This window comes from Phyllostomus discolor, chromosome 2, assembly GCF_004126475.2.
Source record: "Phyllostomus discolor isolate MPI-MPIP mPhyDis1 chromosome 2, mPhyDis1.pri.v3, whole genome shotgun sequence".
Classification (NCBI taxonomy): domain Eukaryota; kingdom Metazoa; phylum Chordata; class Mammalia; order Chiroptera; family Phyllostomidae; genus Phyllostomus; species Phyllostomus discolor.
In genome coordinates this window covers 193,009,025-193,062,118 of record NC_040904.2, presented here as the reverse complement: position 1 = coordinate 193,062,118, position 53,094 = coordinate 193,009,025, and the positions used below count along the sequence as shown (strand labels likewise).

At 36.3% G+C, this 53,094-nt stretch overlaps 2 protein-coding genes across 2 annotated transcripts; one reads left to right on the top strand and one right to left on the bottom strand.

The window, feature by feature from the left end:
- The first annotated feature begins 24,610 nt into the window (after positions 1-24,610).
- On the top strand, positions 24,611-42,650 carry KLRF2 (killer cell lectin like receptor F2). Its single transcript, XM_028531570.2, is given in 6 exon segments — positions 24,611-24,689; positions 28,760-28,858; positions 32,885-32,932; positions 35,529-35,677; positions 35,948-36,063; positions 42,458-42,650. Coding segments are annotated over 6 exon segments (600 nt in total). The 5' UTR covers positions 24,611-24,619; the 3' UTR covers positions 42,576-42,650.
- Positions 42,651-45,080: 2,430 nt separating this feature from the next.
- On the bottom strand, positions 45,081-51,336 carry CLEC2A (C-type lectin domain family 2 member A). The gene is made up of 5 exons (XM_036019358.1): positions 51,199-51,336; positions 50,709-50,786; positions 48,495-48,688; positions 47,938-48,041; positions 45,081-46,527 (listed from the first exon to the last, which is right to left on the bottom strand). The coding sequence occupies exons 1-5, from the start codon at positions 51,275-51,277 to the stop codon at positions 46,419-46,421; spliced, it is 564 nt and encodes a 187-aa protein (XP_035875251.1). The 5' UTR covers positions 51,278-51,336; the 3' UTR covers positions 45,081-46,418.
- Positions 51,337-53,094: the final 1,758 nt, after the last annotated feature.

Here is a 53,094-nt window from a genome sequence, read left to right as displayed (position 1 = left end):
CGCCCTTGTCATTTCTGGGTAAATGAAATACAACAAAATCCTAGCATTTTCTGCAAGTAATGAAATCACAAACTTATACTAGACTGCTAAAAATCTAGGAAAGGCGTTAAACTCTAAGGAAACAATGAAAATAATAAAACAGAATGTGTGACTAAGAAGATATGTGTTGGATTGCCTGTTGTCAAGTAGGTATCACCCTCATTGCACAGTCCTGGGTAAACCAGTGCAGACCCACATAAATTTGGAAGGTGGAAGTGAAGCAGGAGGCTTTGTTCTTAGAGACCTTGGGCACAGGAAGTTCACAGGCCTTTTCCCTTTTGTAGTCTCCGCAGCTAGATGTCTTAGCTTCTTAGATTTTCCTCTAACCTCTGGGTTCTCCAAACACATTAGCAAATGAGTAATGTGCCAAAAGTTTTAGTTGCTATTACTCCTTTAGCGACATAGCCTTTCAGACCATCACTCCCCAGCTCCTCTCACAAACATGTTGTCCCGAAGTTCTATATCAAAGTCAGTCTTCAAACATTGGCAGTGTCAACTTTTCTGAACACACACAGGCTGAATCGATTTTTGGTACCAAAAGTGGTTCTGAAGAAACAACCATAAGGATGAGATATCATCATATCGGTTTTCCTGTGTCATTTGCTTTAAAGGCATTAGTCTAATCACCAGCTGTAAATGGGATGCTGGTGATTAACGGTGAACAGAGGTAAAACACTTGGTTAAATCATCATCTACAGTCACTGGATGCCAAGTACCTATAACACCCTTGTCTTAACCACGGATATAATAATGAGCAAAAAGTGTAAAAATGATGACATCAGAACAGCATGATTAGCAAAAGTAAGCCAAACAGAGAGAGCCACATGAAACAAATACAGAATATGCATTCTTTAAAATGCACATGAAGCATTTACCAAAATGAATGGCAATAATGTGGTAATAACCAAATTAAAAAAAATGAACACACTTACAGTATGCAACCTGAATACAGTAAAACTGAGCCATATATTAATAACAAAAATCAAAATTAAAAATCACCAAAGTTTGTAAATTAAATAAAGCAAGGCTAAATAGCTCATGAATCAAAGAAGAAACATGGAAAGTAAAAAATATTTTGAAGTATAAGAAAGTTACATATATTTTGGTATGTATTATATATATTATATCAAAATTTATGAGATAAAACTAAACTTGTAGAAAACAGAACATTATCTTAAAAGTTAGAGGAAAATTTATTGGTTTAAATAAATATTTTTAAAAAGAAGAAAGACTTTTTGACTTCCAGTCAAGATTGCAGTGTTGGCAGATGTGGCTCGCCTCTTGGCACAACCACATCAAAATTACAACTAAAATGTAGAACAATCATCACTCAGAACCACCAGAAATAAAATTGAATGGAAGCCTGACAACTACAAAATTAAAGGGACCACATCTATCCAGACTGGTAGGAGGGGCACAGATGTGCAATAGGTTGGTCCCACATACACGTGTGGTGAATAAAAATTCAGGTGGGATATCTCAGAAATGAGGAGTCCCAACCCCACATCAGGCACTCCATCCAGGGTTCCAGTGCCAGAAAATATAAGTCCCCACAACTTCTGGCTGCGAAAACCAGTGGGGATTGAGTTGATGGAAGAAACTGCAGGAACCCCAAATAGTTCCTCTTAACCTACACAAAGACTCACCTACTCAGACTCACTTCCTCTGAGCTCCATCACCAGAATAGCAGCTTGAAAAGCGCCGGTGGCATACAGGGAGGAACAGAAATGTCTGGCATAAAGGTGAGCAGAGGCCATTGTCCCTTTTCTAAACCCTCCCCCCACAGAGCCACAGAGCCAGCAAGCTGGTGCCATATCTGAGATTCCATCAAACCAGCTAACACTGTTTGACCTGCTTTGGAGATACCCAGAGACTCTGTCCCACCCAATTTATGGGTCCACCCAAGCAGCTTTTCCATATGAATGGTTGATCTTGGCTCATGCTTCACAACTTCCTAAATCCTCTCAAATAAGCAACATCTAAGCTTAATGAGCCCCAGGTCTGGCACTAGCAGCCACCAGCCTAGATTCATAGCTTGGCTCTGCCTGGGAATCTCCAAGCCCACCACAAGTAGCAGCCATTTCAGATTGCTTTATAGCTCAGGCAGGGTGGTCCTGGGTAAAACAGGTGGGCATGGAACTTTTAGCCTACACCACCCAGGACACTCCAGGGCCAGTGCTCCTAGTGGACAGCTACAGACCACATCAGAGTACCACCACCCTGCTCTTGGACAGCTGATCCTCCACAGAGGGCAGAAGTTGGTCATAAGCGGTCACTGCCAAACCTTGCAGCTGACTGGCCTGGATAAATCCCTCCCACTGATGTGCCAAGAGTAGCCAAGGCTCAACTACAAGAGGAGGGTGTACTCAGCCCAAACAAAGGATGCATCTAGAGTACCCAGCTTGGGTGATAGGAAAGTTTGTACTACTGGACCTTATAGGATACCTACTACATTAGGCCACACTATCAAGACACAGACTCAATGAAGCTCTACCTAATACATAGAAACAAACACAGGGAGGCTGCCAAAAGGAAGAGACAAAGAAACATGGCTCAAATAAAAGAATAGATAAAAACTCCAGAAAAAGAGCTAAATGAAATGGAGATAGGCAATCTATGAGATGCAGAGGTCAAAATACTGGTTATAAGGATACTCAAGGAACTTAGTGAGTACTTCATCAGCATAAAAGAGATCCAGTCAGAAATGAAGGATTCACTAATTTAAATTAATAACAATTTATAGGGAAACAATAGTAGAGTGGATGAAGCTGAGAATCAGATCAGTGGTTTGGAACATAAAGAAGAAAAAAAAAAACAACCAATCAGAATGACAAGAAAAAAGAATAGAAAAAAATGAGGGTAGTATAAGCAGCCCTGGAACAACTTCAAGAGATTCAACATTCATATCATAGGAATACCAGAAAGAGAAGAAAAAGAGCAAGAAATTGGAAATCTATTTGAAAAAATAATGAAAGAAAACTTCCCTAATTTGGTGAAAGAAAATAGACATGCAAGTCCAGGAAGCACACAGGGTCCCAAACAATATGGATGCAAAAGGCTCACCTCAAGACACATCATAATTAAAGTGCCAGAAGTTAAAGATAAAGAGAGAATCTTAAAAGTAGCAAGAGAAAAGCAGTTAATTACCTACAGGATAGTTCCCATGAGACTGTCAGCTTTTTTCTCAAAAGAAACTTTGCAGGCTATATGGGATTAGCAAGAAATATTCAAAGTCATGAAAGGCAGGCCTATAGGCCAACATTGCTCTACCCAGCAAAGCTATCATTTGCAATGGAAGGGCAGATAAATAGCTTCCCAGACAAGGAAAAACTAAAGGAGTTCATCAGCACCAAACCGTTATTATATGAAATGTTAAAGGGACTTATTTTAGAAAAAGAAGATCAAAACTGTGAACAATAAAATGGCAAAAATACATATCTGTCAATAATTGAATCTAAAAAACAAACTAAGCAAACAAGAAAAACAGGGACACAATCATGGATATGGAGAACATTTTTGGGTTGCCAGATGGTAAGGGGGTCATAGGGAAATGAGTGAAGAAGTGAGGGGACTAAGAAGTAAAATAGATAGTTACAAAATAGCCATGAGGATGTAAAGTACAGTAAAGGAAAGGGAGTAGCCAAAGAACTTATATGTATGACCCATGGACCTGAACAATGGTGGGATAATTGCCTGAGGGAGAGGGCAGTGTTGGGTGCAGAGGGACAAAGGGGGAAAAATCAGGACAATTGTTATAGCACCATCAATAAAATGTAATTTAAAAATAAGAAAGAAGAAAGTCTTTTTAAAAGATAATTATCTATCTCAGTTAGTAAGAGCGGTGAATTAAAAGCAAAGCAGAAAAACACAATTAAAAATAACAGCAGAAATCACTCAGTTTGGTGTAGCTAAGTGGATTGAATGCTGGTTTGTCAATCAAAGTTTCACCAGTTCCATTCCCAGTCAGGGCAAATGACTGGGTTGTAGGCCAGGTCCTTAGTCGGGGGCATGCCAGAGGCAACCACACATTGACGTTTCTCTCCCTTTCTTTCTTACTCCCTTCCCCTCTCTAAAAATAAATACATAAAATCTTTTAAAAAATAAGAGCAGAAATAAATTGAAGAAAAAATTAACAGGCATAGAAAAAGTTAAAATCATAACTTGGCTTTTCAGTAATTAAAATGGTATAGAACAGTAGAAAAACTGATTTAAAATTTAAATTTAAAAGAAGGCCTAGCAATACCATGGATTTTTTAAGAAGAGGAATTTCTGAAAAACCCAATTTATCACAACTGAAAAGGAAAAATAGTAAATGTGAATAATACTTTTTAGTGAAGATACTAAGTCTTTAATTTAAAAATTTCACCAAAGAAACCATTCAGGCCAGATGGCTTCAGTTGGTAATCCTTCTAATCTTCTAAGAAAGACATAACAACAATATTGCGCAGCCTCTTTCAGAAAATACAATAGGAGGAATTACCTTCCAATTCAAATTTGGAGGCCAAGGTAATCTCAATATCAATACCTGACAATAGTATTATAAGAAAAGGGAATTATAGTTCAGTCTTTTAGAAACATATGTGCATATATTTTAAAATATTAGCCAGTTTAATTCAAGAGTGTTTTTTTTTAAATTTTAGAGTGTGAGAAGTTAATACTTTGGAGTTAAATTGAGTTTATTTCAAACATGAAAAGTTAATTTAACATTTAAAAAATCTGTGAGGTAGCTCTTATGAACATAAATGCAAACATTCTCAACAAAAGATTAGCAAATCAAATCCAACAAAGTATAAAAACAATTATACATCATGAAAAAGTGGGATTTATTCCAGATCTGCAAGAGTGGTTCAACATTTGGAAATCAATTAATGATGTCCATTATATCAAAAGGTTAAAAAAGAAAAATCATACAATCATATCAATATAAGAATTTGCTTAAATCTGACATTCATGACAAAAACTCTCATAAAAAAACTACACCTAATATCATGTTTAATGGTGAGAAACTGTATGCTTTCTCAGTATGTATTAGGTACTAGGCAAGGATGTCCTTTCTTACCACTCCTTTTAAATATCATACTGGAATATCTACCTAATGCAATAAGAAAAGAAAGAAAAAGGCATACAAATTATGAAGGAAGGAATAATCTTTGCAGATGGTATTATTATTTTGTGGAAAGTCTGAGAGAACTGGATAAAAAACCTGGAAACTTGTAAGTGATCATAGCAAGGCTGAAGGGTATAGGTAGATATACCCTTCAAGTAGATATACAAAAGTCAATCATTTTCCTATGTACCAGTAATGAACAAGTGGTATTTGAAGTTAAAAACACAGTATCATTTATATTAGAACCCTCCCCCAATGATATGATTATGTATAAATCTAATAAAATATGAACAGGATATATACGAGAAAAAATACAAAACTCTGATGAAAAAATTAAAGAACTAAATAAATGGAGAGGTAATCCATGTTCAAGGATAGTAAACTTTAATATTTTCACTATGTTAGTTCTTGCCCAACTTGATCTATAGATCCAATGAAATCCCAGTCAAAATCTCAGTGAGTCATTTTGTACATAGCAACAAACTGATTCTAAAATTTATATGAAGAGACAACAAAGATAGAAGAGTAAACCCAATATGGAAGGAAAGGTCAAAATTGGAAGACAGACACTACTCAACTTCAAGACTTACTTTAAAGGTATAATAATCATGAGAGTATAGTATTGGTTAAACAATAGACAAAATGACCAATAGAGCAAAATAGAGAACTCAGAAATAAACAGCCATAAATACAGTCAACTGATCCTTGATAAAAACAAAACAAACTAAAACAAACAAACAAACGAACAAACAAAAAAACTAAGCCAATACAATGGAATAAAAGGTAGTTTTCTCAGCAAATGGTACTGGGCATCTACATGCAAGAAAATAAATCTAGACACAGACTTTGCATCCTTCATAAAAATTAACTAAAAATAGTCCAAACACCTAGTTTAAAACACAAAACTCTACAAGTCCTGAGAGCTAGCTCAGTAAAAATATGGAAAAGTATGCGAACATGCCCATCACAAAATATTGTGGCTAAATGAAAAAGAAATATAAAAAGAAGCTTAATATAGTATGAGTCATCAAGAAAATTCTGGTTAAGATCATGACAAGGTACCAATACGTACATTCCATTTCAGAATGACAACAACAGGCAAAACTGATAATAAAGTTTTGACAAGTATGTTCAGAAGCTCACACTCTCATATACTTTTGGTTGGATTATTATCTATGCATTATCTACTAAATCTGACATAGGTACACCCTATGGCTTAATATTTTTAAAGTATATTCCAAATGATACCTACTATTCACTAAAAGACTAAAAGAATGAAAACATTCAAAGCAATACAATTTTCAATAGTCAAAATGTGACATAATCCAAATGTCATTAAAAGTAAAATTAGTAATAATATATAGCATGAAATATTCTATGGCAAGAATTTGCCATCTACAACCTGAGGCCACATTCAGAGCTAAAAATCTTTTTGCATTTTACAATGATAAAAACAATAAAATAATTAGCCAAAATAATAAAATGAGGAATATTTTGTGATACATGACATTTATATAGCATTCCAATTTCCATGATCAATTTTGCTTTGACACAGCTATAATTGATTGTTTATGTGTCTTCTGCAGCTGCTTCTTGCACTGCTACAGAGTTGAGAAGTTGCAACAGAGATTGTAATGCTAAGAAACCCTAAGTTATTTACTATGTTTTTTAATAAAAATGTATTTGTATAAAAAAATTGCCAACCCCCTTCTACATTAATGAGTCAATGAAATTTTCTTGCATGCTATGACATGGAAGAATAACACAGCATAATGTGGAGCAATTTTAAAAAATGAGATGCAAAGGTTGCACGCAAATTACATGATTTCATGTTAAAAGTTTTAAGTGGGAAAAACTAACTTATGAAACAGAAGTCAAAATAGTGATTACCATTATCAGGGTAAATAATTTTGTCTTCATTTTTGCATCTCCCAGTGCCTTACATAGGTCACATACTTTATAATAATTCATTTATTGATACCCATTAAGTATATCATGACTAATGGGAAGGGAGTGGGAATAATAAGAAAAAATCATGAATGAGACAGAAAGAAAAATAATCATGCAATAGAAAGCCCTGAATAAGGAAAAAAATTGGAGAAATAAAATATGTAGTTTACTCACCTAATAAAACAACTATAGCAATAAATAATATTGAAAGTAATACAGATAGTGCAGCCTTCTTGACAACATCTGAAAAACAAAAAGACAAATACATTTAGATTAAGAAACAGTCTGGTCTGTTGGACAGAGTGCAGTCTTGTGCACTGAAAGGTCATGAGTTCAGTTTCTGATCTGGACACTTACTTGGGTTGCAGGTTTGATCCCCTGTTGTGGTGCTTGTGGGAAGCAACCCATTGATGTTTATCTCACGTCGATGTTTCTCTCTCTCTCCCTTTTTCTCTTTCTCTGGAATCAATATATACATATAAATATATGAATCTCTCTCTATTTTTTAAAAACAGCTAAAAACACTAAAATTTGCATTCTTTTTAAAAAAATATTTTATTTATTTATTTTTAGAGAGGGAAGGGAGGGAGAGAGAGAGAGAGAGAGGGAGAGAGAGAGAGAGAGAGAGAGAGAGAGAGAGAGAGAGAGAGAGACATCAATGTGCGGTTGCTGGGGGTTATGGCCTGCAACCCAGGAATGTAATGTACCCTGGCTGGGAATCGAACCTGGGACACTTCGGTTCCTAGCCCGCGCTCAATCCACTGAGCTACGCCAGCCAGGGCTAAAATTTGCATTCTTAACTGCATCTAACAAACCTCTTTAGGCAATTTTGTTCTGATATTTCACAAGGACATGACACAAATCAAACTTTTCCTGTTTGTTGTAGGAAGAAAATCTGATATTTTTTGGTTGAAATTTCTCAGGACATTCTTATATCTGATCCAAGTGTTACCATGAACTTTACTGGCACAGTCTGAGGAATTAAATATGCACCATTAAAGAAGGCAGAATTTCCTCAGGCCTGGGGCCACCCCCCAGCCTTCACTACCGTCGTTTATGGTGGCAGCTTTCAACCTTTTTCATTTTTGGCACACACAAACTAATTACTAAAATTCTGTGGCACACCAAAATATATATCATACTTTTTGCCGATCTGACCAAAAATAGGCATAATTTTGATTTATTCACACCAGAGTGCTTGTGTTGTGCTGCCTGATGTCATTTTTCTTTTAAATTTGACAATCTAAGGAAAAAGAAGTCAGTGCCCCTGACTAAACAGTCAGGTCCTGCATGTTCGCACCATGGCACAGTTTGAAAATCGCTGCTCTGTGGTGATGTATCAGCACATCTTGATGTTCTTTGAATGTTTCTAAGAAAATACACTTCCTAACTAATGAAAAGTGCATGTTAAATGATTGATGGCATAGCATATTTGAAAGATCATAGAATAATCAATCAAAAGATTTGGGATTAAGATCTTTGCCACAAACAAACATTGGGAACTTGGATAAGTCATTTTATTTTTTTCTGGTCCTGTATTTCCTTATCTGCAAAGTCACAGAACAGAATTCATTTCTGATCAGAAATTGGTTTTCTTTTATTGGTGTCCATTTTGGAAAACACAGTACATAAGTTTTTTGAAATGAAATATTTTTTTATTTTATAAGATTATCAAGTATTTGTTCTTATTGCAAAACTTTGTAAAATTTTAAAAAATATAGAAGTTACTTTAAGTTAGACTATAAATTTATGAGTGTTTATCATTCCTATCCTTTTCCCCTAATAAATAACTATTCTTTTGTTGAATACTTTATTCCATAGTATATGTATTAAAGAAATGATATTTAAAATGCATCCAAATTTACACTACTTAGAGATGACCAGCATTCCATTTGTATTAACATCCTTACATCTTATGTGGTTCTCTAATCCTATTTTCACACATACAGCCTTTCACCCAAAAGAACCATAAGTTTAAATGAGTACAATTACCTTGTACCCATTGTTGCATAACCCAATGTTTTCAGTTGACAGTCTGTTCTTCCCATGTGTGGCACACAATGAAAAATGGCCCTCAATGAATCATGCATCCCTCTGTCCACCATCCCTTGCACACAGAATATTGCTACTACTCCCATCAAGAGGTTTATTGTATTTCTTGACAGCCAAATTTGAATTGATCTTGTGCCTTGCTTTGACCAATAAAATATGGTAGAAGTGATAGTCTGGGACTTTCAAGCCCAGACCGGAAGAGATACTGCAATTGCAATTTCTGCTTTTACTCATCTGGAGATCAGCCACATCTAAAGAAGTGGAGAGAGAGAGTGACAGAGAGAGAGAAAGAAACAGAGAGAAAGACAGTGAGACAGAGAGAGACAGAGACAGAGACAGAAACAAAGAGAGAAAGGAAATATGGAGGATAAATAGCTGAATACAAACACCATTAAGGCTTAAATCTGTGAGTGGTGATATCTGGATCTCCAGTCCCTGACCAAATATACCAGCTCACATAATGTGGAAGAGGCCAGCCATTCCCATTGATTCTTGTCTACACTCCTAACCCATGAAAGTGCCAGCAATGTCATGATTGTTGTTTTAAGCCACTAAAACTTTAGAGTGGCTGTTCAGAGCAACAGATAAAGTTATCCATCATGTAAAAATGTAACTTTACATCACAACTTTTTCTTTAAAAATTAGTATCAGATATTTTATTTTTTTCACTTTTTATTAAATCACATTTTGTTGTTGTTGTATTACAGTTGTCCCAATTTTTCACCCTTTGCCCCTCTCTACCCATCACACCCCTCTACTCCTACAGTCAATCCCCACACTGTTGTCCATGTCCGTGGGTCACTCATACGTGTTCTTTGTCTAGTCCCTTCCCCTTCTTTGCACCATTATTCTCCTCCCCCACCCCATGGCTGACAATACTCTTTTATATGGCTATACCATTAAAATAAACATTAATTCTCTTCTGATGGATATTTAAGCTGTTTTATTTCTTTTTTAAACTAGAACTAGAATAAATATAGTTAAATGTTTTTGCACACTTATCTATCTGATTAAACAATTTTGAAAAACAAGTAAATTGATATATATCTGTTAAATGCTTTTCTAAACATATAGTACTAATCTAAACTATCAGGAGTAATACATGAAAATACTAGTACTGATGAGAATTCACAGTAAAGTAATTTTTAAAGAATATTGTAAAGAAGGAAAGGAAATGAAGAAAATATCAACATTGCTTTGGAGTCATTCAGCTTTTATTATTTCATCTATCTGAGAAATGGAGTTATGGAGTTGTGTCTAGTTTTGTGTATTTCTTCCAAATTTTTGAAAAGCCTTGTCCTTAGTTGTGTGTTTCTTCTGCTCATCTGGAATTTCAAAGCTACACAATAAGCATAATGTCTAGTAACTGCAGTGCCTCACCATTGACACAGCACTGTGTTTATTTATTCTTTCATCCTTTACCAAATGTTTGTTAATCACCTACTATGTGCTAGTTTCCATTAATATAATAGTAAACAAAAATACACAATGCATAATCCCCTGGAACATACATTTGGACAAGACTGAGAAACTGGTAAACATGAATTTAAAATTATAAATTGCAACAAGAGTGAGAAAGGCAATAAGCAAAGTGCTCTCATTTAAGAAGGGGGAAGAGCCTAAAAACAGTAGGCAGGAGTCTCACTCTAGGGAAATTACGTTAAAACCAAGATCTAAAATCTGAGCAGTAGCCACCTACATCAAATCCTGCAGGACATTTGGTCCTGCCCAAAATGTTCACGAAGACACTTTAGTTTATGCCTAAAGGTCCTTAGTAGTTGGTCTTGTCCAAAATGTCCATAAAAATATTTGGTCTTCACTAATTCCACAAATGGTCCTTTACGTGGGTCCAAAATGTCCACATTTAAGCAAATATGCCTGCGTTCAAATAGCCTATAACCTTCATTTCTACTTTGGGTTTATAGAATTAATACATTAAAAATATTATCATGTTTTCTTGGTCCGATAATTGTGTTGCAGTTGTATTGCCAAAATAACCCTTCATGTCCAAGAGCCTCAGATGGATGGGTCTGGGTTCCAATCTTTCAGGTGAGCAGGAGTTCTGTTAAGCATGCACCAAATGTTTCCATGGACATACTGGACATTAACCATACCAAACAAACAAGAAAGAGCTTTTCAAGCAGAGAGAACAGCAAATGCAGTTGCCTTGAATCAGCAAATAAAAGAATGTAGCGAAGTACAACAGTGACTAGGTAAGAGATAGTACAAGAGATAGATGGTATAAGTTTTGAAGGTGCTGGAAAAACAAACACTTGATCTTTTTGTAAATACAGTGGGAAGCCACTGAATTTTTTTTAGTGGTTCTTTGGCATTAGCAGATTCATGTTTTTAAAAGTTCTCAATGAGTACATCTGCCTTTTCAGCCTTTTTTGGGGCTGTCATATGGCTCAGGTGACAATTTAAGTTCAAGCTTTTAATCTCTTTTCAAATATTACCTTATTAATTTTTTTCTTTATCAATTTTCTTCAAATATTAGGTATCCAGAAAACAAATACTTGTTTTCCATATCCTTTGCCATGGTCAGCTTGATATGTCATTATGGCACTGTCTGTCCGTGAATTAGTATAGTGGACAAAGAGTTTTATTGTTATCCATACCATAGGTTCAAAATCTCGATTAAATATTTACCATGCACAATTTTATTTTATTACCCCATTTTAGCATATATCTCCTCATCCATTAAATAGTACATATATATATGTACTAGTAATAGTATATATATAGTATATATACATAGTATATATATATGTACATGTAATAGTGTGTGTGTATATATATTTTTATATATATATATATATGCTGTTTTCAGAAGGTCTGACTTTTAAGAGAAATCATATAAAAGGAAACTTTTCTTATTATTTTTTCTTATGTTACCTGCCCCATCTTTCCATATTTTAATCTTTATGTATGAGGAGGGACAAAAGATTATTTACAGCCGTATTAAGTAGAAATTTTAAATACATTTTATTCATTATTTTAAGTAAGGTAGTCAGGCTCTTTTGGAATATTTTTTGCTTGAGCACTAAAATCTAGTTTTCTAGACTCAGTACAAATATCTTTCATTTTATAAGGCCCTTCTTGCTATTCTTATAAAAAAACAAACAGAAAATATTGGTGTCCCACTATAAATTCAGTATTAACAGATGGTTACTAGACTTAATGTGGTGAGTCTAGTAACCACAGGTAAGATAAATATGAGATAATGTCAAATCACTACATTGTATACTTGAAACTAATATAATATGGTATGTCAACTGTACTTTATTGTTTAAAAAGATGAATTTCAAAGAAGTTGTGCTTAACAAAGGAATGTGAAAAACAGATAATATCTGAGGACAGCTCAACAAAAAAACCATTTAGCTAACAACTGATAATGGAGAAAAAAATGGGATAACCATGGCTAAGAGAGTTACTTAAATACAGTCTGAAGGCCATTTAGGAAAAGAGGAGGCTATGCACATCTTGCCCATTAGTTCTCAGAGATTCTATTAGGTTGTTAACCTGTTGCAAAATACAGCTGAAGACTGACTTACAACATCCTGGAACACCAAGTGCTATATAGTAACATAAGTATTTAACTTCCATGTGCATTTGAAAATGTGTATTTTAGCTTCTTTAGGATGAAAAGATTATATATATATATATATATATATATATATTGCTGATACATATATCAGCAATATTTTCACCAATATGTCCTGTAGAGCAAGGGAAATGAAGGAAAGGATAAACAAATGTGAACTTCATAAAAATAAAAAGCTTCTTTCTGCACAGCTAAAAAAACATAATCAAAATGAAAGGGAACCAACCATATGGGAAGAAATATTTGCCAGTGATACTTCAGACAAAGGTTTGATCTCCAAAACATATAAAGAACCCACACAACTCCACACCAGGAGGACAGACAATTCAATTAAAAAGTGGGCAAAGTATCTGAACAGACACTTCTCCAAGGAGGACATACAGAGGGCCCAGAGACATATGAAAGGATGTCCAGCATTGCTAGCCATCAGAGAGATGCAAATTAAAACCACAATGAGATATCATTTCACACTGGTCAGAGTAGGCATCATAAACACATCAACAAACAACAAGTGCTGGAGAGGTTGTGGAGAAAAAGGAACCTTAGTACACTGTTGGTGGGAATGCAGACTGGTGTAGCCACTGGGGAAAACAGTACAAAATTTCCTTAGAAAACTAAAAATGGAATTGCCTTTTGACCCAGAAATTCCACTGCTGAGATTATACCCTAAGAATCCTGAAACACCAAATTCAAAAGAACCTATGCACCACAATGTTCATAACAGCAGAATTTATAATAGCCAAGTGCTGGAAACAGCCTAAGTGCCCACCGGTAAATGAATGGATCAAAAAACAGTGGTACATTTACTCAATGGAATACTATGCAGCAAAAAGAAAGAAGGAACCCCTGTACTTCATGACAGCATGGATGGAGCTGGAGATCATAATGCTAAGTTAAACAAGCCAGGTGGTAAAAGACAAATACCATATGATTTCACCTATAAGTGGAACCTAATCAGGGCAAAATATACAATGAGATGTAAGAGAATACAGAGAGACAATTTAATCTGCTGAGAAATAAAATTTATGAACAAAATGAGCACTTTACCAAGGAGATTGAAACTTTAAAAGAGAATCAAATAGAAATTTTGGAGATGAAGAATTCAATACAAGAGATTAGAAATGCACTAGCAAGCACAGGAAATAGAGGCAACCAGATGGAGGAAATAATTGGTGTAATGAAAGATGGAAATCTAGAAATGATGCAGAGAAAAGAAGAGATTTAGTTAAGCACAAAAAATGAAAGAGCTCTATGAGAACTACTTGACTACCTCAGAGAAAAAACAGTATAAGAATAATAAGCATATCAGAAGAAGAGAGGGAGAAGGGAATGGAGACCCTATTCAAATAATTGACGAGAACTTATCAAACCTATGGAAAGAGGTCGATCCTCAAACCCAAGAAGAAAACAGAACACTATTACCTGAATACAAAGAGGCCTTCTCCAAGGCACACTGTATTAAAACTGTCAAAAATTGCCCTGGCTGGCGTAGCTCAGTGGATTGAGTGCGGGCTGCAAACCAAAGTGTCGCAGGTTCGATTCCCACTCAGGTTACATGCCTGGGTTGCAGGCCATGACCCCCAGCCAACCAAACATTAATGTTTCTCTCTCTCTCTTTCTTTCTCCCTCCCTTCCCTCTCTGAAAATAAATAAATAAAATCGTTAAAAAATAAAAAAAACTGTCAAAAATTAATGACAAAGAAAGAATTCTCAGTGTCAATTGATATGTAAGGTCAAACTTACACAGATTTTATGTGTGGCAAGAAAGCATTCTTGAAATTTTGGTTCAGATATTTTCATGTTACCATAAAATATTTAATCACATTGTTTCCAATTCTCTTTGATCTAACCTTAGAAAGAATTATTAATTGTAAAACAAGAGTAAAGTATGTGCGTGCTCTAATATGAACTGTAACAATAATTTCTGACTTGAATGTACTGATCAGTTCAAATAAAATAAAGTGGCGAGTGTTTAAGACTCACTGCAGTCCCTAACTCATGGATTGGTGTATTTAAATCATTTTAGCTTCATTCCTTGCCTTCTTCACAATAGTTTGCCTATAAATAACCTTGTTGAAATAATTTAAAAAGATTTTCCTGTTAGATTTACAATTAGGATCTTATACATTCTGAGGTTGTAATTTAATACACTCAATAATACCACATTGTAAGATTTTTTGGTACATTATCTTTACTCACCCTTTTTAAGGTTGCCAGAGACATCCTAAAAAATATCAGGGTACTGGCAATTATTTAAATAAAGGTAAGGGAGGGAGAAAATTTTTCTGCTATAAACTACCTCTGACATCTAGTTTATTTTTACTTCTTCACAGTCCATAAACAATCTTTTAAGAAATTATAAATATTGGGCAATTTTTTCATATCTTGAGTGCAGTCTTGGCACTGAATGACTATACAGATTATATCTAACATCTCTTCCAGTAATGCTGGTGTTACATAGCCAGCAATGCTAAAACTGAAACTAAATCTCGAAAGTTTTAAGTTATGGTTAATCTTTCTCCATTATTAATTAAGATAAGATAAAGTGAATCTGAATTAAAAGCACAAAATACTCAACTACAAATCTTAATTGTGAAGTATTAATTTTCTTTTATGGAGTTGTTATCTGAAAATAAGATTTTTTCCCCTTGAATGATGAAACTGCAAAGCAGTCTTACCTTGCCTTCTTGCACCAGTCTCTTGACTGCTGATAGCATTTTCTGGCCCCGGTAGGTCATTTAAGCTATGACTTTGTATCATAGCTTCCAAAACTTTTCTTCAAAATTTTCACTTTAAAGCAAAGATGTTATAGTTGTTTTTACAACACAGTTTCAAACTATAGTCACACTACTTTTATAAAGGAAAATAAACTTTTAAATGCTGGTTCTTAAAATGAAAGTAACCAATCACATGACTATGATTGAGTCATACTATTGTACTGCTGTGAAAAAAAAACAGGAAATTTACTTAAAAAAATCAAGTCATCTGCTTATTCTTTCTTAGAAAATTCATAGATACAAACAGTATGATGATAACAAGAGGGATAGATAGGTAGAGAAAGGTAGGAGAGGGTAAAAGGGGGATAAATGGTGATGGATGGCAGAACACACAACACAGTATAATGATAATGTATGATAGAACTGTATACATGAAACCTATAAATTTTATTAATCAATGTCATCCCAAAAAGTTCAATTTAAAAATAATCATTTTGAAAAGAAAAAAGAAGCTTGCAGAAAACCCAAATGTCCTTCTGTAGAGGATTAGAAAAAGAAGGTAATGACACCTGCGCACTCTGGAAAACTACTGAGCCATAAAATGAAATACTGCCATTGGCAACAGCATGGATGGACCTTGAGAATATTATGCTAAAGAAAATAAGTTGGTGAGAAAGAGCTAAGCACCACATGATTTCAATCATATGTGGGATTTAAAACTGAAACTCATAGACACAGACAGCAGTATGCTGGTTACCAGCGGGAATGGGTTAGGGGGTTAGTAAAGGATAAAGGGAGCCAAATATATAGTGACAACATGATTTTTCTTTCAGTGGTGGGTGCACACTGACTGCAATATGCAGATCACGTATCATAGAAATGCACACCTGAAATCCATGGGACTCTACTGACCAGTGTCACCCCAATACATTAAATTAAAAAAAAACTAAAAAAAGGATAATAAGAAAATCATATATTCTTTCTTTTGCTTTTCAGGAAGCATTCTATTGTTGCTCTAGGTTTAAGAATTTTCACAGAGAGAAAATCAACACTTGCAGAAAACATCCTCCATAACCTTGCTCAGCTTCTAAATCTTAGTTTTTGCTACTTTTCAACATATTTTTCTCCAGTATGGATAGTCCTAACATTATCATAGGTAGTTGGCTGATCATTAATAAGAACGGGAAGCAAAGGGAACTGGACATTGAACATCATGAACTGGGGACATAATATAGCATCACACCCCAGGGAATCATGGCATTGATTGGCCAAGAGGATTTAACACTCCTCTCTTCACCCTCTTCAGTATCAGGTTGTTGGGCTGTGCAAAGGTAGGTGCTTAAACATAGATGTCTGTCAGTCTAACTATGGGTTGTGGACCTATATCAAAACCCTTAGAAAACTTGGGAATTTCACTGGTTATTTTGAAAAAGCACCTGGTCTGTCCAAACCCAAGCTAGGGAAACAAAGAAGCTCTCTCTGTTTCTCTCACCCACCAGATAGCCCACCTGCCCCATGTGTTGGCAGGTTCTCTCTCACCCTAGAACTCGTAACCATGTGGCTCAAGCAGCTTTGGGGGCCCACAGCAGACAGTGTGAGCTTCGGAAAGATTAAGCTTCAATCTGAAGCAAAAACTCTGGACGCTGGTTTTTGTGTTGGCCTTGCTAAGGACATGGTTGAACTTTTTCCTTGGGGGGAGGATGGACAGAAAGAGGACGCAAGGACAGCCTTCACTTGGAAAAACCTTCTGGCCACACCACAGTATCCCATGCACGTGTCCTTGGAATGCTTTCCTTGCAATCCTGTGGCAGAACTTTATTTCTACCAACAACATTTGGTGGGCCAACAGGAGTAAGAGAAGCTGTGGCTTGTGGTAAGAAATCCTGCTTTTCTCCATGTTATATTCTCTCTGTTCTAGCCTGCACAGCTCAGACTGTGTCTTAGGAATGCCCTGTCCTGCACACAAAACGGCCCCAGTGCTGTGAGTCCCTGCAGGGTAGTGGGCAGATGGGTGTCAGGAGATCCCAGAATGTGGGGAGTGGGCACATACCCATTGCTGCCTTGGATTTTACTCCTGTATACCAAACCCAAGCATACCCAGCTGTTCCATCCCCATCCTCTGTGGCAGCTTCAGCCTTGCTCACAGAATGGGGGACCTCCTTCAGTCAATACTGAGTCCAGTCAAGCTGTGATCACCACAGGCACATAGCTCAGCTCCTCCTTTGCCTTTTAATGCCATCTCCCTGCCCTTCAGACTGCACAGGCTCCACGCCTTCTGAAGCTCAGCACCCCAGCCCTGCCCTCTCCTCAGCTCTGGGGTCCACTGTCCAGAATGAGACTTGAGAATTCCTTTCGTTTTTTTTTTGAATTCCTTGTCTTTCGACGGTGTCAGTCACAGGTTCCCCTTGTCCCCCAGGCTTAGGCCAAAGCTCCTTGGGTGTCTGTCTCTATGCAACCTGGGTCTGTGCGCCATGGAGGGAGAGACAGTAAAGAAAGCTAGCCAAGACCTACAGTCCAGCAACTAGCATCCACGTGTTGCTAAAGCAGCTGGAGCCACAGGTATGTTCTGCTCATTGGTCACCACAGCCATGTAGTATGGAACCTGGTAAATCTCAGCTTCTCCTGCAAATGTAGCTGCTTATCTGTGCCTCTGGGGCACCAAATTCTTAGTCCTCACTTAATGCTTCTACAGATATACAATAAGTAAAAAGGCTTGGATGCAATTACAGAAAATGGCCACCTCACCTTACCAGGCCTCCTACAGGACAGAGGCTGCTAGAATTTGCCCAACTGCTTAAGGTCAGTTAGGAGAAGAGATTTCTACCTAAGGCAGTGGAGGTACTAGGCACCCCTTACTGGTACTAGGGTAGAAACCTCCAAAAATGTCAGAGGCCATCAGAATCACTCATGTGGAGTTAAATAAATCCAATTAAACAGTGCTTGCTCACCACTGACTTTTAATAAGAAGGCTCTACATAAGGCAATACCTAGACAATTGTATTGCCACTTGGGGAAGTCCCCTACCCCCAGTGTGGGAGGGGCAAGGCAGAGGCTATGGGAGGGACCCAACAGCTGGCACAGGCGGGATCAGGCTGTGGAACAGCCGTGGCCAGCAAACAGGTCACAGGCCATCCCTAGCTTTTGTCTGACCAAGGCCAGGGAGAGTGGAGAATACTTATGTCTCCCTCAAAAAAACAGTATCTCCCTTTTTTATGAGAATAAAAGCCCCCCTTTTTATGAGAATAAAGTTTTCTCTCCCCAAAGACAGTAAGCAATATAATCTCTATCTACAATGCCTCAAGAGACCCCTTCTAGAGTGCTCTCCACCTGAAAGGGCTCTTGCATAATTGGCTTTGTGAAACCAAAGTCTGACTTTAAAATGCAAATAACTAGTCTCCAAAAACTCTTATCTGAGTCATCTTTTTAAAATGCAGTTTCTTGGAAGATAAATTTTATCAAGAGTGAAAAAAGCTTAGCCATCTGAGAAAATCAATTTAACTTAGTTCACCTATAACCTTCTAAACCAGTGAACTTTGTGCTATAATACCTATCTCATGAAAATTTGTCTCTCAAAAATGTGAATGTATTTACGAGTAGAGGAGTATATATGTTTAAAAATTATGAAATGTGTTTGCCAATGTAAAGAATGCTAATTGCCTACTTTTAGAAGTCTAATACAGAGTTAGAGTTTGGTCTTTTTCACTCTGTTAAAGGGTCAATTTTTTTTTCTTTTGCTTTTTATTTTTCATCCTAGCTGATCCCTCCAGATTTTGCAGTTTTTAATGAGTGAGTCATGGCAATAAATTTCTTTACATGAATCCGATCAGATTAGTTTCCAATTGTGGTTTTTATAATCAAGACTTTGACTGAAATGTCATGTCTAAACATTGGACGTGAGGGGAGATAACCTCTCTTTTGTGGTCATGTCATTTTGGATTTTCACTCAATTGGAATGCTTAACATCAGGATTCATAATTGAAACAGCCATTTTGGGTTCTTTCAAGATCTGTACTATAGTGTCAATAATTCCTTTCCTACTTGTTCCAGCTTATTTGGTTTAGATGCAGCAGAATAATAAGCATAGTGACCTTCCATACCATTTATCTGAACAGGTGTCTTACAGACTTAGCAGCAGCCTGACCACAGATGTAATGAAGGCTCCCACCGGCCAGAAGAGCCTGGACATTGCAGGGAGTCCATGTTCTCCCAGGCAGCTACTGGAACTTATATATTCTTATCTCTCAATAAAGAATCCACATCTGAACCACAGAGCAAAACATATTCAAGTTTTTGCAGAAAATTTTTTTGCAGAAAATTTTTCAATTCCCCCGAGTGGTACATAACTACTATTTTTCCAGAACCACAGGCAATAAAAATGTGAATTAATTAAAAGGTATGTTTTAGGACTTTATCGCTTCATCATCACGTGTTAAGAAAGTCCATCTAAAAAGAGTTCAAAACAAAAAAGCAAAACAAGGACAAAAATAACTTTTCCTTTCAAACATAAACATTATGTGAACACACACGTATGCACGCATTCACATCACACTCACTCACATCACAAAGAAAGGAAAAGAAAAGGGTAGTTAAAAATATTCAGAATGTTAACATGAATATTCAAGATGGTAATGTTATGCTAGTGTTATCAGGACACAATTTCCTTTTCAAATCTGTCCTCATCAGAATTTTCAAATTATTTCTTATGAGAAAGCAGCCGCCCATGTAATATGAAAAATAGAGACATTTACTGAAGAAGAGTCAAGCCTCAGGACCTCACACAATTCTTTCAGTCACCATCAGCTACCCTATCATATTTCCGTGAAGGTCTGAAATCTCTTCCTTTTCAAAGGTGATTTTAGTTTGGGGAAAAGTCATAAGTCTCAGGGTGCTAAATCTGGGCTGTAAGTATTCTGAGTCACCTAGGCGATTTGATGTTTCACCATAAATAACTGCACAAGATGTGATGCATGAGTGGGCATGTTATGGTGATGAAGCTGCCAATCACCAGTTTCCCATAGCTACTGATTTCTCAATCATCTGAATAGTTTCCATGGAGTAATGTTTAAGCTTAACATAAATTTGATGCAAATTTGTTGCTCTACTTGCTCAGTCATTTTGAATGTGATGGGCAGTATCACATTCACTCAACAGCATTTACAGCCCATACTGACTAGTAGAATGAAGTCATTATTGTCCTTGGCTGCCAGGTTACATTTATGTCATGCAAATCATTCTTATTATATTAACAATGGTTAGACTTTTTCTAGACAGACCTCATATATGTCAAAGGGAGAAAGCTAAAGGATATAGCTGATTCTCACAAACTGCTTCAAGAGTAATACAGCATTTGTTCTGACTGGAATGCTCTGAGGGGAAAAGGAAATGAGAAAAGAAGAAAGGGAAGCACAAAACAATAAAAAAAAGAAAGAAAATGCAAAGACAAAGAAAAGTTCAGGATTAAACTCTTTTGGGTGGCTGCAAATATATTTCTCTGGTCAATTCTGTCATCACCCAGAACAAAATTATGCAAGGTAAAATACAGAAGGAAAAGACAAGTTACAAAATTGTTACTCCTGTCTGGAGAAAGAAAGAAGACTAAATGTCTGGGGAAAAATAAAACATATTCTACCTGTGTCATCACCAAAAAAATTCTATTCATAGAACTAACTACTAAGGATGAATAATTAGGAAAATATAGAGATTTCATTACCATGGTTGAGTGAAATTTGTTTTTGTTGCTAAGGGAAGATATTAAAAAATTGACTGGAGATATAAAAGATATCCATCACTTAAAAATAGGTGGCGAAGGCAGTTCCTTCACCTACCTTTGGAACCAGCCAGCCATTAACCCACTATCAATATAGATACGTTTTGCTGGTTTTAGAATTTTACATAAATGAAGCCACATAACATGCACTTTTGTGAGTCTGGTGGCTTTTGCTCAGCATAATGTTTTTGAGATGGATCAATGTTTTTGACCCATCTTCTTGCAGAGACCAACACTTCATTCATTTTATTAATTAGTAGTATTTTATTATATGGGTATAAAATAATTTCTTTACTCATTACCCCAGTGGGTTGTTTCCGATTTTTGGCCATCATAAATAAAACCAGCAAAAATATTTATGTTGAAGCCTTTCTCTGGACATTTATTTTCTAATCTTTGAAGAAATACCTAGGGGTGGAGTTATTAGGTCATATAGAAAATTTATGTTTGTGTCTCTCCCTCTGTTTTTATGATAACAACACTTAACATGAATCTAGTAATGGGTGTGTCTATTGTCTTGATGGTGGTGTTAGTATCATGGGTGTTTGCATATGTCCAAACTCATTAAATTGCACACATTAAATGTGCTCTGTGTTTTGTATATAAATTATATTTAAATAAAGCTACATTTTAAAAGAAAGTATACATTTAATTTTATAAACGGATAACATTTCCGAAGAGGTTGTACCATTCCCATCATTAATGTAGAAGAGTTTCAGTTGCTCCACTTCAACCGCGGTATTTGATATGGGAAGTCTTAAATTTCAACTATTCAAGTAGGTATAGGATGATGTGTAAATGTAGTGTTAATTTGCATATTTATAACAATCTGTCGAACATTTTCTCATGTGCTTATGGCAATTAATATATGTATTTTTTGAACTCTTTATTTAAATATTTTGCCACTTCATAGGATTATTTGTCTTCTTGAGTTATAAGATATGTAGAGACACATAGTTATATCTATATATGTATATGGTGAGTTATAAGATAATATATAAGTAATTTGGAAACAATCCTGTTGTCAGATATATGTATTATAAATACTTTCCATCATTTGCAGTGTGTCTTTTCATAAAATTTCATAAAACAAGAGCCTATCTCTTTAGGCTTGTCCAGGCATATGTCAGTTCTCTTGATCTCTGCCATATTTTACTGAGAACTAGATCATCTTGACATATCTCAGAATATGATATAGTTTAGACTTTATTATGTGGAATAGATTCATTACATTGATGACATTATGCTAATTGTACCTGGTAAAGAATAAGCAGTAAACATTCTGCAACTTTAGTATATTTGTTTACCAGCAAGAACCAGATCTTCTGTGGCCAATTTGACCCAGTAAACCCTAAGATTTGACATGAACAGCAACATTCTACCATAAACTCAAAGGGGCATGTTGTAGGCTAAGCCTGAGCATTTCCAAAAAGGCACAGTAAGCTACATGAGCAGATGGCTCAGACCCACAAGGTATATTTCTTTTTTAATTTTCTCTCTTCATCTCAACCATGTATATGGCCTTGTGGCAGGAGAGGGAAGTGTTGGAAAGGGTTCCTTATGATCACACAGTGGAGAAATAAAAAGAAAAGTTTTATCACTGGATATGTGTAGGGAGTTGGTTTGTTTGAAAATGGCGAAGGTGACTCAACCTTGCATCAGAAAGCTGACAGGAGTGAAGTGGTGGGCAGGAGCCAGAAACCTCAGACAGGCTTTCCAGCGGGAACCAGGCCTAGAAAATGCATCTAGACTGTTTTGGCTTGTTCTTGCTAAACATCCCTTGCCCTGGTCTGAAACAGTAGATGTTTATTGCCTCTCTTCAAGGTAATTTCCAAAGCTTGTATGAATATTCCCAAGAATGGAGCATAATCAGCTCTCCACATTTCCCTTCTGCATTTGTTATTTTTGTTGCCTTGATTGTACCTAAAATGTGGACAACATTCTGTGGAATAGATAAGAAGACCCTAGAGAAACAATAAAAGCCTGTCCAGGCAAAAGCCTCTCCTTGAGAGAAGCAGCCGTAGGACTCTCATCTTAAGAGAGTACCTGTGTCATTCCTTTTTCTTCACAGGATTTCTGTAGTCTGTGTGCATTTGTTCATCAGCCACTATACCCAGACTCTGCAGGTTCGAATCTGCAACAGATATGAAATGTATGACAGGTAGATGCTGCATTATAGTCTCATTCAGGGGGTGGCATTGAGAGACGGAAGTGGAGTTAAATCTTTGCATTAAACAGAAATTTGGGTGATATATCTGGTCGTCCATCTGGCAGGAAAGATGAGTACCCAGAGATGCAAATCTAAAATGACTCACAGTCAGAGATTAATAGGTTCAGTGACTGGTCAAGAACTCAAAAAGAACAAAATTAGAAAACTAGTGACAGAGAGATTTGGGGGAGAAGTATGTATAGGGGTTTGTGAAGAAGTTAATTCCCATATAAATACCCACAATTGTTAACCACAGTTGAAGAGGAGACGTTCAATAATCGGATGGATAAAATGATATGTGCTGTGTGCATCGGGAAGCCTCTTTTTCCAGGCACTCTGATGTTTGATTAATGAACCAATACAGAGAACCAATTCGTGCGGCTAAAATGAATCTTACGCATGGGATCAACAAAGTTGTCTTGCACTACCCGAGGCTACCCTGGAACTAACGAATGCTCAGTCTGCCAAATGCCATAGGCAAATCTGGGTACCAGATGAGATACCAATGCTGGGTGGGACAGCAGGATGGCTAGGTGACAGGATTACACTGGCACTGTCACATTGAAGAAGGCAATACTAGGCTTTAACAAGGTAGACTCTTAACCAAATACTGAATTTGACTTCCTGCCCACAGTTCTTCAGCACCTTCATGCATAGACACAAGGACTCAGTGTGCTGGATCCATCTCTCCTGGATTCAACTTAGCATTGTCTCTGCACTAATCCTTTCTTGAGTCACCTCAAACCACCATAGCCACACCTCTTTCAGAGGGTTTGGACAGTTATTTAAATTACTGTTATGATAATTGGCTTAATGCAGGTCTGATGTTACCTTTCTTTGTGCCTTCATTATATGCTCCATGCCACTGGCCTGTGACTTACTGAAAAGTGACATTTTCCTCTGTGTGTATGTATGCATAACAGTGAAGTATGATAAAGACAATATCCTTTAAAATCTTTATTCTTATCCAGCCAAGCACTGGTTTTACTTGTTGGGTGGAAATTAACATGTCCACCCATTTTCATTCACCAACACATCCTGTGTGGTTTTAGACTATTTTTGGACTTCCTTTTAGCCTTTGGTACACTGTACTAGGAGAAATATCCGAGGCCGAAACTCTTCTCCACTTTCTTGTGCCATTTTCTGGGTAGTGTCCAGGGAGACGTTTGAGCAGATGGAGGCTGAAGATGGCTACACGGTGCTGATGGGCAAAACTCATGACAAATCCCAGCAGAGATCTAAAGGTAGGAATATTGTTATCCCTCAACCAGGCTCCAGTTTAAAATTGCATTATTCTCTCCGGAAAAAACAATGATCTTTGAATAATTTTGCAATGTTAAATTTAACTTTATTTTGAGATTTTAAAAAAATGGTCATAAGCTAAGTTTATTTAGACTCATATAAGCATCAATAATCAACCCCCCCAAGAGTTGTACTTTTACAGTCATGGGGCCAGGGAAATGCTAATAAGATAGTGTATGATCTCCTCAATGTGCTATAATAAGAATATAAAGATAATTTTCAAGCAAAGAGTCAAAGTTAGCATTCTTACAAAAAATTATTCCTCCTACAAAACACAAGATTCTTCAAAGCAACTATATGGGCATGGTATCTGTTGAAGATGCCTGTGATACTCAGAAGTAAAGATGTAGTGAGGATGGTGGGAGTAGCAATGGTCCCATGGCATTTTACAACTTACAAAAGCATTTTTGTATATACATATGGTATTTCATTAATCTTCTGAAAGGAGCTATGGAATGACAGAACAGTCTATTGGGGATGAGAAAGGGGAAAATAAAAGAGGACATCAATCTTTGCTGTTTAGGACTGTTGTATCGGGTCAAGATTGTTTTGTTTTCAAGCTGTAACAGGTTTTATAGGCAAGTTTGATATACAACATATGTTTTCTAAATCCAGTAGGTTTACAATTCATTTTTTAGATAATTCTATTAAAATAGTCAGGATCAAAACTGGGATGACATGGCCCAGAAATTTTAGAATTGCTGGGAAAAACCACAGCTCTGCCATATGCACTATTGCTATACATCTTCATGTATTATCCCAGTTTCCATCCATCAAATTCAAATTTTTTTCCATAAACATGATACTATTGTCATCATCTGCAGACCCAAGGTCTTTTTCACAGTCTCAATAATAGAAAACTAATACTTCCTTTTTCACTAGTAACTTAGTGAAAACTAGGACCATTGGACTTGAATTGAACTGGACTCTAAACCCCATAGATGTAGCGGTTAAACTAAATTATTAACTTTTTAAAAAGTTTATAAACCACCGTGTAATACACAGGTGAGTAAAGATATATAAAATTTGAAGGTAGGTACATAAAGTAGAGGTTAACAGTCCTTTAAGTTACTAGTGAAAGAAGAATAGGGTTAGGAACGTGAATTAGGCCTGCAATTAAGCGACAATTACATTTCTGTAAACATGCTTTTGCCTGCCACAAATTTGTTGCTAAGCTTCTTTGTAATTGATGAGTAAAGATAATCCAACCAGTTATTGGGCACACATTGTAAGACAGTCACACCTATTCTTTAAGATGGATATAAAACCTACCATGGGAATAGACTAAAAGTGTTAGCCACACAAGAGTAGATGTGAAGCAAGATTAGAAAAGCATAAGAACTAAAGTAAAAACCAACGTCTAGATCAGGGAAAATGTCAGAGAAAACTAGCAAGTCTGAGGTCAAAGTTGAGGATAGAGAAAAGGGGCAATAAAACCTACAGCCTTGAGTAAACCAAACAAACACTGGTAGTTCCTGGGTGCATGAAATTGCTGGCTTGTGGAAGCATTCGCAAAAATATTTTCAGCATTAATGGAATATGCAAAAGGAGATATTCATAGGAGGTTGGAGAGTGGAAGTTGAAAAGAGAGCTGAGATTTTAGAGATGAATTTGTAGATTTGATCTGTGTAAAACATGTAAAACCATGAGGTGAGATTAGCAACTTGAGCATTATTTAGAGAGCAAAATAGGGACTGCTACTCTCATAGTACCTGTTATTTTTCTCACTAGCACTTATCACAATTATATATTTCCTCAATATAATAAAATATAATTATAGAAAAAAGGTCGATATAAGTAATCTTGTTACTAAGTCCAGAAAGAAAAAATTTCCATCATGAAACAGATACAATCACAACATAAGTAGTGCTCTGGCAGCGGTGATGATGATAAGTTTCACAGAGTAATTTTGTAGTATTGCCCCATGGACTCCAATGGCATGCAGTCCAGAAGTTTTGGGACACAAGGGTCTCACCCATTAGAGCTTAGGTAAAAGAATATTAATTGTTAATTTATAGCTATAATATGATTTGGCAATGAGTTAAAACTTTTTCTTCTTGGTACATATGGGATCAGTTAACTTCCAATAAATATGCCTGGAATAGGTATTACCTCATAACTTGCAGAAGTACATTTTGAGAGTTTTTAGCTAAATAGAGGTCTTTTCACTTTTGTTTGAGTAAAGAAATATACACAGGCAAGAAAAAAATAGAAACTCACTTTGGATTTATTTTGTAATAAAGACAATTGGGTAAATTTCAAAACTTTTACAATATACAGCACACCCTATAACTATGTGTTATAAAGAGATGCACTAAGTCCATAAAAATCAATGAAAATCAATTGAAATAAAATATCCAAATTTGAGAAGGAGCTCTCTTTCATTATGACTGAGAACAGTAATTTTCAACCTTTTTCATCTCATAGAAAACATAAAATAATTACTAAAATTCTGCAGAACACCAAAAATATAGTTTTTCCTCATTTGACCAAAAACTGGTATAATTTGATTCATTCACAGCAAATGGTTATTGTTGTGTTGGCTGTTGTCATTTTTTTTTTATTTGATAATCTAAGGGAAAAAAGGGGTCAGTGCCCCTGACTAAGTAGTCAGGTATGGCATATTTTAAACATTCTTGTGGCAATCCAGTTGAAAATTGCCGACTTAGAACTATTTGTGAGATGTATAACTACAGTGATGAAATTAAGTGCTTGTTTATTTATAAACCAATAAAAACTGGGGAATAATAATCTGAGCATCACATTACTTGATTTTCTCTTTGGGCACTAGCAAAACAAATTGGCTTGAATGTTTCTAGATTTAAATAATATTCCTATGATTACATTAAATATATTCCTATGTCTCTGGCGCTTCCCCCATTTATTCCTCTTTAAAGAGGCTGTTCCTGCCAACTCTGATCCAAAGTAGTACTATGGCAAAAGTTCAGTTCAAACAGCATTAATTGGAGATCTATGCTGCTTAAGCTGACACTGATTCTTGTCCAAAAAGTCAAAGTCAAGGGTACACTATATATCATATCTGAAGGTGAGATAACAGGTGAATATTCCCAGTACCATGACCGGTACATAACAGGACTTTAATAAATGTTCCTTTTTTTCTTTTATTTTTTTAGTGGGTCATTAAAATAAATAATACACATAACACATATACACTTGACACTGAACAATCCAAAAATGAAATTAAGAAAAATAATTCTATTTGTAGTATCATTATACAGTATTATCATATATTATGTATAATTTCTATTTTATATATACACCATGTTTTTTGGACTATAAGACGCACCTTTCCCCCAACAAATTTGGGAGGAATAATGGTTGCTAATACCACTGATGAGTTCTGTTTACATTTACATTGGTGAAATATTATATTATTTATGTTATTAAATAGTTTACTACATTTTTTGCCTCAAAAATTGTTTTCCTATTTTCCTCCTCTAAAACCTTGGTGTATCTTATGGTTTGAAAAATATGGTAATATATGTGATATATAGAATATATTATACATACACATTTATATATTAAAAATTATTGTGTATCATTGCATATGTAATATATAAAGTAAATCTTATGTTTACATTATATTTATATATTAGTATGTAACATAAAATACTATGCACTATAAATTATATATCTATGTAATATATATTTAATATAATTTAACTTAATTATTTTTAGAGAGGGGGGAGGAAGGAAGAAAGAGAGGGAGAGAAACACCAGAGTGTGGTTGCCTTTTATGTGCCTCCTACTGGGGACCTAACCTGCAACTCAGGAATGTGCCCTGACTGGGAATTGAACATGCGACCCTTTGGTTCACAGGCTGACTCTCAATCTACTAAGTCACACCAGCCAAGGCCTAAAATATATTTAATTTAAGGACTAATTTTAAGTAATCAAAAATCACTGAATAACAAAGCAAGGCAGGAAAATGTTTTTAAAGTGAATCATCACAAGAGTTCTAAAATTCATGAAAAAAATCTCAACCTTTCAGATTTCGCCTTGTATCCATATTATTACTGCATTTTATTGATAGTTGGATGCATTGGGATCCTCATTCTTGTGATAACAGTGATTGGCCTGAACTTTTCAAGTGAGTATGCAGCTTTTACTTGTTTTTGCATTTTCTGAAGATAAATTGATATTTAATTCCTCTTAATATTAAAATCAGATCCACACTGTAGTCCAAAGTTGGTAAATTAAACTTTCCACTCACATGTCATGTTACACAATTATTTTCAATTTAAGAAAAATTAAGAAAAATTCAAGTATAAAACACATATTTATTCCACGTTTTTTAAAAACTTCTAGTTAAAGATTGGCTTATTATATTATTAAAAAATCAGTGATGTATTTTTACAGGCTATTATGTACTCATTTGCATCACTTTGAAAAGTAACAATTTAAATGTATGAATGTGCTAGTTTAAAAAAAGATGATCTGTTTGAAAGTCATTTTAAATGGACTCCTGCACCTGATTTTTCTCCCTGAAGTTGTATTTAATGTGTTTATTCTGTGTTCATTCTTCTGAAATAACCAGACCATTGTATGGTTCTGTAGCTTTCTGTGTTTCTCTTGAAACTGTGCTTCTTGAAAATGCAGGGCTAAAATGGGGATTGTCATATATAATGTCAACCTGGAACATGAACATGAATGAGATATCTAAAGGTAGAGGAGCCCTAAAGCTAGTTCTCTGTGGGAGGCAAAGTGAAGTGTCTATTTTATAATGGGCAATTATATCTGTTCTTATGTTTTTCCTGTTACAACAACAGAAAATGTCAGATTTTTCTGAGACTAAATAAATAGTCTTCTTTAGGTAGTTCTTCTGTACTTGTAACGGCATTTTGGCTGAGAAGTTGTCAACCAATCATATCCCTTAATATATTCAATCCTTATATTGAAATCAATTATTGATAAGATGAAATTGTCCACTTCTTTAACATTCAATATTAGATGACTATTCATTTTCATGAGTTTATCTAAGGAAGCATTATTTAACCAGTAATTCTAGGTTATGGACTACACCATAATATTAAAACTTTTTTAAAAGATCCTGAATTCAGGAGCAAATGGTTTCTTTTGGGCACCAAGTGTGATATTTACCGGCCAGTGCCACTCTCCTGTGACTCAGTTTCCTCCTCTGTAAAATGTAAATAGTAAAATGACATAGTTGGTGCCATCATCATTCTTTCAGAGAAAGATACTTTTTACAAGAAATCAGTAAAAATTGATCAAATATAAGTAGGGACAATACCTTTTCTTAGCAGTTTTTAATTCTTATAAATTAGTGACAATTTTAAGATTTGTGTTTCTAGTAAATTTGTGCTTGTACTTTGACCAGTTTGAAAATATTTTTCATGACTTTCAGTTCAAAACAAATTATTGATCATAAAATATTTACATCTGCTATTTCCTAAAATTCTATATCAGAACAGCAAAAGATAACAACATAAAATAAATGAAAAGCACAGAAGTAGAAAAGAAAGAAAAACTTGTAAAAATGAAAAACAGATGGGATAATGCTATTGATAATGCTATCGAATTAATCAATGGACAGAACCACAGTTCAAAGAACAAAGGGTAACGATGGGGATGAAAGGTCTTCCTCAGGGCAAAACCCAGGGAAAACTTCCTTTTCAGAGATGGGTAGGGTGTAAACAAAGGTTGAAAGCAATGTAGTTAACTAAAAGACTTTCTAAAGAATGTTCTTTTTGATTGCTCTCTTGACAACCTCTTGCTCCTCTCATGCAGTGGTATTTGGTACCATATCATGGCAAAAAAAAGAAACAAAACAAAAAAGCCCAACAAAAATCCCTTTAAAACAATCATCTGTATAACTAAACAAGCTGGGGCTCCTCTTTTATGGAGTGGTGGTAGGTATCGGCCTCCTTGTTTTGGTTCTGGAGAGAACCAGGGAATACGCAATGTTGGTTTACTGAATAGTTTGGTTATTTCCTGGGCCCATTCTATCTAAACATTCATGAAATCTATCCAAATATCTGAGAGTACAGAGAAAAATGTCAGAAAATATTAGTAAGTATAAATAAATCGAGATTATCTGAGATAAAATCCCAACATATTATCCCAGGAAGTGTTATAGAACAAAGGGGAGCCTGGGGTGGCCAAGGGCGATATACTATTACTGAAAGGAACTCCCCCAGGTCCGCTACATCCACCACCAGAGGAAAGACGTCTCTCAATGCCAGAGATTCGTGAAAAGGAAAGGAAATGTTTACTTAATGCTATACAAACTTAAAATAGTGACCTAATGTCTTCATCAAAATCCCAAAGTCCCTTAAAATACCCACAAACACACATAGTCCTTCCTTCCCCCTTTGCCCAGTCTGGGGTACCGTATCTCAGGAAAAGAAATAGAAGTCCGTGGCTCAGGCAGCCCCTGGTTCTTCCCAGTAACCCGTCTTGGCTGGTAGGCTTCTCTTGGTTCCCGGCACCATCAGCCGTGTTGCCGAGATCTCTGCTAAAGTTGGGTGGTGGTTCCCTCTTCTAAAGCTGCGGGGGTCCCCACTCTGGCAAAGCTGCATGGTTCTCCCTCCCAGGGCTGTGAGGAAGTGGGGTTGCCACTGTGCCAAAGTCAAGTAGCGATTCTCTGATAAAGCAGCATGGTGATTCCCTCTCAGGGCTGCGAAATTTCCCACTCTGGCAAAGCCATGTGGTTCTCTCTGCACAATCACTGTGGGAGTCCCCAGTCTGGCAAAGCTGCATGGTTCTCCTCCCACTGGCTGCTGTGGCTCGATTTAAATGCCCGTGCCAATCTTGCTCTGCAGCCCCATTTCTGACTCCTCCCACACTTCTCCCACAATTGGCTACACTTGCCAGCACTCTCATATCCTTCCAGCTTCACTGGGCTGCCTTCATGAATCTGGGTAGGCATGGCCCCATGTCATGGAGCCAATCTTCTCCAAGCCCCCACACAGGCGCTGTAACGTGGGGGACCGGCCCCCCAGTTACATCTTGGTGGGAAGTTACTTCTGTCCTCCTGGCTCAGATCATGGCCACAGCTATTTAACATATCTATGTAACCAGTTAAAGGTTATAGATATGTTAAATGACCATGCCAGAGGTTAGCTGCAAAACTGTTGCTATGTGAAACAGCTGTCAATGGCCCTGCTCCATTTGTCCCTTCCCCCAACCCACACCTGTGGGAGGGTGGGGGTAAGGACATCCTAATATTTCCTGAACACCTTGAGTTCTGGACCCCATTTCGAATCCCTATTTGGGGCCCCCCTCTTGGCTGCACCATGTTACAGAAGGACAGCGTCACTGACAAATTTCCAGAAGAGAAGAGGGGAAAAGTACATGGGAAATAATAAAATAAATGTTTAAAAAATTTCAGGAGAAAAAACAAACAAACAAAAAACAGAAGTTTTCAATTTATAACAGCCCATCAAATTTAGAAGAAAATGCAAAAATAGATATAATAAATAGATGATAAATAGGTAAAATAGACTGATAGACAGACAGATAAATCCTCATTATATTTCAGGGCACAATCAGTAAATATATAATCCTAATTGTTTACATAAAGAATTAGTTCTTTCCCAAAGCAAAAAGAAACAAATTGGCATCACATTTTTAAATGTATATAAAACGACACCACTGCAGTAGTTCTGAACGTGATTTAACTTAGATTGAATATAATTTTTTTATGTACTCTTTTGGAACAAATAAAGGAAGAGGGGGGCTGATATTAGATGGAGTAAAGCTAGCCCAAGAATGTAATGAAATGTACATTGCAGGTTATCAGCTCTTCTGTGTTCCAGGAAAGTAATTAATTCAGTCTGCATGAAAACAATTTATGAATACTGAAACCAAGAAGCTGAAGATGCTTGGTGTGATACAAAGGGTGAATCTGGAACAAAAAAGATAACATCAAAAATAATATATAAAGGAGTAATAGGTATGAGGTTTAAGAATGCATACAATATTTAGAATTGTGTTTAACTCTCAAAGGAATAAAAATATTAGAAAAAGTGGCAAATTCTGGGGAAGGAGAGGAGTAGAAGCCTGGTAGAAGAGAAATACATTCACTTTTTTATTTTCATATACCTAAGTTGCTCTTCATGTTACTCATTGTATTTTTTCTTTGCACTGAATACAGATAAAAAAATGGATTTCTCAAAGAATGTAAATACCAACAGTCTATCAGGTAATGTTTTTGTCTGATATGTGTTGAATCAAAAAAATTCAACCACTGGTTACACAGATTAAATATCAGGGTTTTAATATGGGTATATAATAAAATGGGTATATAATAATCACAGCATAGTAAATATTTAGTGTAGTTTAAAATGGGTATATAATAATCACAGCATAGTAAATATTTAGTGTAGTTTAAACCAGCTGTGATGGTTCATTTTATTTGTCAACTTGACCAAAATATCATGGTACCCAGATATTTGGTCAAACACTAACCTAGATGTTGCTGTGAAAGTACATTTTAGATGAGATTAACAATTAAACCAGTAGATTTAAGGAGAGCAGAATGTCTTCCATGATGTGACTGGGCCTCATTCAATCTGCTGAAAAGCTTAAGAGAAAAAATACTGAGGTTCTGCAAAGGAAGAGGGAATCAGCCTCCACACTCCAGACTCCAGCTGCAAAATCAGCTCTTCCCTGGGTCTCCAGCCTGCCAACCTGCTCTTCATGTGAGCCAATTCCTTGAAATAAGTTTCCCACCCCCCCCCTCTGTTCTATTTCCCTGACTAATACACCAAGTAATATAATATGCAGGCATATTATATTATAAAGCAATATAATAATGCTTCAGTTGACCAGATAGCTTGTGGAGACAAACAACTAGATTGGAACTTTAGATCCGATATTTATGTTGTATGACTTTGAGAAAATTATTCAATATATGACTCAATTTCTCCTCTGTAAATTGGGGGTGACAATAACATCTATTTTAGAAAGCTTTATTTTGTTATATTCTTAGATTTTTATTATGAAAAGTAGAAGTAAAACTAAGTACCTTTCAAATATCTTCAAAAATTGTTAGTGCATAGTCAGTATTATTTCATCTATATCTCTTCCATTAACAGACTCCCAAACTAGATTGTATTAAAGCTGTTACCAGATATCATGCCATTTAATATTTAAATATTTCAGTTCATGATCCTTACAGTTAAAGGCTCCTTGTGCTTAACTCAATCACAACATTATTATAACTCCTGTGTTAGCTTTCTCTTGATGTGCAATGGATTACCACAAATTTACCAGTTTAAACCAAAAGTTATTTAATACTCAGCCTCCATGGGTTGGGAGCACAGGCACAGCTTAACTAGGTCTCCTGTTCAGGGTCTCACGGCATGCAGTTTAGGTGTTTGCCAGACCACACACATTTCTGGAGCTGAGGTTCTTCCTGCGAACTTATGTTGTTGGTACAATTCAGTTACTTGTGGTTGTAGGACTGAGGTCATTGCTTTACTGCTGGCTTTCACCCAGGGCTGCTCTAAGCTCCTGCATTTCCTTTCCATCTGTACTCTTGCACAGACTCTCAAGACATGGCAGTTTAATTCTTCAGAGCCAATAGGATGTCTCTCTCTCTTCAAAGAAGGTTCAGTTTCCTTTATAAGGTCTTATACCTGACTAAGTCATGCCCTTCTGTGATAATCTCTTTTTTTCATGAACTCAAAGTTAACTGACTGGGGACTCTTTTTTTGTCTTCAAAATCTCTTCACCTTGTAATACGATAAACTTAACCATGGAAGTGATATCCCATCATAGTCACAGGCCCGACTCACATTCATTACACGAGGGAATTACATGAACCATGTACACCGGGGGCAGGAATCATGGGAACCACTTTAGAATTCTGTCTACCACAATGCCTAACAAAATTAGCAATAACTTATTAATATATATTACCTAGTCACCATTAAAATGTCTTTTTATTTTCCTCTGATTTGTTAGAATCATAATCAAAAGGAAGACCACAATTGCATATGTTTAAAGTGCTTTGGTGTCTCTTGAATCTCTTAATCTTCAGGTCCTCTTTATTTATTTATTTTTTCTTTGCCATTTATTGCTGGAAAAATGGGTCAAGGTTCTATATAATATCTCATACTGTTTGTATTTCAATCTTGTCATTTAACATGTTCTACTATTTTGTAAAGTTATTTTAAAACATAAATATATGCTAGGTTCTTAGAAACCCACAATAATGGTTATATGTGTTATCATGTAAAAATACATAATAGATGTATTTTGTGAATACATTTATTATTATGTAAAAAATTGAGACAAGAATTGATACAAAGTAGCTAAATCAATTTCTTTTTCTCCACCCTCATCCCCATAATATTTCTGGTAAGACTGGAAGCTAAGTTAACAGTAATAGCTCTTTGGACAATTGGTGTCCACATTTTGAATCACGGGTAGGTGTTTTAACATCTTACACTGATTATTTGGACTACTTTTAATATATTTTGCAGCTCCAAACTGTACTTCATTCACCTTCTATCAATATTCACCTAATAGAATCACTTGGTCCAAATGATTCCTTCTCACTAATAATAGTAAGTGAATAAATCCCCTCAAATTAAAATTGTGAGGTATATTTGAGGTTATTTTATACCTTTTAGTTATGTACTGGTACAGCTGAAATTAGAATCCAGTTATCCTGAGTCTTTAAATTATGTTTTGGCAAAAATGTAACTATTCAGGACTGACAACTTTTGGCCTGGTAAAAAGTATATTAATTTTGTAGAGTTTTATTAACTTTTTCTAGTATTTTCTTTTAGGAGATAATTATATATGCCAAAATGACTGGCTGTTGAACCAAGGGACATGTTACAAGTTTTTGATGACTTCTAGAAGTTGAAATGAGAGTCAACATGATTGCACAAAGCTCCAGGCACACTTGCCGGTGATTCACACTTTGAAAGAGCTGGTGAGGAATCAAACATGGAATCTAAGTGCTCCAGGAAGAATTTTTAGGTGCAGTTCTAATAAGTGTGGGTAGTTTATAGTCATCGATCTGAACATTCATTATCCCTAATATAATTACTGTTGTTTATGATAAGAAGCCTATTATTTAGGAAAGAAATAATTATTTAGTTCCTCATTAATGCCTGGCACAGTGCCTTACTCTGTAGAAGGCATTGGTATGTTTTTGAATAAATGAATAAGTGAATAAATGAGTGAACTATTTTTTTTGTAGGAATTCATGCAAAAGAATTTAAAACCTGGACATCCTAGTTGGATTGGACTATACATTATGCACCCAGGAAAGCAATGGATGTGGATAAATGAATGCCCTTTTGTGGAACAAAAAGAGTAAGTCATTATTTGAGGGAGAGGAATGGTATAATGATGCTGTTTTATTTATAGAAAAGTAATTTAATTAATTAATTAAAAAGGGGCAAAGGAGGACACTATATAATACTTACGGAAAGAATTCATCAAGAAGTGATAACCCTTGTAAATATACATATGCTTAACATATGAACACCAAAATATATAAGGAAAATCTTGGAGAACTTCAAGAAAGATGTCGACAGCCACACACTCATAGTAGGGATTTTAATAGACCATTGTGAACAATGGATAGATCTTCCAAGCAAAGAATCAACAAGGATATTGTGTTGTTGAACAGCACTCCAGATCAAATGGACTTAATTGATAATATACAGAACCTTTGACCCACAAATAAGCAAAATATACATTTTTTACAAATGCATATGGAACATTTTCAAAGATAGACCACATATACATTACAAAACAAGCCTCAGCTAGCTCAAAAAAATTAAATCATATCAAGCATCTTCTTGGATCACTCAGGCTTAAAACTAGAGACCAACCTCAAAGAAAAAACTCAAAACATTCAAATTCATGGAGACTGAATAATATGCTATTAAATAATGAATGAGTTAACAATGAGATCAAGAAAGAAAACAAAAAGTTTCATGAAAGAAATGAAAACTAACACACAACAGCCCAAAACCTATGGGACACATCAAAGACAGTCTAGAGAGGGAAGCTCATAGCCATATACGCTTACCGCAGACATAGAAAATTTTCCAATAAATAACACAAGAACTGGAGGAAAAACAGCAAAGAAAGCCCACAATGAGTAGAAAGAAGGAAATAATCAAGATCAGAGGAGACTTAAATGATGTAGAGACTAAAATAGCAATTCTAAAGACCAGTAAGTCCTGGAGCTCGTTTTTTGAAAAAAATGAATAAAATTGACAAGCCTTTAACCAGACTCACTGAGAGAGAGAGAGAGAGAGAGAGAGAGAGAGAGAGAGAGAGAGAGAGAGAGAGAGAGAGAGAGAGAGAGAGAAACTAGAATAAATAAAATAAGAAAAGAAAATGGAGAAATAACAACAAATACCACAGAAATACAAAGGATTGTAACAACTATATGCCAAGGATGAACAACTATATGCCAAGAAATTTGACAACCTGGGAGAGATTTTCAAGTATCTGGAAAATACAATCTTCCAAAACTGAATCAAGAAGAAGCTGAAAACCTGAATAGACTGATAACAATGGTTAAACTGAAGCAGTAATCAAAAAACTCCTGGCACACAAACAGCCCTGGACCAAATGGCTTCACAGGTGAATTTTACTAGTTAAGGAAGAGCTAACTCCTACCCTTCTCAAACAATTCCAAAAAATTCAAGAAGAGGGAGGACTCCCAAACTCTTTTTAAAAAGTCATTGTTAACCTAATTCCAAAACCATATGAAGATACAACCAGGAAAGAAAACTACAGGCCAATATAGCTACTGGACATAGAAGCTAAAATCTTCAACAAAATACTGGCAACCCAGATCCAGCAGTACCTCAAAAAGATCATACTCCTTGGTCAATGGAGATTAATCCCAGGAATGAAAGGATGGTAGAATTTTGCAAATCAAGAAACATAGTACACATATAAATAAAATGAATGACAAAAATCACATGATCATATCCATAGATGCTGAAAAAGCATTTGATAAAGTACAGCTCTCATTTCATGATAAAAATGCCTAGCAAAGTGGGAGTAGAGAAAGCATACCTCAAATAATAAAGGCCATATATGAGAAACCTAAGCCAACATCATACTCAATGGGCAAATATTTAAAGCTTTCTCCAGCCCTGGCTGGCGTAGCTCAGTGGATTGAGCACGGGCTGTGAACCAAAGCATCGCAGGTTTGATTCCCAGTCAGGGCACATGCCTGGGTTGCAGGCCACAGCCCCCAGCAACCACACATTGATGTTTCTCTCTCTCTCTTTCTCCCTCCCTTCCCTCTCTAAAAATAAATAAATAAAATCTTTAAAAAAGAATTTAAAAAGAATTAAAAATTCTAAAAAAATCTTTAAAAATAAAAGCTTTCTCCCTAAGATCAGGTACAAGACAAAAAAGTCCACTTTCTCCACTTTATTCAAAATAGTGCTGGAAGTTCTATCCATGGTGATCAGAGAAGAAGAAGAAATGAAATGCATCCAAATTGGAAAGGAGGAAATAAAACTGTCATTACTTGCAGATGACATAATAGTATATAGAGCAAACTATGTAGGCTCCACCAAAAAACTACTCAACCTAATAAGTGAATTTGTCCAAAAAGCGGGATATAAAGTCAATATACAGAAATGAGTGCATTTTTGTATACCAAAAATGAAATATCAAAAACAGAAACTAGGGGAAAAATCCCATTTACTATAGCAACAAGAAAAATTAAGTAACAAGAAATAAACTTAACCAAGGAGTTAAAGACCTGTACTCAGACACTACAAAACACTGGAGAAAGAAAATAAGGGGAACTAAACAAATGGAAGCACATACTGTGCTCATGGATTGAAATAATCAACATATTTAAAATGTCCATACAACCCAAAGCAATATATAGATGTAAAGCAATCCCTATTAAAATACCAGTGACATATTTAACAGATTATGGACAAATATTTCAAACATTATATGGAACCTAAAATGACCATAAATAGCTGCAGCAATATTGAGAAAGAAGAATATACTAGGAGGGATCACAATATGTGATATCAAATTATACTACAAGGCCACAGTAATCAAAACAGTCTGGTGCCAACATAAGAAAAACCACATAGATCAATGCAACAGAATAGAGAGCCAAGAAATTAACTCATGTCTCTATGTTTGATTAATATTTGAGTAGGGAGAAGAAACATAAAATTGAGTAAAATTAGCCTCTTCAAAAAATGGTGCTGTGAGATCTGGAATGATGAAAGAAAGAAAGAAAGAAAGAAAGAAAGAAAGAAAGAAAGAAAGAAAGAAAGAAAGGAAGGAAGGAAGGAAGGAAGGAAGGAAGGAAGGAAGGAAGGAAGGAAGGAAGGAGGGAAGGAAGGAAGGAAGGAGGGAGGGAGGGAGGGAGGGAGGGAGGGAGGGAAGGAAGGAAGGAAGGAAGGAAGGAGGGAAGGAAGAAAGGAAGGAGGGAAGGAGGGAGGGAAGGAAGGGTGAAAGAGTGAAAGAAAGAGTGAAAGAAAGGAAGGAAGAAAGAGTGAAAGAAAGGAAGGAAGAAAGAAAGGGAGGGAGGAAGAAAGAAAGAAAGTTAGTTGACCACGAACTTACATCATACACCAGAATAAACTTAAACTGGATGAAAGACTTAAACATAAGCCACGACACCATAAAAGTTCTAGAGGAAAACATAGGCAGTAAAATTTCAGATATCCCATGCAGCAATATTTCCATCTATACATCCTCTAGGGCCAGGGAAATGGAGGAAAGAATAAACAAATGGGACTTCATCAAATTAACAGCCTCTACACATCTAAAGAGAACATCTTCAAAATGAAAAGGAAGACAACCGTATGGGAAAACATATTTGCCAACAATACCTCAGACAAGAATTTGATCCCTAAAATATATATAGAACATATACAACTCAGTGCCAGGGAGACAAACAATCCAATTTAAAAAATGGGCAAAGGACCTGAGCAAGCACTTCTCCATGGAGGACATACAGATTGCCCAGGGACATATGAAAGGATGCTCAGCATCACTAACCATGAGAGACATGCAAATTAAAACCACAATGAGATACCACTTCACACTGATCAGAATAGCTAAACAACAAATAACAAACAGCAGAATAAATCAACAAACAACAAATGCCAGTGATGATGTATGGAAAAGAAAACACTAGTGCACTGCTGGTCAGAATGCAGACTGGTGCAGCCTCTGTGGAAACCAGTATGGAATCTCCTCAAAAAAATCAAATATGTAATTGCCTTTTGACCCAGACATTCCACTGCTGAGGTTATACCCCAAGAACCCTGAAACAACAATTCAAAAGAACCTATGCACCTCTATGTGCATAACAACATTATTTATAATAATAAGTGCTGGGAGCAGCCTAAGTGCCCATCAGTAAATGAGTGGATCAAAAAACTGTGGTACATTTACGTAATGGAATACTAGGCAGCAGAAAGAAGGAACCCCTACCTTTTGTGACAGCATGGATGGAAATGGAGAGCATTATGCTAAGTGAAATAAACCAGGCAGTGAAAGACAAATACCATATGATCTCACCTATAACAGGAACCTAAATGAACAAAAGAAACCAATGAGGGAAAATAGAGCTGGAGGCATGGAAACAAGGAACAAAGTGACAGGGACCAGAGGGGAGGTGGGAGGAGGATAAAGGAAGAAAGAACGGGAAGGGCTTAGTTAAAGAACAAGTATAAATGACCCATGGACATGGACAACAGGGTGCGGATTGACTGTGGGAGCAAGGGTTGGGCAGAGCAGGGGAGACGAATGGGGGAAAATTAGGGCAACTCTAATAGAACAATAAAAATATTTAATAAAAAAGGATTAAACAAATTACTATAAATTGTACTTATTGAAGAGGCACTCAATAAATGCTAACTTATTTTTTCAAAAAGAAGGTTTAAATTTAAACTTTTGCCCTTAAAATTTCTCTCAAGCTTGTTGATATGAGAATGAAGCTTCTCTCACAATGTTCTTGTGTGAACAACAAGAGGTAATGAGCGGAAGAGTGCTTTAAAATTCTTAAGTGTCATGTACATTTACCCGTATTCCTCTGTGCTCCCATTTTCTTTTCACCTTACACTACTAGAGTAGCTGAGACTGGGCAAAGAACACTGGAACCCTCGCAAGTTAGAGCAAAAGCCATGGGCTGATAGTTCATTTCAATCTAGATATTTATACTTCTAATATCCATCATCTTTCATAAATATAAAGCTTAAACATGAAATACTACTCAGTTTTTATACCTATTTTGATGGTAGTCTTTGAAAAACTTAGTAAGAAATGTGTAGGCTGCCCCCTCCCCACTTTTTATTTTTTAATTTGGAAACCAAGATATTATTAGGGCAAGACATCTCTTTTTTAAAAAAAAATTATTTTATTTATCATGCTATTACGGTTGCCCTAATTTTTTCTCCTTCACATCCTTATAACCAGTGTGTTGAACTCTGCATCCGGTAGATCACTTAATCTCAATTTTGCTTAGTTCTTTTTCTGGAGTTTTGTTCTCCTCTTTTATTAGAGCCATGTTTCTTCATCTCTTCATATTGAAAGCCTCTGTGAGTTTGTTTCTGTGTATTAGGTAGAGCAGCTAGACTCCCTCCCTGATTTGGTAGTGTGGCCTAATGTAGTAGGTGTCCTATAGGGTCCAGTGGGACAACCTCCCCTAGCACCTAAGGTGGGTACTAGAGGTGCATCTTTTGTGTGCACTGAGTGCACCCTCCTCTTGTAGTTGAGCTTTGATTACTGTTGGCAGGTCAATGGGAGCGATTTAATGAGCACAATCAGCTGTAATGATTGGCTGTGACCACTTACCACAAAGCTACGCCCTACAAGGAGAATGAGCTGTGTGGGGGCAGGTTGGAAGTGCTCCAACATGTTCTGTAGCTGTCCATTGGGTGCACTGTCTCTGCGGTTTCCTGGGTGGTGCAGGCAAGGTCCACCCCCACCTATGTTTTGCCCAGGATCATCCTGTCTGAGTCATAAGCAATCTGAGATGGCTGCTGCTTGTGCTGGGCTTGGAGATTCCCAGGCAAAGCCAAGCTTTGAAGGTAGGCTGGCTGCTGCTAGTTCAGGGCCTCAGGACACTTAACAAGAGGTACAGGTGCTAGAGGCTTATTGAGGCTGGCTGTTGCTTGTTTGAGAAGATTTAGGTGTTGTGAAGCATGAGCCAACATCAGCCATTTATATGGAAAAGCAGCTTGGGTGGGTCCTTAAGTCAGGTGGAGTGGAATTTCTGGGGATCTCCAAGGTGGGTCAAACAGTGTTAGACAGTTTGATGGAATCCCAGATAATGGCACCAGCTTGCTGGCTCTGTGGTTCTGGGTGGGGAGGGTTTGGAAATGGGACCATGGCCTCTGCTCACCTTGATGACCTACACTTCAGTTTCTCTCTGTATGCCGCTGGTGACTTTCAAGCTGCTACCCTGGTGCTGGAGCTCATAAGGAGTGAGTCTGAGAAGTCCCTGTGTGGATTCTTTAAGAGGAACTTCTTGGGACTCCAGGAGTTTCTCCCGCCAACCTAATCCCCACTGTTTTTTGCAATCAGAAGTTGTGGGAACTTATCTTCCTGGCACTGGAACCCTGGACTGGTGGGCCTGGTGTGGGGTGGGACTCCTCGCTCCTGAGATATCCCTCTGAAATTTTTTTCCACCACACTCTGATGTTTAGAAAATTTAAGATAAATTTTCTAAAGTCTTTCCTTTATCTCCTAGCTTTTCAGTTATTGGACTAACTGAAAGTATGAACTGTGCTGTCACAACAGGAAATCAAGTGAGTTCTGAAGACTGTGACTCTAAATTTTATGGCATTTGCCAGAGAGACGTTGTCTGAATAAAAGAAAATCTGTGCATTTGAATAAGAAAGTGGAAGAAATGTGTATGTATGGATGGAGGTTATTAATGGTTGTCCATTTTTTTAGAGGAATGTGAATTTATGTTTTTGTATTTCAATATAAAATTTTCAAATATTTTATACAAGAATAAGACTCAAATGAAAAATATAAATTTTTAAAAAAAAAGAACACATAATTCCCTGTTGTTTGAATGTCTAAAAAATAAATTTAATCTTTTCCTAATCCTATCTATTCCCCATGTGTGTTCTATTCCTTGAGTTGTAACTCTTCCTGAGCATTTGGAGAAGTAATAAACCAGGCACATACATACACATATGCCATTTCTTCTTTACCATGGGCCTTTACCCCAAGTTGATTATTTTCAGTTTTTTTACCAAAAACAAATCAAATTTCAAATGGTAATGTGTTTAGATGTTATAAGCATAAGATGTTTATTTCAGGTAATATATAATCTTGTTTTTTATGTGCTTTTACTATTTATTCTCCTTTAATAAAATTTATTTTAAATATTATATTGAGAACTGTTCTAGTTCCTTAGTCTTCTAACTGAAATTTTATAAAAGTAAAGTTTCTTATTTTTCCTTTCATTTAGTCAAAACACATTCGTATTTTAAAATAAATGCAGCAGTTTGTATCTGCTATGTAAGTGGGGTAGTTATTTAATTTCAAGAAGTTGCATGCAGTTCATTCTAAATCATCAGGAATTTATATCCTAGTAACTGTGAAGCAATTTTTTAAAAAAAGGGATGAGTTATTCTATATTTCTAAGCATTTAACATGAATTAACTTGTAATCATGAACCAACAATAAAAATAAAACCTATATTATGAATCAAAATCTAATATATTGACCTGTAATATGCAATGGTGTCTAAAAATGATCATTTTCAGGTTTTGTCAGTTACAACATGATGCACAGATGAGAATGTCTGTACTTGATTACATGCTGACATTTGCCAGGATTACTAAGTCATTTGCAGTCCCATGAAAATGCCAAGTAAAAGCAATGATGGGTGGGGCACATAAAATTCTCCTTTTATCATTTATCACACATTTCACCTGCAATTAAGAAATTCAGCCTTCATTAAAGATATAGAAGAACTTGTGTGTGTGTGTTGGCCCTGTAAAGTAGGTACACCCTTTTTCTCCAGATTCTCTACCCTGATTAATGTCTCTCTCTTCACTTACACTCCCATTCTTTCTTGTGCTCATGATTACAGTTATTTAGGAAGGAAAGTGAACTCAAGCTAATATAACAAATGCAGTTTTGATATAATATTTCACATGCTCTGCAGAATTTGAATTTTATGACACACTCAGGCATGTGTCATTAGCCTATCCTTCCTTGTCCTTGTTTGTACAATTAAATGTTTACAACAACCTATAGTTTTGTCACTTTTGATGTCATTCTAGTTAATGTTGTACAGTCTAAGGTTTGTAATTTTAATGTGTTAATTCTAATTATGTATTAGTGATTGTTATTTATAGAGTTAGGATTCTTCCTGGTGGGTTTTCCCTTGTTTTTAGGATAAAGTCGAAGACATATTTACACATATAGAGCACTTATATTTCTCTAACTCTTAAGTCCTAAGTCTTGGCTGACCTATCAATATAGATCCATTTAAATTAGCTTTTTTATAACCATCATTGCAGGCACAGAGCATCTAATTATTTGTTTACTTTGTTCGGTCCTGTTTAACAGAAGTTTCCTGACTTGTGCTCATAATGGGCAATTATGTGTCTTGAATTGATGAGACTTTGCCTATAACCATTCATTCATTTAATTGAATGGAGCAACAATTGTTAGCTCCTTTTGTCACCAGACCAGTTCTGATCTGATGTGGCCCTGCCTTGGCACCATCCGCGACCTCAAGGCACTTGACTCAGGCAGAAAAGAATTCAAAAACTAGTTTGAGTTGGAAGAAAAGCAATTTTTATTTAGGGTGAACTCAGGCTCCTGGGACAGGGTCAAAGGTTGAGCCTGGGACTGGCTTTCCCAGAGTGGGTTCCGATGAACACATGAGATGGGGTCAGGTCGTGGGATTTTGTGTGTTTACGAGGGTGGGTTGTTTCTGAAGTTGGTGGCACCTAATTCTGACTCTCTCTTCTAATTGGGAGGAGGGTCTTGTTCCTAAAATGGTTTGCTCTGGAAGGGTCATGGCATTCATCCACGCCCATTCCTCTCCTACTTGTGGTACGAGTTTTCATTTTAACGATGCCATTTTCTTTTCTTTTTATTTTTATTTTCTTAAATTGGGTAACATTGGTTAATGAAATTTTACAGGTTTCAGGTGTACAATTCTGCAGTACATCATCTATGTATTGCATTGTGTTTACCACCCCAAGTCAAGTCTCCTACATCACCATTTACCCCCCTTTACCTTCTTGCTGGTCAATGTCTCCTTCATCTTGGATCCATCTGTTTGTAGCCAGTCCTTGTTGTGGTTGACTTCTGTGACCACCAAAGGAGTTTTTCCTGCCCTAACTGTTGCCCTTTGATCATGCCTGGCGGAGGGGGCTCTGATGAGAGAACCTAGGGGCTTATCTGCCTCTGCTGTCCCACCAACTTCCTCATCTACTTGTTAGTTTTCCCTAATTCTTCCTATCTTGCCTCACTTTCACAGACCAAGTAAAAAACAACTTTAGTTTTTCACTTTATCTTCTAAATCCTCATAATCATTTTGTAAGGGGAAGGGCATCTGCCAGAAATGGGGGAGGGGTTGGGAAGTGCCGAGGACACCACCAGTGTATGTGAGTGTATGTTGCCATGGCAACCAGAGCAAAGCACATATGACTACTTCCACTACATGGGGGATTCTGAGGGCAGTCTTTAAAAGCAGAGTGTGTAGAAACACTGCATAATTTGCAGTCCCCTCCCCTAGTGGCCCAGTCATTCACCAGGGGCTCAGGTGTCCAGGCTGGCAGGAGAAGGAGATCATGTGGTCCAGAGACATTCTCAGCACCTCTTCGCCAGCACTACAGAGCCTTCCTAGAGTGCAGTGGGCACTAGAGAGGAGAGGAGGCCCAGGTCAGTGGGCTCTGGGTGCTGTGCAGCTGGGCAGGAAGGCCCACTGGGCAGCAAGCCCTGCTGTGCCTGGCAGCCTCTGGCGTGCTGCCCACACGTGTTCCTCCAGCACAGACCCAGTGAGCAGTGGAGCTGCCATTGCTGCTCCACCTGCTACAGCCTGGGCAGGGCCTTGGACCCACTGCACAGACATGTGGGAAGGTGCTTAGCCAGTTGGTGCTTTGTGCCTTGGCTGGCTCTGGAAGCCATGTGGCTAGGCAGCTGGCAACGGGTCCTCAAAGCACTGCAACTGCACATTTGCTGTATTGGTCAGCAGCTGCCCCAGCGGGGTCTGGAAGCTGCCTGGCTAGGAGCACAGCTGCACTGGTGAGATGACACAAAAGAGACAGGCAGCAAGGGCTGGACCAACGGGCAGACACCAAACAAGGAGCAGCTTGCACCTTGTTCCAAGGTACACCTGGAACAGACCACGACCAGAAGCATGTTTCAGCCACCTGTATTTTCCCAAGGACGGCACTTTTAAAGGGAAAGGGAATTCTAGGTGTGGCCTAGGACTGGTCTGGCCGGGCAGTGGGTGGCAGTGTTATTTTTCTTTAGATATATATATATTTTTTTTTTTTACGAAGGAATGAGTTTTGGGACAGAAACCTGCCTTTATTTCAAATTGTATGGTCATTAAATAAAAGTTTCCTTTTTTTTTCTATCGAACTTTATTTCCAAAGTTTTGCCTGTATGGTGGCGAGTGGTGGGACTTCTGCTGGCTGGGTTCAGTAACAATTTCCCAATGTTTTCCTCTATTAAATTTGAGGTTTGCTGCAAATCCACTTCATGTCATCAAACCCCCTGGAACTATTGACTCCATCAGCACTCAGAAAAGCAAAATATCCATTCCCACTAATTTCAAACCTAAAAAAGGAATAACCAAAATCAGTTTGGAAACCATTTTCAGCTGTAATCAAAAATAAAATTAAAAATAGAGTGATTTAAAATCTTTCATATAAAACACTGAGCTTGATACTTACCCATCACCATATGCCACACAAAAATATGTGGTACATTAAAGGACTGTAAGACTGCATGTAGGTATTTATTATTAGTGTAATGTGTAACCTTATTCAGAACAATAGGAAGAAAGATTGATTTGGGGGGGCAGAGATAAATCAGTGATATAATTATATCTCTACATCTATATACATTTACCTATATCTACTTTTATCTATCTATCTATCTATCTATCTAGAGTTGTTAAATCCATAGATCTCTGGAATTTTTTTGAAGAACACATTTTCTCAGACTCATAGATACAGAGCATAGACTGATGGTTGACAAGGGGCAAGGGTCAGAGGTGTGGGTAAAAAAGGTTAATGGGTTAAAAATAGGAACTGGTAGTTACACAATAGTCATAGAGCTGTAAATCCTAGCATAGGGAACATAGTCGATACTATTGTAATAACTATGTATGGGACCCAGTGGGCACTGGAAACATCGCGGGCCCACTCAGTAAAGCACACGGTTGTCTATCCACTACACTGTACATCTAAAACTAATGTAGAATAACGTTACGAATAAACTGTAATTGAGAGTATAAATAAATAAATAAATAAAAGCAGTTCCCTGGTCTATTTTTAGCCAGTGTTCCTTTTTGAAAGTAATAAGATTTATATTTATTTGATGCTTTTGCAGCATATTCAGATAAAAACTAAAAAGACTACTTATAATATTGTTTTTATTAATTTGTTCTGCTTTAATTTCCCTTTTTTCTAATTAACATAATTTTTCCTGTTGTACATATTTCAATATTTATTTAACTTTTATCTAGCACTTAATGAAATATTAAGGCAGGAATACATGTGTGCAAAAGGAAAGTAGTACAGTTCTTGTCGGTAAATGGTATGTAAGTGAGGAAACCATGTTCACTCAAAAAACTCTTAACTAACTAAATAATATTGATTTTGATGGGCATTTGGAAAGTTAAAGACAACTGTATGTTCTCTGTTTAAATAAGAGAGATTTTGTATAAAATCAGTTAGTTAGAAAAGGTTCAAGAAATGTTTGTGCTTTGGCTTGAAATTGGCAAAATAGTTGAATTTGAATTAGCAATACAAGTGCTGATTAGCAAAAGTTTGACAATGAAAAAATAAAATAGGAAGCAAATAAAAATAAAATGGAAAATTCCACTGTGTTATTTAGCAAGATAGAAAGAAGATGGGTTGTTCGAAAATATGTTTCAGTGTGAAAAGGCACATTTCACAGTTCAAACTGGTTTAATATTTTTCACAACCAGAATAAATCTTCCCTACCACATTTAAAACTCACCAGGAGTTGAATATTTTGCCATTTGTCCATGTCCAAGGCTCTCCTTCTTTTCTGCTCAGCCCAATCCAGTGCATAAATGTTCCTGTGTACTTTTTCAAAAATTCCTTTCAAAAAATCACAGCATGTTCTATTTAATAGTTTAGAGCACATTGCTAAAAGGGCTTCTTGTCCCAGTCAGATTTTAGGATTTACATATTAATTGGCACGCCCCAATGCTTCTTTGGCAACAAACAGCACAAATGCTCAGCTTAGTTTTACCTGAAAGATTTTTACTTTTCTCTTTTACTTCTTACACTCTCTGAGCTGCCCTGATTTAAATTGTCTTTAAAGGTAACTACAATGTCTCCACTGGGATATTGATGAGAACATTTGACATCTTATCCTTCTAGTTGTAACATATAAACTATTGGCTGAAGATTACACGAGTTTTTATAGTTTCAGTGCTTAAAACATAGTCTGACTTACATTATTGAGTATTAACTTTTGCCATTTTTACTTTCTTTTATTCTCTTACAAGCTTAAGCTCTGATATGATTGAAAACTTCCCTTTTTCTTACCAGATCTTGACGTGTGTCAATCTGAGCAAGTTCTGATCTTTGTGACCTGCAAAATGTTTTACTGGCTGTCCAGTTTCTGGTACCATCAGAAAAATAGAAACACTTAGATCTTACTTCAATCCATTTTCCCGGACATTTTATAGTTTGAGGATTTATTATAGTTTGGGAGTTTCTTGAAGGTGCTACCATGATTACTGGGAAAAAAAAAGAAAGAAATGATCAAATTTTTAAAAAGTTAAAATGTGTTTCTACTCATTCGGTGAATCAGTTTTACTTTTTACTCCCATGGTTTGAGGCCTGTAAAATTAACTTCATTCACGTGGTGAATGAATTCAATGCCTCTGTCTGCAAGGAAGACACTTAGTGGCCAAGTAGTCTATACTTTAGCCTCTTTTCCTGGCTTCTATTTTGAGAAATGGAACCACTAGCCAGTCATGGTCTCTACTGGCATCCTACCAAAAAGAATGCATAAAAGTTAGCAATCAAGGAAGGACCTACAGACCTGAATATAATTTAAGCCTCAAGGACTTAGGTAACAAATGAAGGTTTCATTTTACCATGAAGAAATGAGAAGATCATAGACAAAGGAGGATATAAAAGCTACAGAAGTGAAACTCACCATCAGTTATAACAAGTCACTGAAATATGAGTTAGTGAAACATTTGTCCTACTTTCACAACATTCGGTGCCAAAGGACCTGGAATAATAATGAGTATATGTACACTGTTCTGAGAATTCACTCGTTCAGGTTTTTTAGTTAGGTGTTGAGTAATGAGAGTAAGATAAAGTGTCTGCCCTCCAAATGTTTGAATAAGTTAATGTGACCAAGAAAGTTCAAAGTAGCCCTGAGTGGTATGGCTCAGCGTGTTGAGCATCATCCTGAAAACCAGAAGGTCGCTGGTTCAATTCCTGGTCAGGGCACATGCCTGGTCTCTGGGCCAGCTCCCCGGATGGTGCCATGTGAAGACAATCAATTAATGTTTCTCTCTCACATTGATGTTTCTCTCCCTCTCTTTTTACCTCCCTTCCCCCTCTCTAAAAATAAATAAATAAAATCTTCAAAAAAGAGCCAAGTAAATGTTCAAATGTAGAGATAACTCCAAAGCCTTCTTGTCTCACTCTGCAATGCTTGTTTGTTTGTTTGTTTTTGTAATACTCAAAAGTGGATCCAGTCTACTACCCATGAGTAATAAAATATATTGTTTCAACACTTTTAAAAATTAATCAATATTTATAAACACTTCTTATAGAGACCCTTCCCTACAAATGTTTAAATTGCAGATGTTTAAATATTGACAATACTGAGCTCCTAGGATTCTACAGTGACAGAGGAAACTGTGAGCAAAAAGCATATCCAGTACTCTTGCAAATGACAAAGGAGACAAAAATCAAGAGTGTAAAGTATTACTTTAAGTGCTAGTTTAAGCGCTAAATTAAGCAAAGCATGCACACGGGCAATCAAGTACTGAAGACTATTAGGCCTTAGCTTAGGAATTAAATTCGATCTTTGAATTCTTTCCACAAAATGAATCCAGAACACCCAGAAGGGAAAATAAACATCTTCCTTTTTACAAATCTACTGCAACAGAGAAAATCTTGCAAAATATCACTTATGTTATTATCTTTTTCTTTCATCAAAAGAGGATAGAAATAAATGAATATTTCATATAACCACTATTAGTAATATTACTTACTCTTGCTCCAAAAGAAATGAGAGTAAAGACATACTGTAATTACAGAGGGACTGTTGCATGGTGGTTAAAATATCAGGAATTACAAGAGAGTCACAATTCTGGCTCTGGAAGTTATTTGTGAGACACAACTTATTCACGCTGATCTCTATTTCTCTGTAAATAGATTTCATAATTATACCTATTCCATAGTCTTATAAGAATTAAATATAAATATTAAATGTAATGTTTTTGACATTGGGCTCTTTAACTCACACAAAATACTCTCAATTAAAAAATAGTTATTGATGTTGCTATCTTATCATCTGAGAATTTATGATTATTTTACTCCAAGATCAAGAACTCCTATAAAGTTGAGAAGATGACTATAAAACCTGCTGAATTGATAAGAACCCAAGGAGAAATCTGTACAAACCTATTTACTACTCCAGAACTGAAAGATTCCACATAGAGCTTGAGATATAAATGTTTAGGCTTGCTAACCATAAATAACCATAGAAAGTTTACAAATTAATCCACTCACCTATTATTATAAAGGATATTGGAATAATAATAAAAACGATGAGTGCATAAGTCACCCAGTTGCATTTTGACTTGTGAGCTGCAAAATAAAACATTTATAATAAAATTTCCAGAGAAACTCTGACTGGATATTTATTATTCATTTATTCTTTCATAATAATCACTCAAGAAACTCTGATTAAAAGCATCAATCTCTTGAAGTAATAAAAGATACAATGACCTTACAAAGTGCAAAGAAGGTAAGTGGCAATGATTAGTATAGCTGTTCAGAGGGGTGGTGTGGGATGAGGAGATCACTTAGATATGATTCAGAGCTGGAGGAAAGGCAGTTATTTCAAAAGGTGGAAACAGTATGAGTGGGAATTATAATCAAGAAAGTATAAGGGTCATCAAATGGTCTATGATTGGCCCTGGCCATTGTGGCTCAGTTGGTTGGAGTGTCATCCTGTAACCTAAGCATCGTGGGTTCCACTCCCGGTCAGGGCACATACCTCGGTTCTGGATCTGGTCCGGGGTCCAGGCATGTCTGATCTCTGGTCCAAGCACATCCGATCCCTGTTCCAGGAGCATAGGGGAAGCAACCAATTGATGTTTCTCTCTCACATCGATGTTTCTCTCTCTCCCTTCCTCTCTCTCTACAAACAATACAAAAATGTCCTTGGGTGAGGATAAAAAGTTTCGTTTAAAAAAGGATTATGATCAGACAAATGGCTATAACAGATACATCAGCTTATAAAAACAAAAGATAGGGAAAAAGGGAAAGTCATAAGATCATATGACAGAAGAATGTAAGTGTAGGGTAAGTTGTTTTCTTCATACTGTAAGCAATAAGGGGAAGAAGTTTAATGCGTTTGAGCAAGAGGATGTCAGTAACAGCAGTATTTTGTGGGGAAGAGAATGAACTAGAAAGGAGATGGGATTTGGTACTCATGGAAATGTTAGGAGGTTAGGAACAAACAGTAATAGTTTTACTACTGGTTAAGATAATCATTTCTGATACGGTATTAGCAGATGTAGAAATAATCTGGGAAGAATGTGTCTGTGTAATGTGTACACACACAAACATATTTCAATATCAGAAGAAAAAGATTTGAAGAAAAAGTAAAAAAGAGCACAGCAGACCTAGTGAGTGAAAGCTGAGAAAATTTACTAGGTTTTGTAGGGGAGGCAAATCTTTACCTTTACCCACCTTTCTTAGATTTTCAGCTGGCATGAACAAAAAGAAAAAACAGATTGACAAGAGTGAAACAATTCATTAACTGGTGTGGGACACGTTACCAGAGAGAAACCTAAAGGAAGAGAAATTCAAAGCGGTAGCTTAGAACTCTGGCTTATATAGTTTTTATCAACAAAAACGACTACATAAATCTGTAGAGAAATGACAGGACAAAGAAAAAGCAGTTTCAGGCTGCCAAAGGTGGCAACTCCAGGAGGGTAAATTTTCAGGAGGGAACTAAATAGAATGAAGTATACTGTCTCTGGGCTGATAGAAGTCTGTCTCCAATAAAGGGAGAATTTATATTCTGTCTTTAGGCAGAAAAGGGGGGAAAGGGTAGGGCGAGTATCTTCTGCATTTACTGCTTGCTAATAACCTTCAGTTCAAAATAATTTCTATGTCAAAAAGCATACATTGGGGTAACATATTCTGGTTTCCTTCCATTTTATGATCACACAAAAAGGGGAAAGGGTTCTTATAGAAGAAATGTATCTGCAATATTTTCAAACAATTTGATTATATAAAAAGATGTAACAACAGAAGCAACTTTTATTTCCTTTACTTTTCTTGTATCACTCCTTACAACTGCTAATGCTATGCTATGTTAAATAGTAGCAGTGAGCAATTGTCTATTGCTTGCTGTTAATCTTTAAAAATCTGCATAAAATTTCATTGCTAAACAACATAAAATGCTGTATAAATTTAACATAAGACATTAACAACTTTAAGGAAGTATTCTCTTATTCTCAGTTTCCTAAGAGGGTTTATCTTAGACACTGAATGTTACCAAATGTTTTATATGTATTTATTGAATAACCCTGTAGTTTTACTTTTTAAGTCTACTAATGAGGTAGCACTAGATAGTGGGGCAACACTGGGTATACAAAACATTTTGGACAAAGGAGAAAGGAACAGGGTATCAGATATCAGAAATGAGAATAGACATTTACAGGTAGGTGAGAAAGAGCAGAAAGCACAAGGCAGGAAAATCCTTCCTGGGAAAATCAGAAACAATGAGACACGGGTGGGTAACTAGCTAACCTGCCCGAAGACCTCTTGCTTATTACAATTAATTTTTTTTAAGATTTTATTTATTTATTTTTAGAGAGGGAAGGGAGAAAGAGAGAGAGACAGAGAGAGAAACATCAATGTGTGGTTGCTGGGGGTTATG

Coding starts and splice junctions, on each gene's coding strand:
- CLEC2A (XM_036019358.1), bottom strand. CDS start 51,277: ATGCTCCTGGAACAGGGATCGGATGTGCTTGGACCAGAGATCAGACAT. Junction 48,689..50,708: donor AATATCCTTTATAATAATAG/GTGAGTGGATTA, acceptor TTTTTTTCCCAG/TAATCATGGTAGCACCTTCA. Junction 48,042..48,494: donor TTGACACACGTCAAGATCTG/GTAAGAAAAAGG, acceptor ATTTTTTGAAAG/GAATTTTTGAAAAAGTACAC.